The following is a 72,089-nucleotide window of genomic DNA, read 5'->3' as shown; positions in this document are numbered from 1 at the left end:
AAATGTGAGTATCTCACCGAAAAAGACACAATGATTTTATGGAAAGGGTTGAAAGAAAGATTTGAGCATATAAGGAAAGTGATACTTCCGACCGCCCGTGATGAATGGAATACGTTGAGATTCCAAGACTTTAAAAAAGTCAGTAATTATAATTCTGCGATGTATCGAATAGTCTCGCAATTAAAATTCTGTGGACTTGAAGTCACAGAGATGGAAATTCTTGAGAAAACATTTTCAACTTTTCACGCATCAAATATAACTCTACAACAACAGTATAGAGTGCGTGGTTTTACGAGATATTCTAAACTCATTGCATGTATTCTTGTGGCGAAAAAGAACAACGAATTGTTAATAAGAAATCATCAATCCCGACCCACTGAATCAACAACATTTCCTGAAGCAAATGTCGTAATGAAAAATGAAAACCAAAATCAAAGGCATAGACCAGATTTTGGTCGTGGACGAGGTCGAGGAAGTGGGCGTGGACGTGGACGTAAAAATTATCGCGGTCGTGGCTGTGGCCGTGGATATGAAAATAATCGAGATAGTTATTTCAATAACTCATCTCAAAAGAACGTCACGAACCACCCACCAAAAAGGCAGCATGAAAATACGAATGAAAATGAAAATTACTCAAAAAGATCTGAGAGTGTTTGTTATAGATGTGGCACTCCAGGACATTGGTCACATATTTGTCGAACCCCTGAGCACCTATGTAAGCTCTATAAATAATCGACAAAGGGAAAAGGAAAAGAGACCAATTTTGTTGAAGATAGTGACCATTTAATTGGTTCAAGTAGTTTCAATGCTGCATATTTTTTGAATAATTTCGAAGACATTGATTAAAAGATTGGTGGGACTAGATTGCAACAAATTTGTATTTTTTATGCATTCTTGTATTATAAAGCATGTTATATTTTGCATTTGTATTGTACTTAATTTTTCTTTATTGCATTTTTGTGAAGTTTGATATGAAAAATGCTATGAGCAAACATGAAAATAATATCATGGAAATTTGCATACCGGATAGTGGTACAACACACACTATTCTGCGAGATGAAAGATATTTATTGGAAATAAAACCAACAAAAACAATGGTGAATACAGTATCAGGTCCTGTAGACTTGATTGAAGGTTGTGGAAAAGCACATTTTTTGTTACCTAATGGTACAAAATTTTTGATAAATGATGCTTTATATTCACCAGGATCAAAAAGAAATTTGTTGAGTTTTAATGACATATATTCTCATGGGTATGATACTGAGACGATAATTGATGGAAATAAAAAATATATGTGTCTTACCACATATAAATCAGGAAAGAAATATGTGGTTGAAAAATTATCAATGCTTCCTACTGGATTGCATTATACACATATAAAGCCAATCGAATCAAATATGCTGGTTAATAGTTCTTCAATATTAACCAATTGACATGATCGATTGTGACATCCTGGTTCAATAATGATGCGAAGAATTATTGAAAATACGCATGGTCATCCGTTGAAAGACCAGAAGATCTTTCAGAATAATAAGTTTCAATGTAAAGCATGTTCTCTTGGAAAACTTATTATAAGACCATCGCCAGCTAAAATGTAGTAGCCCGTAACGAAAATCAGTGATTAAGAAATTAATCATAATTACTTGGGAAGGGTTCGGAAGCTCCGAAGGCAGGATCGGAAGCTCCGAACAAGATCGGAAGCTCCGATCGAATTACGTCAGGCATGACGTGTGGCAGGATCGAAAGTTCGATCACCTCTATACGAAGTCAACCAGTAAGATTTTGACACGTGGCAGATAAGCGAGATCGGAAGCTCCGATGTCGGGATCGGACGTTCCGATCGTGATCGGATGTTCCGATCGAGAAACGGAGATTTCGATCGTCGTCTATAAATATGGGGTGCCGAGCTCACATTTGAGTGCACCAATTCCTCTCTTCTCTCTCAATTCCTTAGCCTTCTAACTCAGATCTAGGGAATTCTAGGCGTCCCGTGGGGAATCCGGAAGTAGCATAGCGATCCAGGCATCGTAGCAGAGCTGTGGCCTAGTTTTGAGGCACTCGACATTAAAGGGCTAACGACGGACGAAGGTATAGCTTTTGCTTCCTATAAATATTTAGAAGTATGCAATAGCTTAGTTAAGGCTTTTAGAGCACTATAATGATAGTAGTATCATTTGGCAGTATAGAGCAAACTATAGGCGTGGACCTAGAGTTGGTAGAGCTTGCACTGATTTGAGGTACGAAAGTACTGTTCGAGATATCCTGACTGAGTATGCATGTATTATGTGACTGCATGATTTATATGTCATTGATTTATGCTGCATTCATTTGCATACTGAGCTATCTCCTTGGAGATGTCTGTTAGTAGGGTTTTTCCCTATCCTGTTAGTGGTTGAACTTCCATCGATTTGGGTCCGGCATATCCACTGGTATTATGGTATGGGAGCCACCTCCTAAAGCGACGGCACAACGTGCTACATACCAGAGCCCGGTCTGTCTCTGTTATCTGATCCTTGACCTCGAGTTTATAGGGAGTTCACTTTGCATGCATGTATACTCATACTCTCGTGCTGAGTATTTTATGCTCACGTCTCGTACTTTGTGTTTTTGGACACCCTATTCCTTGGGGCAGGTTTGCGATTGGATGAGGCGGGTGGATCCAAAAGGGGCTAGGCAGTGGTTGGCCAGCTGGAGCTTCGTTTATGTTTTTATTATATTGTTATTTGGATTAATACAGCTGTTCGATATGGCTGTATAATATTTGGGTATTTACAGATTCCTTGCCTTGAGATTGTATATTGTTTATGGTTTCCGCAGTTTATTCTGATATCCATTTAATTTAGTTAATTGCATGCCTAAGTTCTGTTTAGTAGGTGATCCAGGTAAGGGTCACTACATTTATGGTATCAGAGCATGCAAAGTATTCTTGGGATTTAGATTCTACATAAGGTAACCGTTAGGTTAATTTTGTAGATGGCAGATCATGACGACCAGAGTTCTCATGGCAGTATTGGTGGGCGTTGGGGTGATGCCGACCGGGAGCCTCGTCGGGAACGCCGCCATCGTCATCGAGATGAGGACCATTTCAGTGTACGTCGATTCTTGCAGATGGGGCCTAAGCCCTTGGTTGGAGGTAAGTCTCCGGAGGATGCGGAGAACTGGTTAGACCGCATGGAGACGAATTTTCAGACTTTCCAATGCACCAAGGAGCAGAAGATGGAGACCCTTGGTTATCTTCTGGATGGACGTGCGCGCAGGTGGTGGAGGTTTACTTATGCACCTTTTGTTGTGGCGAGAGGAGTGGCCACCTGGGCCGAGTTCCGCACAGCTTTTCAGAAGCTATATTTTCCTCTTGCACTCCGTCAGTCGAAGGCGGGCGAGCTACTGAGTCTGCGACAGGGAGCCATGTCTATTGATGAGTATCAGCAGAAGTTCTTTGATCTGCTATCCTATTGCCCCGAGAGTGCCGACAGCTCCGAGATGAAGTATAATCTGTTCCTTCAGGGCCTTAACCCTGAGATCCATGACCGTGTGGCGGTTGATGACGACATGTCCTACGAGGGTTTGGTGAGCCGTTGTCACCAGGCAGAGGACAGCATTCGACGGAACATGTCTTTTTCTCAGTCGAGACCTGCTAGTTCTTTGGGTCCCCGTGCCCAATCTTTCAAGAAGTCTGGATCTACTTCTTCTTCCTCTGGCTCTGCTGGTGTTGTCCGTTTCGGAAAGAAGGACAAGTGTGATCACTGTGGGAAGAACCATCCATCCGACAAGTGCCGTAGAGCTTCTGGAGCTTGTTTCCGTTGTGGGGAGACTGGTCATATCCGGAGGGATTGTCCACTATCTGGGGGAGGCGGTTCTGGTTCTGGTTCAGGATCTGGTTCTCAGGCCACCGTTCAGCAGAGGTCGCAGGGACAGCCTGCTGGGAGTTCTCATTTGAGGCCACGAACTTCTGGCCAGGTTTTTGCCCTGAGACATGATCAGGCAGTGGAGGAGAATGAGAAAGTCATCGGAGGTACATTTCTGCTTTATGGTATACCTGCTCTTGTACTTATTGACACTGGTGCATCTCATTCCTTCATTTCTGCACGTTTTGTTAAGAGGCATAAGTTACCATGCATTGCACTAGACGTAGTGATGTCTGTTTCTACTCCGACGGGCCAATCTACTTTGGCTAAGCGTCTAGTGATGGGTTTGTTGGAATACGGTATTCAGATCAATTAGAATTGATACCCGGTGCAGCGAAAGTTTAAAAATTTTATTTTATTAATATGGAACGATTCCATATCTGGGTATCAAAATTTTTACGATTAAATTTGTGTAAGTAAAATTAAATAATCACAATTAAATATTTTACCTTAAAATCTCGAAGCGAGATTATGGACACCAACAGAATTTAATCTGCTCTTGTTGTATATCCCCGGAACTGATGAACGAACGTTTCTTCAATCAGGTCCACGAATAGAAAACAAAAACCCTCTGATTGACTGCACTAAAAATCAATCAGAAGTTTGCATAGAGAATAAACAGATATGATCTGTTAATCCGGATTGTAATTTTTCACAAAAATCACAAGACCGAATTTTCTCCGAAAGGGACAAGGATTTTCGAAAAACCCTTAGAAAATAATATGTGTGTGTTCGAAAATTTGATGAATGAATTGCATGCAATTTTCGAACCCACTACATGTATTTATAGATAATTTCTAGACTAGGTTAAGTTATAATTGTGTTAGGACTCTAACTCCTTAAAGCCCACAATCCATAACTTAAGCCCAACAAGCCAAGCCCGTTGTTCTAAAAATTAATATAAAATTCATCGTGACTCCGATTGATAAACTGATTTTACCAATGTGCACAGAAACCATTTCTGCATCTTTTAGAGTCAAGATAATTTTTCTGAATCCGAATTCAGTGATTTCCAAAAATGCCCATCCCTATGTCATTTTAGGAAATCCTACTCCCTTTAGTTAAGAAGTCCAACTTCTTTTTCATTAAATTTAACTCTTTAAATTTAACTATCTCTACGGGGTTTTAGTAATCCATTACTTGTGTAACCCTCAATGGTTCAGGAATACAGCTAGCCGTGAGCTCACAACTCCTTGTGACTCGGAACAATAATTTCCGACTTACCCATCGAATCATGGTAAGAGCGCCTAGCAACATCGCCCCATGATTTCCTAGGTATTACTGATAGTGCCTGCAAGAACCAGTAGATTTTGGTTAGCGTACAGTACGGTCCCTTCAACCATATATCCCGATCGAATCAACAACCATTGGTATATCGAGAGTCGTTCGAGATTCGATAACTATGCATAACATCTTGGAGATCAAATAGTGACATCGCATGTGTTACTAGGAAAATCCATTAACCTAAAACACATCATGTAATCTGGCCAGAGATTCGTCACACTAATATCTCCTCAGATCGCATAGGATATCCACACTCGCAATTATGTGGTGAATCCTTGACAACAAAGCATCGACTCCTATATGTATCGTAACTGTACCCAATCCCGACACCTGATGAACCCAATAGAGTCGGTAAACGAGTCAAAGTACAGTACTAGCATATAGAGTCTCAATGATGTTTCAAGTAATAAGGACTAATGGTGTACAACCAAAACCGCGGACTTTATCCACTCGATAAGTGATAACCACTTGAAAAGTCCGAATATGGTAGTTCGATCATTCATCATATGAATATCCATTTGCATGCTTTGAACATCTCTATGTTCCATACCAATGAAACGTGGTACTCGGCATCGCAAATGCTAGTCTCAATCTCGAGCGATCCTTATCCTTATTTGCGGACGGCTCAATTGACTAGGAACAGTTTAGAATATACAGTGACTATAAGATATGTTTCATGATAGCCATCCCCATGTGCTACCACATCTTACATACACTATAGTATATTCAAGGTCTTTATCAAAACAACAATAGTATATCATAATATAACAATATGAAGAAAGATAGAGTCAATGCCATTATAAAAGTGTAAATTATATTAAACAAAAGATTGTTTTACATAGAGTCATAAAAGCCCTTAGCCACAAGTTGGCTAAACCGGACACCCACTCTTTCAATCTCCCACTTGCCCTAAAACAAACTAGTCATACTACGTAATCCCATTGCTTCGCGATGTTTGTCAAACAATGGTCCTGGCAAGGGCTTAGTAAGCGGATCAGCGATATTGTTTGTAGAGGCTACTCTCTCGACACTGATGTCTCCTCTTTCCTCGATCTCCCGGATGATGTGATATTTCCTCAGTAAGTGTTTGGACTTCTGATGAGACCTTGGTTCCTTTGCCTGAGCAACGACACCCGTGTTGTCACAGTACACCGGGACTGGACCAACAGCTTCAGGAATTACACCCAACTCTTGGATGAATTTCCTTATCCAAACCTCCTCTTTAGCAGCAGCTGATGCTGCAATGTATTCTGCCTCAGTGGTGGAATCCGCTGTGGTGTCCTGCTTGGAACTCTTCCAAGAGACAGCACCGCCATTGAGCACGAATACAAATTCAGAGGTTGATTTCGAGTCATCCACGTCACATTGGAAGCTAAAGTCGGTATAACCTTCCAACTTCAATTCTCTCCCTCCATAAACCATGAACAAATTCTTAGTCCTTCGCAAGTACTTAAGAATATCCTTCACGGCTTTCCAATGCATTTGACCGGGATTGGCTTGGTATCTGCTCGTGACGCTCAGAGCATATGCCACATCCGGTCTGGTAGATATCATCCCATACATGATAATACCTATGGCTGACGCATATAGCACGTGTGTCATATTCTCTATCTCTTCGTCAGTCTTGGGTAGATGTCCTCTATTGGACTCATCCATAGAAAACCTTTTCAATATGGTGTCGATGTAGGTTGATTGAGTGAGTCCTATCATTTTTTAGATCTATCTCTATAGATCTGAATTCTTAGAATATAGGATGCCTCACCTAAATCCTTCATCGAGAATCTACCTGATAACCATATCTTTGTTGACTGCAACATCCCTACATCATTCCCCATGAGTAGGATGTCATCAACATAAAGTACTAAGAATGTTACCGCATTCTTAACTACTTTCTTGTACACGCATGGTTCCTCCGGGTTCTTGATGAAACCAAAATCCTTTATTGTTTCATCAAATTTCTGGTTCCAACTTCTTGATGCTTGTTTGAGACCATAGATTGATCTCTGAAGCTTGCATACCTTATGCTCACTTCCCATGGATGTGTATCCCTCAGGCTGCGTCATATAGATCTCTTCCTTAATGTTTCCATTAAGAAATGCAGTCTTTACATCCATTTGCCATATCTCATAGTCATACCATGCTGCTATGGCAATAAGAATTCTTATGGACTTGAACATTGCGACTGGTGAAAAGGTTTCATCATAGTCAACTCCTTGTCTTTGAGTATAACCTTTTGCCACCAATCGTGACTTGTAGGTCAATACCTTTCCATCAGGCCCAAGCTTTCTCTTGTAGATCCATTTGCACCCAATTGGAACAATTCCATCGGGAGGATCTACTAAAGACCAAACTTGGTTAGAATGCATCGAGTCTATTTCCGATTGCATAGCTTCAAGCCATAAATTCGAATCCGCATCAGAAATTGCTTCCTTGAAGTTTCTTGGATCACATCCAATGACAGGTTCACTTTGATCCCCTTCAAGAAGAAGACCATATCTAATAGGAGGCCTAGAAGTCCTCTCGGATCTCCTAGTAATAGGCGTGTCTTGTGATGATTCTTGAGGTGTAGGATCGCTATTTTGTATCTCGGGTTCTTCTCGAATTTCTTCGAGTTCCATCATCTTGTCTTTCTTATCCAATAAGAACTCCTTCTCCAAGAAGGTGGCATTCCTTGAAACAAACACTTTTGTTTCAGCAGGATGATAGAAATAATATCCGATTGAATTCTTCGGATACCCTACAAAATAACATAAAGTGGATCGACTATCCAATTTATCTCCCACTGTCTGCTTCACGTAAGCAGGACATCCCCAAATCCTCAAGTATGAATACTTAGGAGCTTTGCCATTCCATAACTCGTATGGTGTTTTATTTACTGCTTTAGTGTGGACGTTGTTTAACAACAATACCGCCGTTTCAAGCGCTTAGCCCCAAAACGAAGGTGGGAGCTCAGTGAAGCTCATCATGGATCGAACCATGTCCAACAAAGTTCGATTGCGTCGCTCCAAAACACCATTAAGCTGAGGTGTCATAGGAGGAGTCCACTGAGAGAGAATCCCATTCTCTTTTAGATAGTCCAAAAACTCGGTACTTAAGTATTCTCCATCTCGATCCGATCGAAGTGCCTTAATACTTTTACCTAGTTTGTTTTCTACTTCAGCCTTGAATTCTTTGAACTTTTCAAATGCTTCAGACTTATATTTCATTAAATATAAATACCCATACCTAGAATGATCATCAGTAAAGGTAATGAAGTAGGTGTTGCCACATTTAGTACCAATCCTAAATGCACCGCAAACATCTGTATGGATCAAATCCAACAGATTTTGACTACGCTCAGGTTTCCCTTTGAAAGGAGATTTAGTCATTTTTTCCTTTAGGCAGGACTCACAAGTAGGTAGAGAGTTAATATCAGACATATCAAACATGCCCTCTCCCACTAGCTTGTTCATCCTCCTTGAGGAAATATGACCTAGCCTAGCATGCCAAAGGTTTGTCGGGTTTTGACTATCGTCCTTCTTTTTAATTGTTGTTATCGGTTTATCAATATAATTAATTGGAACGTCTTTTAATTTTAAGCTATATAGATCGTTTTCAAGTTGTCCATTTCTAATCAAACATTCATTCTTGTAAATATTGCATGTAGTAGCCCGAACCCTAATTGAGTAATTAAGGATTAATGCTAATCAAATAAATTGGGGATTGGACGGATCGGAAGCTCCGAAGGGACGATCGGAAGCTCCGATCGGGATCGGAGGCTCCGATGAGGATCGGAGGCACCGATGATATTACGTCATCCATGACGTGTGGCTGGATCGGAAGCTCCGATCAGGACCGGAGGCTCCGATCACCCCTATCCGAAGTCAACAAATGATATTTTGACACGTGGCAGATCAGGATCTTCGGAAGCTCCGATGGCAGGATCGGACGTTCCGATCGAGGTTCGGACGTTCCGATCAGGGATCGGAAGTTCCGATCGTTGTCTATAAATAGAAGGCCGAGACTTCATTTCTCCTTGCCAATTCCGGATTTCCTCTCTATTTCTAGTTCTTTTGGAGCTGTTCTAGTCTTCTTTGGCTTGGTCCGGAGGTCGGAGAGGCGTTCGATAGTCGTAGCGGAGTTGTGCCCAAGTTCTGGAGGCATCGACATCAAAGGGCTAACGACGGACGAAGGTATAGCTTTTGCTTCCTATAAATATTTAGGAGTATGCAATAGCTTAGTTAAGGCTTTTAGAGCACTGTAATGATAGTAGTATCATTTCGCTGTGTAGACGGACTTTAGGCTTGGACTTAGAGCTGGTAGTGCCTACCTGGTATTTGAGGTACGAAAGTACTGTTCGAGATATCCTGACTGAGTATGCATGTATTATATGACTGCATGATTTATATGCCATGATATTATGCTGCATTCATTTGCATCTTGCTGTATCTCCTTCGAGATGTCTGTAGTAGGGTTGTACCCTATCCTGTTAGTGGATGGACTTCCATCGATTTGGGTCCGGCGTATCCACGGTTATCTCGGTATGGGAGCCACCTCCTGAAGCGACGGCACCGCGTGCTACATACCAGGGCCCGGTCTGTCTCTGTTATCTGATCCTTGACCTCAAGTCTATAGGGAGTTCACTTTGCATGCATGTATACTCATACTCTCGCACTGAGCGTTTTATGCTCACGTCTCGTACTCTGTATTTTCTGGACACCCTATTCCATGGGGCAGGTTTGCGATTGGACGAGGAGGGTGGATCCAGGAGGGGCTAGTCAGTGGTTGGCCAGCTGGAGCTTCGTCTAGGCTTTATTACTGTTGATTGGGTTTATACAGCTATTCGATTTGGTTGTATATTATTGGATAATTACAGATTCCTTTACTTGGGATTGTATAATGTTATTGGTTTCCGCAGTTTTTTTTCTGATATCTGTTTTATTAAGTTAATTGCATGCCTAAGTTCTGTTTAGTAGGTGATCCGGGTAAGGGTCACTACATTGCAAATCTCATTCACAAAATTGCAAGAAAAACCATCTCTATCAAGCATAGAAATAGATATAATGTTTTTGACCAAATCCGGAACATATAAAACATCTCTCAAAAATAACTTAAAATTGTTCTGCAAAACTAAATAAATGTCTCCTATAGCTTTGGTTCGACTCTAGAACCATTCCCGAGCCTTAACTGGGTCTCACCAATCCTTAGCTTACGACTTCTTGTCATCACCTGCAAATCATTGCAAATGTGAGATCCACATCCGGTATCCAATACCCAAGAAGAAGTATTAAGCGAAACATTTATTTCAATGTAAAACATACCCTTTGCAGTTCGCAACTGTTCGAGGTATTCCTTGCAGTTACGTTTCCAATGACCGGGTTTCTTGCAGTAATGGCAAACGTTTTCATCTTTTATTCCAATTGAAGTCTTGGCCTTTCCCTTCTTATTTGGTACAATCTTCTTAGGCGGGGCAGAACGTTTCTTACCCTTTCCACTTGGTCCTTTCTTAGAGTTAGAAGAGGAGCCAACCACGAGTACCGGTTTATCCTTCTTTAGTGTGGCTTCATATGTGACAAGCATATTGACCATCTCTTCAAGGGTGGCCTCTATCTTGTTCATATTGAAGTTTATCACAAAACCGTCAAATGATGAAGGAAGTGATAGAAGCAACAAGTCCGCGCTAAGTTCATGCTCCAAAGTCAAGTCGAGTGTTACCAACTTTTCAATGAGCCCAATCATGTGCACCCCATGCTCACGGACCGAAGTCCCATCTCGCATGCGGCTCGTCATGAGCTCTCTGACGGTGGCATACCTCTCCGAACTTGACTGAGCTCCAAAGAGTTCCTTGAGGTTCTTGTGAATGTCAGCAGCATTCACGGTATCCTCGAATCTCCTTTGAAGCTCATCAGACATCGAAGCCTGCATGTAGCATTTGGCCTTGATATCATGGTCCCACCATAAATCAAGTTTGGCCAACTCTTCCGGACTTGTATTAGCCGGGGCTTCCTTCGGAGGCGGCTTCTCTAACACGTAGAAAGCTTTTTCCGAAGTAAGAATAATTTTCAACTTACGGAACCATTCCGTATAGTTTGCGTCAGTCAATTTGTTTTGTTCGAGAATTGAAAACAGTGGATTGCGTGGATTCATCTTAATATAATACTGAAGAGGAAACAGACAATAATCAGTGATTTGTTTAATAATTTACTAAGACATAAAATATGGCGAATTTTATTTTATGAATCACACTCCCACTATTTTGACGATTTCACCACCCTCTAGTGAAAACGAGAAACATTTTCTTTAGTGGGAACATGGAGTCCAATTGACAAACTATAGTCCCGAATAATATCAGCCAACCATAATTTTCAAAAGGCAGAGCCCAATTACTTCCAAAGTAACCCCCATGTTTTTACCTCATGTCCAATAAGGGCCCAATAATATGACGCCGTTTATTGTGACATGTCAAGATAACCCATCAATATTAAGTTGTGATGGACGGTCGCCATGTGGATCCCCCAATAATATGAGCCAATCCCATGGGAGTTCCACTCAACTTACAACATGTGTCGATCCAATGTACAGCTTTCCGACGAACGGGCCCTCCCAATAATATGAGCCGGACCGTATCCGCGGGTAGCATCACATACATTGATCGTTGATGGAAGGTAGAAATATTTAAACAATATTTAAAATTCCCTTTTGTTTATCTTGATATCAATTTTAAATCATATTTAAAATGAGGGATTTTATTTTGAAAATTTGTCTCATCATGCAATTTATGTATGCTTGCGGGATTAATACAATTTAGTCTAAACATGCATACATCAATAATATCATATATTATTTAAGGATGATCGATCCCATTAACTAATCGACCCGTGGTTGCCAATCACGAGTCTAAGTCCAATCTTAGGTGATATGCAAGTATGCAATGCAATCCTATTACATTGTGCTTCCAATTTACATTTCTTCGATCTTCATTGTCTGCTGGGCCCACCATTTCTTCAAATATTTGTCTCCCACTAAGTCTAATAAATTTACAATAAATTTCGATGACAAATATGAGATACATTTTAGGGGTGGGAACGGGCCATAAACCAGGCCCACTTTTATTACATATGACAATCATATTGGGCTATAAACCAAGCCCATTAATAAACACCAACAACAATAAGACAAATGTAAATCACCTAACATACACCTAAAACATTGGTCATGGCAATCGATCATCCTTTTATCCAATAATTAATTCAATAATTAAAATAATTGGATAAATATGCAATGACATCATAATTAAAAGATAAAATCATATTTTATCTTATCCAGATCATATCTTATCATCAATTGTACCAAAATAATTAATTTTATAAAATCTAATTTAACGGATAAAATTTATAAATTTTCCAAAAATTCAAATTTATCCAAAAATCAATTTTAAAAATTTCGGACTCGAACAATTCGATCCGATGCCTCGTGATCTAATCAAAAATAATTTTCGATCAGATCAAACACTAGAATTTCAAAAATTCAAAATTTTTTCAAAAATTAAAATTTTTAATTTTCCGGGCTGCCCGGGACAATCCCGGGCAGCCCGTCGCTGCCCATTGGGCAGTGCACTTGGGCAGCGATCCGATCGCTGCCCGTGTTTTACCCGTCAAAAATTTAATTTTTAAAAATTTGTTTTGTTTCAAAAACCGAGGCTTAAAAATTTTGTACAATCGATTAATTTAATCGTTTGATCTGAGCAACCTGTCTCTGATACCACTGTTGGAATACGGTGTTCAGATCAATTAGAATTGATACCCGGTGCAGCGAAAGTTTAAAAATTTTATTTTATTAATATGGAACGATTCCATATCTGGATATCAAAACTTTTACGATTAAATTTGTGTAAGTAAAATTAAATAATCACAATTAAATATTTTACCTTAAAATCTCGAAGCGAGATTATGGACACCAACAGAATTTAATCTGCTCTTGTTGTATATCCCCGGAACTGATGAACGAACGTTTCTTCCATCAGGTCCACGAATAGAAAACAAAAACCCTCTGATAGATTGCACTAGAAATCAATCAGAAGTTTGCGTAGAGAATAAACAGATATGATCTGTTAATCCGGATTGTAATTTTTCACAAAAATCACAAGACCGAATTTTCTCTGAAAGGGACAAGGATTTTCGAAATACCCTTAGAAAATAATATGTGTGTGTTCGAAAATTTGATGAATGAATTGCATGCAATTTTCGAACCCACTACATGTATTTATAGATAATTTCTAGACTAGGTTAAGTTATAATTGTGTTAGGACTCTAACTCCTTAAAGCCCACAATCCATAACTTAAGCCCAACAAGCCAAGCCCGTTGTTCTAAAAATTAATATAAAATTCATCGTGACTCCGATTGATAAACCGATTTTACCAATGTGCACAGAAACCATTTCTGCATCTTTTAGAGTCAAGATAATTTTTCTGAATCCGAATTCAGTGATTTTCAAAAATGCCCATCTCTATGTCATTTTAGGAAATCCTACTCCCTTTAGTTAAGAAGTCCAACTTCTCTTTCATTAAATTTAACTCTTTAAATTTAACTATCTCTACGGGATTTTAGTAATCCATTACTTGTGTAACCCTTAATGGTTCAGGAATACAGCTAGCCGTGGGCTCACAACTCTTTGTGACTCGGAACAACAATTTCCGACTTACCCATCGAATCATGGTAAGAGCGCCTAGCAACATCGCCCCATGATTCCCTAGGTATTACTGATAGTGCCTGCAAGAACCAGTAGATTTTGGTTAGCTTACAGTACGGTCCCTTCAACCATATATCCCGATCGAATTAACAACCATTGGTATATCGAGAGTCGTTCGAGATTCGATAACTATGCATAACATCTTGGAGATCAAATAGTGGCATCGCATGTGTTACTAGGAAAACCCATTAACCTAAAACACATCATGTACTCTGGCCAGAGATTCGTCACACTAATATCTCCTCAGATCGCATAGGATATCCACACTCGCAAGTATGTGGTGAATCCTTGACAACAAAGCATCGACTCCTATATGTGTCGTAACTGTACCCAATCCCGACACCTGATGACCCCAATAGAGTCTGTAAACGAGTCAAAGTACAGTACTAGCATATATAGTCTCAATGATGTTTCAAGTAATAAGGACTAATGGTGTACAACCAAAACCGCGAACTTTATCCACTCGATAAGTGATAACCACTTGGAAAGTGCGAATAAGGTAGTTCGATCATTCATCATATGAATATCCATTTGCATGCTTTGAACATCTCTATGTTCCATACCAATGAAACGTGGTACTCGGCATCGCAAATGCTAGTCTCAATCTCGAGAGATCCTTATCCTTATTTGCGGACGGCTCAATTGACTAGGAACAGTTTAGAATATTCAGTGACTATAAGATATGTTTCATGATAGCCATCCCCATGTGCTACCACATCTTACATACACTATAGTATATTCAAGGTCTTTATCAAAACAACAATAGTATATCATAATATAACAATATGAAGAAAGATAAAGTCAATGCCATTATAAAAGTGTAAATTATATTAAACAAAAGATTGTTTTACATAGAGTCATAAAAGCCCTTAGCCACAAGTTGGCTAACCGGGCACCCACTCTTTCAGGGTTGCCCTTTAGAGTTCGAGGAGAACATTCTGTTAGCGAATCTCATGGTTCTTGCGATGGACGACTTTGATTGCATTCTGGGAATAGATATGTTGACTACCTATCGAGCTTCAGTGGACTGCTACCAGAGATTAGTACGCTTTCATCCGGAGGGAAGTGATAGCTGGTTTTTCTATGGAGAGGGAGCGCGACCCCCGATGCCTTTGGTATCAGCTTTGAGAGCCTGTCGAGCTCTAGAGTCTGGCGGGGAAGGCTACCTTATCTATGCAGTTGATTTGTCCGCTGAGAGCATTGGGATAGAGAGTATTCCTATTGTGGATGAATTCCCAGATGTATTTCCTGATGAGATTCCGGGTTTTCCTCCTGCTAGAAAAGTCGAGTTTGGCATAGAGTTGATGCCGGGTACTTCGCCTATTTCTCGAGCACCATATCGTCTGGCTCCGTTAGAGATGCGTGAGTTGAAGAATCAGCTAAAGGACTTTTTGGACAAGGGGTACATTCGTCCTAGTGTATCTTCTAGGGGAGCTCCTGTTCTTTTTGTAAAGAAGAAGGATGGGTCGATGCGGCTGTGCATTGACTATCGGCAGCTGAATCGAGTCACTGTGAAGAACAAGTATCCTTTGCCTCGTATTGATGACTTGTTTGATCAGCTGCAGGGCACTTCAGTTTACTCCAAGATTGACTTCAGATCTGGGTATCATTAGTTGAGAGTCCGAGATCAGGACGTAGCCAAGACTGCATTCCGTACTCGCTATGGGCATTACGATTTTCTAGTGATACCATTTGGTTTGACTAATGCACCGGCTATATTCATGGACCTGATGAACCGTGTCTTCAGGGAGTATTTGGACAAGTTTATCGTGATCTTCATTGACGACATATTGGTGTATTTGCGTAATACGGAAGAGCATGTTTCTCACTTGCGATTGGTACTGCAGACTCTTCGGGATGAGCAGTTGTACGCCAAGCTGAGCAAGTGTGAGTTCTGGATGGATCGAGTGGTCTTTCTTAGCCATATCATATCCAAGGAGGAGATTTCTGTTGATCCAAGCAAGATTGAGGCGGTGCTTAATTGGTCGCGTCCGACGACGGTTGCTGAGATCCGTAGCTTTCTAGGTCAAGCAGGATATTATCGTCGCTTCATTCTGAACTTCTCTCAGTTAGCTCGACCTTTGACGCAGCTTGCCCGCAAGGGTGTGGATTTCGAGTGGTCCTCCGAGTGTGAGGAGAACTTCTGTGAGCTTCGACGGCGGTTTACTTCTGCGCTGGTGTTGGCATTACCGTCAGGATCTGGAGGGTATGTGGTATACACTGATGCTTCTCTGCAGGGGTTAGGTTGTGTTCTGGCTCAGAATGAGCATGTGATCGCATACGCTTCTAGACAGTTGAAGCTTCACGAGGACAACTACCCAGTCCATGATTTGGAGTTAGCAGCCATTGTGTTCGCTTTGAAGATCTGGCGTCATTATCTGTATGGCGAGAAATTTGAGATCTTCACCGACCATAAGAGTCTCAAGTATTTGTTTACTCAGGCGGAGTTGAACATGAGGCAGAGACGTTGGATGGACTTGCTTAAGGATTATGATTGCGAGATTAAGTACCATCCGGGAGCTGCTAATCTCACCACTGATGCATTGAGTCGCAAGGTGCGACTATCCGCACTTCAAACTTGTTCGATGTCTAGTGCGATCAGTGACTGTTGTACTTCAGGATATACTTTCAAACATAAGAAAGGTATGCAGGGTATCCAGATGTTTGCGATATTATCTGAGCCAGCTTTGTATTCGCGGATTCGAGATGCTCAGATGTCTGATTCGAAGACCCAGCATTTAGCTCGTCTAGCTAACGAGGGTAGCTCGTCTGGATTTCATTATCAGTCAGATGGCTTTCTGTGTTTGTCTGGTGGGCTTGTGATTCCGCAGGATGTAGAGTTGCGAGAGGAGATTTTGTCTCAGGCGCATCGCACTAAGTTAAGTATTCATCCTGGGAGCAACAAGATGTACAAGGATCTACGTACTCGTTTCTGGTGGAAGGGAATGAAACACAGTGTTTATCAGTTTGTTTCGAGATGTTTGGTGTGTCAACAGGTCAATGCAGAGCACCGACGACCTGAAGGATTGCTTCACAGTCTGCCTATTCCAGAATGAAAATGGGAGTTTATCATAATGGACTTTGTGACCCATTTGCCGGTATCCCCGACGAACTGTGATGTTATCTGGGTTATGGTGGACCGACTCACCAAGTCAGCGCATTTCATTGCCTATAGTCGGGAGTACAATGTGGATCGTATGGCTCGGTTGTACATTCAGGAGATCGTTCGACTTCATGGAGTGCTTGTGAGCATTGTCAGCGATCGGGACCCCAGGTTTACTTCTAGATTCTGGGGGAGTGTTTAGCGTGCGATGGGCACTACTCTCAGTTTGAGTACTGCCTATCATCCGGAGACTGATGGTCAGTCAGAGCGCACTATCCGTACTTTGGAGGATATGCTTAGAGCGTGCGTCATGGACTTTGGTTCAGCCTGGCAGGATCATTTGCCATTGATCGAGTTCGCGTACAACAACAGCTATCATACTAGCATTGGGATGGCACCTTTTGAGGCGTTGTACGAACGACGTTGTCGTACTCCACTTTTCTGGGAAGAAGTGGGGGAGAGACAGGCTGAGGGACCAGAGTTTATCCAGCAGGCCGTAGACATTGTTGATCAGATCAAGAAACGGATTATGACTGCACAGGATCGTCAGACCAGCTATGCTAACACCAAGCGTAGGCCTTTGCAATTCGATATCGGGGAGAAAGTGTTTCTGAGAGTGTCACCTTTCCGCCAAATTCTCATATTTGGCCTTAAGGGCAAGTTGTCTCCCAGTTTTATCGATCCATTTGAGATCTTTGAGAGCATTGGCGATTTGGCTTATCGACTAGCTTTGCCTCCGCATCTTTCATGTATTCACGACGTGTTCCACGTATCTCTGTTGCGAAGATATGTGGCGGATGAGTCTCATATTTTGCAGCGGTCTGAGGTTCAGGTGAGCAAGGATTTGACCTATGTTGAGAAACCTATTCGTATCCTAGATTATAAGGATAAGGTTTTGCGGAACAAAGTCATTCCTCTGGTTTTAGTTCAGTGGCAGCGCCGAGGCACTGAGGAAGCTACTTGGGAGCTTGAGGACAGGATGCGTGAAGACCATCCTGAGTTGTTTTGATTTCATTCTTAAAGTTGTATTCAGTTGCAAACTCTATAAACGTTTGATTTGAATAAAGAATGTTTTTTATTTCTGTATTACATTTAGTACTTAAGATCTGATTTCGAGGACAAAACATCTTAAGTGGGGGAGAATGTAGTAGCCCGTAACCAAAATCAGTAATTAAGAAATTAATCATAATTACTTGGGAAGGGTTCGGAAGCTCCGAAGGCAGGATCGGAAGCTCCGAAGGAGCGATCGGAAGCTCCGATCGAATTACGTCAGGCATGACGTGTGGCAGGATCGGAAGATCCGACCAGGATCGGAAGTTCCGATCACCTCTATCCGAATTCAACCAGTAAGATTTTGACGCGTGGCAGATAAGAGAGATCGGAAGCTCCAATGTCGGGTTTGGACATTCCGATCGAGGAACGGAGGTTCCGATCGTCGTCTATAAATATGGGGTGCCGAGCTCACATTTGAGTGCACCAATTCCTCTCTTCTCTCTCAATTTCTTAGCCTTCTAACTCAGATCTAGGGAATTCTAGGCGTCCCGTGGGGAATCCGGAAGTAGCATAGCGATCCAGGCGTCGTAGCGGAGCTGTGGCCTAGTTTTGAGGCACTCGACATCAAAGGGCTAACGACGCACGAAGTTATAGCTTTTGCTTCCTATAAATATTTAGGAGTATGCAATAGCTTAGTTAAGGCTTTTAGAGCACTATAATGATAGTAATATCATTTGGCAGTGTAGAGCAGACTATAGGCGTGGACCTAGAGTTGGTAGAGCTTGCACTGATTTGAGGTACGAAAGTACTGTTCGAGATATCCTGACTGAGTATGCATGTATTATGTGACTGCATGGTTTATATGTCATTGATTTATGCTGCATTCATTTGCATACTGAGCTATCTCCTTCGAGATGTCTGTTAGTAGGGTTTTTCCCTATCCTGTTAGTGGTTGGACTTCCATCGATTTGGGTCCGGCATATCCACTGGTATTATGGTATGGGAGCCACCTTCTGAAGCGACGGCACAGCGTGCTACATACCAGGGCCCGATCTGTCTCTGTTATCTGATCCTTGACCTCGAGTTTATAGGGAGTTCACTTTGCATGCATGTATACTCATACTCTCGTGCTGAGCGTTTTATGTTCACGTCTCGTACTCTGTCTGGACACCCTATTCCATGGGGCAGGTTTGCGATTGGATGAGGCGGGTGGATCCAAGAGGGGCTAGGCAGTGGTTGGCCAGCTGGAGCTTCGTTTAGGTTTTTATTCTGTTATTATTTGGATTAATACAGTTGTTCGATATGGTTGTATAATATTTGGGTATTTACAGATTCCTTGCCTTGGGATTGTATATTGTTTATGGTTTCCGCAGTTTATTCTGATATCCATTTAATTTAGTTAATTGCATGCCTAAGTTCTGTTTAGTAGGTGATCCAGGTAAGGGTCACTACATAAAATCCAAACAGAATCACCCATATTTCTTGAACGCATTCAGGGTGATATTTGTGGGCCAATTCATCCACCATGTGGACCATTTTGATATTTTATGGTATTGATCGATGCTTCTAGCAGATGATCACATGTATGCTTATTGTCAACTCGGAATGTGACATTTGCAAGATTAATGGCTCAAATAATAAAATTGTGGAATCAATTTCCCGATTATACAATCAAGAAAATAAGACTTGATAATGCTGGAAAATTTACTTCCCAAATTTTCCAATGACTATTGTATGTCAATGGGAATTACTGTTGAACATCATGTTGCTCATGTTCATACACAGAATGGATTAGCTGAATCATTGATTAAACGTCTACAACTGATTGCTAGACCAATTATTATGAGAACAAAACTCCCTATTTCTATATGGGGACATGCAATTTTACATGCTGCGGCATTAATTCGCATCAGACCAAGTGCATGTCATAAATTCTCCCCATTGCAGCTTGCATTTGGTAAAGAATCAAATATTTCTCATCTGAGAATTTTTGGATGTATGGTGTATGCGCCTATTGCACCACCTCAACGATAAAAAATGGGCCCTCAAAGAAAAATCGGTATTTATATCGGTTATGATAGTCCATAAATCATTCGATATCTTGAGCCTCAAACAGGCGATGTGTTTACAGCACGCTTTGCTGATTGTCATTTTAATGAAGAAATCTTCCCAGTGTTAGGAAAAAAAAACACATCGAAAAAGAAATCACATGGTATGTACCATCATTGTTACATTTGAATCTAAGGACCAAACAATGTGAGAAAGATGTACAACAAATTGTGCACTTGCAAAGAATTGCAAATCAAATGCCAAATGCATTTGCAGACATAAAAGGGGTAACAAAATCATATAGACATGCTATAAATTCCCCTGCTCGAATTGAAATTCCAAAGAAACAAATTGAAGACACTCATGATGTCATAAAACACTTGAAGCGTGGAAGGCCAGTCGGTTCCAAGGATAAAAATCCTCGGAAAAGAAAAGGCATAGAGAAGCACGATGATCATAAAATAGAAAATGGTGTTCCAGAAGAAACACCTGATGATGAAAATGTTCTGTCAGAACCACAAACTGACGAGAATCGTGAAATCTCTATCAATTATATTAATACTGGAAAAATATGGAACCGAAAAGGCAAAGAAGATATTGATGAGATATTTTCTTATAATATGGCTTGTGATATCATAAATGAAAATGAGGATCATGAACCAAAATCTTTTGGTGAATGTAAAACTCGTCATGATTGGGCCAAATGGAAAGATGCCATCCCGATTGAATTGGATTCGCTGAATAAACGTAATGTTTTTGGACCTATAGTCCTCACACCTGAAGGTGTAAAACCTGTTGGATACAAATGAGTTTTTATTCGAAAGCGAAATGAGAAAAATGAAATAGTCAGATAAAAGCTAGAGTTGTTGCACAAGGTTTTTCTCAAAGGCCTGGAATTTATTATGAAGAAACGTATTCTCATGTTATGGATGCAATTACGTTTCGATATTTGATTAGTTTGACAGTGTCTGAAAATTTGAAAATGTGTCTTATGGATGTTGTTACAGCTTACATATACGGATCATTTGATAGTGATATATACATGAAAATCCCTGAAGGATTTAAGATGCCTGAAGCACAAAGTTCAAAACCCAGAGAATTTTATTCTGTAAAATTGCAAAGATCATTATATGGGTTAAAGCAATCCGGCCGAATGTGATATAATCGGCTAAGTGAGCACTTGATGAAAAAGGGATATGTAAATGATCCAATATGCCCTTGTGTTTTCATCAAGAAAACAACATCCGGATGTATAATTATTGCTGTATATGTTGATGATTTAAACATCATTGGAACGAATAAAGAAATTCAAGAAGTTATGATGAACTTGAAGGAAGAATTCGAAATGAAGGATCTTGGAAAAACCAAGTATTGTCTGGGTTTGCAAATCGAACAAAAAGAATGTGGAATTTTTGTTCACTAGGCAAATTATACAGAAAAGATCCTTAAACGTTTTAATATGGATAAATCAAATCCATTAAGTACTCCAGTGGTTGTAAGATCATTAAACATAAAAAAAGATCTATTTCGTCCATGTAAAGATGATGAAGTTATTCTTGGTCCAGAAGTATCATATCTAAGTGTCATTGGTGTCCTTATGTATCTTGCAAATTGCACTAGACCCGATATATCTTTTGTTGTAAATTTATTGGCAAGATTCAGTTCATATCCAACAAAGAGGCACTGGAACGGAATTAAACATATATTCCGTTATCTACGAGGAACGACAGATTTGAGACTTTTGTACTCAAAAGACACCAATCAAAGTATCATTGGTTATGCTGATGCTGGATATTTATCTGATCCACATAAGGCACGTTCCCAAACCGGATATGTATTTGCTCGTGGAGGCACCGCGATTTCTTGGCGTTCGCAGAAGTAAACACTCGTAACAACTTCATCAAATCACACTGAGATTATTGCGCTACATTAAGCAAATCGTGAATGTGTTTGGCTAAAATCAATGACACAACATATCCAAATTTCTTGTGGATTATCAGTAGACAAGAAGCCTGTGACGCTGTATGAAGATAATGCTGCATGTATTGCTCAAATGAAAGAAGGATACATCAAAAGTGACAGAACCAAACATATACCCCAAAAGTTCTTTGCCTACACTCAAGAGCTTGAGAATAAAGATATTGATATTTGTTATATTCAATCAAGTGAGAACTCATCAGATCTTTTCACAAAAGCACTTCCTACGACGATATTCAGAAAGCATATATACAACATTGGGATGCGCAATCTACGAAATATGTAAAGAATCACTCATGTTAACATGAGGGGGAGTTTACGTGGCTGCACTCTTTTTTCCTTACTATGGTTTTTATCTCATTGGGTTTTTCCTAGTAAGGTTTTTAACGAGACAGTATAAAACACGTAATGAAGACAATCATCATATCACGATCATCATCACAAGAGGGCGTGTTGAAAATATGTTATTATTATTATTATTTAAAGTTGAATGTTGAATGTTGAATATTGAGTTGTAAAATGTGAAAAATTAGTGTGTGATGATGTAGATGATGATGTTTTAATTTTTGGACTAATCTCAAATGTGGATCTATAAATAGGTCTTCATTTGTGATGAAAAACACAATTGAGTTGAGAGAAAATTATTATAAAGTGTAAAGTTTGATATATTTTGAGTTTTGGAGTATTTACTTTTTACCTTAAATTTTTACTTTTTTCACAACACAATTGTCCCTTCTACTGAATTTTATTTATGTCATCTATTATATATATTTTTTAAAAAATATTATTAAGTGAAACGGTCTCACATGAACATAGGATAAACTTAATTCATATTTATAATAAAAAAATAACTATTTTGTCGTTGTGAGACAAGGTCGATTTTGGCAAATCACATGACAAACGTGACATTTAATTTTTGACATGAATTCTTACTTTTTAGACAATTGGTTAAGAGACAAAAATTCACCGCAGAAAAGGTTGACCAAATTTTTAATTCAGAATTTTGAAGGGCTCAATGTGTTAATATATATTTTTTATGGACAACGTTAAAATTACATCCAATATTGTATATATAGATTATTTCATTAAATTTTAGTATTCCATCGTGATATTTTATATTTTATGTATTTTAAGATTTTGATAAATATAATTTTGTTATATTGATTTTTTGTGATGTAAAATCAAGATTTATATGTAGCATCACTCATATTGATAACAATTAATAAATTTGAGGAAGAAATTTAAATGTATGGAACTAAATCTATAATACTTGATCAACTATTAATTTCTGAAGCATGCATATTTCAAATGGTTATTTTATCAATTTCAATTTTAATTTGGGGTTTTGTTGCTCAAAGATATCTGATAGTAAATACTTTTTTTTTTGTATTAAACTAAAGGCCTCAATAATAGTTTTGGAATAAACCATCACATCATATATTATTATTATAAATTTTAAAGAATAAGAATAAAAAGATATGCGTGTTTTCTATTTGTAAGAATAACTATTGATTTCCATTCAATTTCAAGAGGTGTAAATTTAATTTGTTCAAATAAAGAGACGCGTTTGATTATATATATATAAATATATTGCTTAAATTTTTTTTATAAAATTATAATATTTTTATTTATAGATGTAAGTTGTAACTATATATGTTCCATTACTTATTTGATATTTCCACCCAAGACTTGCTCGATAAATTTAATTGTAAAAAAACATTTAAATATAAATAATCGATGTGATGAGGGTGTAAGGACAATTTTGTTGGTCCCACATCACATGGCCCGACCTACACGTATAGGGGCATTATAGGGCAGTGGAAAAAAGTGACATTTGGAATCTCTCTTTTCTGTTGTTTTTCCCCCAAACTTGCATGCATAGTTGTTATTTCATTTTCTTTCCTTATAATATATAATTATATACATATATATATAATGTAAGGTTACGTTTGGACTTTGGAGGCATGGATTTCAGTTTCATATATTTAAAAATATATTTCTTTATTTACATAAATAAATATAATAAAATTTAAATTTATTCAAGTATATATATATAACATATCATGTTAATAAGATGAATTTGACGTTTACAGAATAATTATATCCTCTTAAATATATTTTATTTCTTATTATTAATAAAAATGATCATCGCAATCCATATATTTCAAAACCATTCGTCTTAATCTACCCTAAAAATGTATGTTTCTCTCTTCAAAATATATAAAAACATCATTTCTCCCTAGGTAAAAGTATAAATTTCAAAATTTTAAATTTTTAACTCCCATCTATTTATATTTGGCTGGCGTTTAAGTCTATTTCAAGTTACAACAGCCGCTACATTAATAAATAATTGAATTGTATCTTTAAAAAAACATATACATTATAAAAAGAATGATTTGGTGATCTATTTTCATGGATCGTGTTTCAAATTCTGAAACAATCGAGATACTGTTTGATTCTTTTTAAAAAAAAAAAAGAAATTCAAATTAAATAATGAAATATACTGTTCAAAATGGATCAACGGATCAATTTCGAAATGTGAAGGTCAAGTTTCAAGTTCAAGAAAAATTAGTACGACTTTAAGTGTGAAAAAACGTTTTCAATTTATTATAATTTTAATTATTTTAAATAAAATGATAAATTATTCATAAATATAAGATTTAATAAATATTTCAAGTTCTAAACTATAAATATACATATTTATGAAACTACTTTCATCTTAAAAACAAATGAAATATTCCGTTTTAAAAAGCAATTGCTTAATCGAATTTAAACATATTAAAATTTAAACAAAATTAAGAGTCCTTTAAACGATCGTTTAAGAAGTACACTTCATATTCTATCTTTGAGTTGTTCGTATCTTCTAATATTTCATCAATTTCGAAAAATAACAATTGTATTAATATGACAACACAAAGATAGCGTGTTTTTTTTCACTTTGACATAATATTCTCATAATGATGTTTGATTTTTTTATATGACATCTATACTAAATAAAAATATATAATTAGTAAATATAAAATATGAAATTAGATTGTTGTGTATTTATCATTATTTTCATGAATTTCAGGAGGCAATGACTAGAGTATTACTGATCGTTAATAAGATATCTTTAGAAGGCATTTGGGTTTTAATATCGTGAATGATTGAGAATATGAACAAATTTAGTTTTATCAACAATGAACATAAATTCATTTCTTGAGTTGAGTGGATTTATATCAAATCTCGCGAGGTTTGTAATTATAAATATTGAGAAATAAAATCTCATGGAATAAAATTATAATTTACTCATTCTCTCTTACAGACACGTAAATAATCTTATGGTAAAAACCTCTTTAATGTACATTATGTACAACATCAACTGGCTAGACACTGAAAGGTGTATTAAAATTTTATCAGAACATGTTAAACCTTTTATTTTTATTTTTTTAAAAAAAATGTTAAATAAATAATATATAAAAATTTCCCCCACCCGTATTAATTGTCGCCTTGTACATTTTCCCCACGCCACCACGTGAAATCTGAAGTCTGAGCGCCATCTGCTGGCCCCTCCACTCATTTGATTTATACATTCAACAGTGCGAAACAGACACCTTCATTTTCATTTTAGACATCAATGTACTATACAAAATTGTTGGTCTGCTTCATAAAACAAATTCATTGGCATAATTTCTTGGTTTTGTTTTTTTAATATTATTTTTAGCCTTATTATTTTCACAGAATATTTTCTTATTTTGAGCTAGCTAGCTAGCTTCAATTCCAGTGATCAGAGCAGTACCAATGGAGGGTGGGAGCTTGTTCATCAGAAAACAAACTGCTGCAAGACTGATCATGATCCTCACCCAAGAAATTGTACTCCTCCACTTTCACAAACTGCTGCTGCTGAATCCATTTCTTGTCTCCAATAAAACTTGTTTTAATTGCCTTTTTACAAGATTCATCTCCAACAACAGTACTACTGGATCCCTTCTGAATTTCCAAAAATTGATCACGTGGGCTGTTGTTTTCTTCACTCAAGATTGCACTTGAGTCGGTACTGTCCGAAGATCCATCTTTGAAATCAAGAAATGATGACACCTTCTCCTGAAAATCAGCTTCAGCACCACATTTTTCACGGCTTTCAAGATTGTTCTTTTGTTCACTATCAGACAGTACCATTGCCTCTTCTTTCACCACGCTAACTCTTCTCTCACTTTTAACAATATCTCCACTTAGCTTACATTTCAACTCCTGAATCTACAAAGCAGCACAAAATCAGTACATATGTTTTAGAAATTAAAGATGCAGTACTTATAAAGACTTCACCTTTGATTGAATTATGTATGAACATGCAAGGGTTCAAAATTGAATGAAATATATATTATTGGAAATCTTGATCCAAAACAAGCAAGAAAATGTATATCATGAAGAGTTACCTGTTTAAGTAAGGCTTGATTATCAGTCTGAAGAGTATCATAATTATGCTTGAGATTATCAAAATTGGCTTTAAGAATCCCATAATCTCTTTCCAATTGCTTGGTTTTATACCTGGCCCGCCGATTCTGGAACCAAACAGCAACCTGCCGAGGCTGCAGTCCAATTTCTTTGGCCAGCTTAACTTTCCTCTCTGGCTCAAGCTTATTTTCAACCTCAAAACTCTTCTCCAAAGCCTTCACTTGATCCACCGTTAATCTCCTCTTCTTCTCTGAAACATGGCCATGACCATGGCCAGCTTCTTCTTCCACGCAACCTTCCTCATCTAACCCCTCCAACATGGTACGAAACTCCCTGCTGTAAATGCCCTCGCTTTCTTGATTTAGTTCATCTGCTAAAACCCGAAAGCTCAGCGGCTAAAGAATCACTACTAATAAAGGGTGAACGAGGTAGGTAGATGACAAGTTACTAAAAGAGGTAAAAAAAAAGGTAAAAAAATAAAATAAAAAATAAAGCATGAATCTTGATCTATCACTCGTTTATATATATATATATATATCAGGTGATATATGGAAATCATGGAAATAGGCTAGGGACAGGGAAACATTACAACTACAAGGGCATGTTTGAATCTGTGTAAATTAATATTAGCTAAAATCGAATCACCTGTAGACATCAAAGCACTCAAAGAATCAGAGCTGCCAAGTCTCTTCATTCTAATTCCTGTGCTGGAATTAATCCTAGCTTGAGATCTCTCCAAATCAGAGCGCGTGTTTAATTGTTTCAGCAGCAGGCGTGTTCAAGAATTGGTGGCGGAATCCCCCATTAAACAAACAATTCAGGCACAGTTTTGTATATATGCATGTGATATATATATCATGGTGCAGCCTTTTTTCTCTTTCTTGGGTACTCCATGTGTTTTTTTTTAAAGAGAAAAACAAAACCCAAACCCAAATTATCAGTCTTTTTTTTTTGCTTACATGATGATGATTGCTCAATCAATTCATCAACATGATAAACACAAGAAATCGATCGAGTGGGAGAGGGGGGGAATTGGATAATTAGTGTAGTAGAGTGAGAGTACCCAGCTGGCCTATCATCATTTCAGAGTCATATTAAATAATACAGCATGGGGTCACACACATGGTTAAAATCTGCCACAAATGAAATGAACCCCAAATTCACGCCAAATTCACATTTCTTATTTTCTAAAACAATATTAATTAATCAACACATACTTTTTAATTATATTCATTAATATTTATTATTTCCCTTTATGTTAAAGGAATATTTGTCAATGCTACACCAAATATCTGATGTTAAATGTTTTTTACATAAAAATAAACATATAACAGATTCCATCATCATTTTTCTTTTGATTTAAATGTTCATGTGTAAATATATGAAAAACTACCAAAGAATATTAGGATGAACATGAATTAAACGCAAGGCTACTGTTTCGTTGCGTACGCGTGGGTAATTAATTGGGCAGAGGTCTCCAATCCAAATATTGTCGGTGTGAATATTAAATTAATAGTATTTTCATGCCCGAGTTATTCAAGTGTTTTTGTTGTTGTTGTTTCATTGGATATTAATTTATTTTGTAAAGTATATGTACTCTGGTGTTGTACACTTGTACTTATTAATTAATTATGTCTGAGACCTCTAATTTCTTGATTACTAGAGATAAAATTATTAATATGGGCTAATTTTATATTTTATGTTTATTATATCAAAATTAAAAATCATTATAAATCTTTACACTGTGTTTGGATCACAAAAATTGGACGGGATTTGGTGAGATTTGGAATTGGAAATACCGTTTCAGTGTTTGACAATTTGGGATTTCAAAACGAGATTGGTGTTTGGTGGGATTTCATGGGATTTCAATTAGTTAAGTGAAATCTTGAAAAAATTGGTCGGATTTCACGGGATTTCACGGGATTTGAGTTTATAAAGCAATAAAATTATTTTTAATAATAATTTCATATACTTTACTTATATATTTTAAGTTTTTTTTTATAATTTTTTTATAAAATATCATTTATCCAAAATTTATACTATCAAATTCAAAATATATTTTAACTTTTTGCCAAACACAAAATGAAATTTCAATTCCATGGATTTTAAAATCCAAATCCAATTCCAAATTCCATTTTTTAGACATCCAAACACACTGTAAGCTCATTAATAATGAGCATTAATAATTAGCTAGATTTAGAAATGATTATTAATTATAAATTTTAGAAGGAATTGAATCTCTACATAGTGAAAAAAAAAATCAATCTCAAATTTAATCTACAAATTAGAAATATTATTATTTTTCCATAACACTTCATATCCTATAAAATTATATGTATAATTACATTTTAATCTATCCTTGCACAATCTGATCATCTCAAAATAAACGCAGCCTTAAGGTCATCCTAGGCCTCTATCAAGTGATCATTTTTCTAAATTTTGTTTTATGTAATTAATCCAATATGATTGCAACTACACAACACACTATTAACATTAAATAAAAGAAAAAAAAACGTACGTAATCTTAGTTTCGTCATTTTCAATAGCCTCACTCCACCAAAATTATACTTCTTTTTATGGAAATATATGCATATATGCTTATTTTAAAAAAGTAATTAATAATATATATATTTTTATTTTTATTTCTTCATAGAACTTTTAAGCAACTAGCTGGATGCCACCGTAACTAGCCATCTAAATCAATCCAAGCATGCATGGGCATATATATTAATACCCAGCATGGAAGGTGTCCCTCGATTTTTATTAAATTAAGGGGAAAACAAAACTCTCCCGCATGTTATTTTATGAATAATATGAACATAGGAACAACTTTGAAAAGTTTTTAAAATATAATGGCAGCTTTTTTTTAAAAAAAATAAAATTATATATCTCCAATGATTTTGGTTCGAAAAAAGTTTATATATATTTTTATTATTGAGGAATGGGATTGGGAAGAAGTCTTTAAAAATTATAAAAATTATTGATTCGTTTCACACCCATACAAATGTTCACATGACATTTCCCCCATTCACATTTCCTTTCAGCTGACCCACCTTAATTAATTAAATGTCCAACACCCTTTTTCTTTGCACACACTCTCTCCATTTAATGCGTTTACTAGCATAAAATGCACACTGGATATAAAAAAAAATATCCCAAAGAAGAAAAAAACATGGGAAAGGAATTTTTAAAAATCGATAAAAATCCTCTCTACTCGATGTATGTGATTGAATATACAAACTTTAATTTTTAAAATGTATGTTTGTAAAATTATCTGTTGTTTCTCACATATGCTTATTATATTTTTAATGAATAAAACAAATTAAGAACTTCTGGCTTATCGTAGAATCAAAAGACTTGTCAACTTGAGTTAAAAAAATTTAACATATGCAAACATATATATTAATTATCAGGATTTAGTTTTTGTTTTTTGTTTTTTTTGATTTTTTTACTTCACCACCATACACGTTGACATTATGATCTGAATTCTAAATCTAAGTTCGAAAAATGGGCGGCCCCGGTCCAGCCCATTCATTCCACTTAATTTGTTCTTTCATAAAAATGAATTTGCATAGTTTTAGAATATATAATTTATAATCTTGTTTTAAAATATATATATATATATATATATATAATTTATAATCACGGTTGCACTTTTTTAGTCGGATTGAGAAAATAAATTAATTTTAATTGTAAAAGAAGATCAAATGAGTATTGACAAAACTTGTGATCCTTTTCTTGCGGGAATAGGCAACAAACAAATTGCATAATATATATTATATAGTAATTAATACGCCTTGAAATGGCTTACAAGAAAGGGATATAATATAATCTGATTACGTAAATATTGTATTCTTGATAGCTTGAAAAACCTTTTCTGCAAGTTTTGACATTGAGATGAATTGCTTAATCGTGGGTATAAAATCATATTAGAAGTAATAAGATTAAAAATATTATAACAATTAATTTGTAATTTAATTAGCAAGTGGAGTGGGCTACTGTGGTAGGAATTTTTATTTAATTTTGTAAGTGGACCACGATTGGAAAGTCCAAATTTTAATGGGCTTTAAATTTCTGCTAAGCCTATTTCTATAAGCCATCAGTCCAATCTCAGATTGTTATGTGATCAGTGATTTGTGGTTAACGGAATATTGTTTGGTCAGTTTGATTCTTTTTTTTTTTTTTTAAAGCAACCACAATCAATTTATTATATTAATATGATCAAGCCGAGTACATAAGAGACTGAGAAGAACCACCATAGTCGTCGGTGCCTCAACCCATAAACTAAGACTCGGACAAAAGTACGATTCCTAGCTCTACAACATAAGTTATTTCATTCGCATTTTTTCGCACAAACCGCACTACGAATGCAAACCACCACATGAATTAAAGCCACCAACCTAACTATTATATTATATTAATTAAAGAAGGCAGCTTTCCTAACCCAAAAATTAATATCCACATTTTACTTAAATGTCTATTAATTATATCACCAGTCATAGCATATATATATATATATATATATATATATATATATATATTTATTTATTTATTTATATTAGAATCCTTTGGAACTCTATGGCCTACAATACTATCAAGTCGATCAACTTGGTGGAACAAACAAATCGTATTGAATTATGTTAGGCAAACCGTCCATTTTGCGACCCCGTAGCAAATTAATAGCAAGTTTGGTCTGCTTAACTTTTTATATCATATAATATTTATAATAACTTATTTATAATAACTTATTTCCGAGTATAAGTTTTCTGTTTATCACATTAATAAGTAACTTCAATTCTCACAAGGAATTATATTTAATTACAGATCGCCAAATTATTATTATTATTATTGTTGTTATTATTATAAAAAAAAATGAATCCAACACACGCTCACATGAACACGTATGTCCTAGCTAGGGATTTTAGGTATATTATAACGTGCATAAGAATGATGAGTAATTTAAAAAAGCGAGCCCAACCTTGACGTTCATTTAGCGATACAAAAACTACAACCATAACTCTACTTGCCGGCACAGGCTAGGATCGGATTTGGGATCTACGAATATATAATATAATATCAGTTTTTAATATTTTATATATCATTTTAATTTAAATATAAATCGTCTCTGATTATAAACTCAAGCTTGACTTATAAAACTTATATTCCCTTTTCAATTTTCATTTTCCGATACGTACGTATGGTTAATTTGTAATATAATATAATATATCTGGTACGTCTCTGTGGCACATGTAATCAATCTCTTTAATTCTACCACTTCTCAACCCACTAGCTAGATTTAAATCTAATCTTCTGACGAAAGTCAATTCATGATTTCTTTATTTCAAAATATATATATATATACGAGTATTCACTCAAAGTTAAGTTAGTATACAACCAACATATATATATATATTCAGCATCAACGATCATCGAAACATATATGCATGCATATTCTAATTCTAATTAATTAAATTTTGTGGATGCATGCTAGCTAGCTGCATATGGCTTCATTTCGAAGAAAATATTTGTCAAATGATGAAGCTTGTTACATGTGTTTCGTTTGCCCAGATTACTGCACCAAATCTAATAATATAATTTTGTCACCACCTCCCCAAAAGTATGAGATCATGTCACCTAATTTCTTGATCATCATCATGCTCTGTATTCTCGCTGCATCTTTCCTCCTTTTTTCCTATGTCATCGCCAGGTGTCGATATAATAATTCGAGCCCCCGAAATATTAATCTCACGATGGATGAAAATGAAGCTGCTGGGAGTCGCGACGCTCATTGGTTTATTCAAATTACCGGCGCCGGGCTTCCACGAACGATCATCGACTCGATTGGAGTGGTGAGATATAAAAGGGGAGAGGTGTTGGGCGGCGATTGCTGCATGATCTGTTTGAGTGAATTTGAAGAAGAAGAGAGGGTCAGGGTTCTAACCAAGTGTGGCCATGCTTTTCATGTTGCTTGTGTCGATACTTGGTTGATGTCACATATCAATTGCCCCGTTTGCCGTGCATCACAACTGCTCATCATATTTAAAGATCATCATGATACTAATTCAAATGATCATAATATTTCTTCAAGATCTGATCAGCAAGATCAGGCGCGTTTAGAAGTGGGAGAAGCTGCACCAAGTACTCATGATCATGATTTCACCCATAAAATATTGGACGACATGATGTTCATAAGAAGATCCCTTTCCGTGGATTTCTTGCATGGAACAACTACTACTTCCATTCCCAGACTACAGCTCGTCCCAATTAAGAGATCCTCGTCTTTTACTTATTAGCTAGCTAGCTAGATTATGTATCGAGTGAGAAGACGACTTGATTAATTTCTTAATTTTCATTGTAAAAGTTATATATATATATATATATATATATATATATATATATATATCTTGTGATGAAACTTTTCGTTCAAAAATTAAGGAGGTTTTGTCTCTAGTTTATTTAATTAATTAGTTACAACAAGAATATCGGTGTCATGCATGCATATACATACATTATTCAAGAGTCGTGGCCAAGATATATATATATGCTTTTTGAATGAAATTTAATTAATTTCGTAAAATTGCAATGTCGAAATTGTTGATATATATATATATATATATATATATATATATATATATATATATATATATAAACATGCATGAATGTACCTTGTGATTTAATTAAGGAGGACATTCATTCTTTCACTCAAAGTTTGTTTATACTATTTCATTATATATTAACTAACTTTGATATATCAGTGTGACATCAACATTTACTTACAGTTTGATTCTTCAAAATATTTGCTATTTAACTTGAGTTTATTTGCAATTTATCCTAATAAAATTAGAGGTGCCATATTATAAAATATATTGTTTCTCAATTGTCTTCCGTCGGTAAATTAAGTTCATCGATGAAGCTTTGTCCTTTTGAATTTTGACCCGTTGTTAGACTTCAATTTGAAATTTCAAAGTCAAGGGACATTTATTACAATCCAGATCAGAACTTTTAGGTAAGGCCTGAAAAATTACACGTAAGGTATTTCGACTTTTTGGACACATGCAATATATTGTTCTTTATGTAACTCATGTCAGAGGCTCCACAATTAAATATAATAGTTGACTTTCTAAAACACCAAGTTGACAAGTTGTGAATGATTTAATTGAGGTAATAATAATAATAATAATAATAGGAATAATAAAAATAAAATGCATAATCTGAAAAATAACATAAAATATAAAAAATAAGCTAATAATATTATCATTGACAATAACAGTGTTAATAACTACAAATAAAAATTAACATATTTACTAGCGATTTTTCAACTATAAATTTGTATAGATGAAATAGATGATAATAACAACAATTATTACAATTAACTCATACTAAAATTTAATAATTTATATTTTTAATATAAATTAAATATATAAATAATAAATTTGAAGATAAAAACAAATGCAAGAAATTAAAACATAAGTGCAATAAAACAATTATTTGGTACAAGTACAAATAATACTTGTATAACTTGTCATATCTAATCCTCCGAGAGAGCTTAGACGCCACCGGGCTTATTCCTCAAAGAAGGTATTCTATAGCAAGCACCGTCTTCTGTAACAGAAATGGAAGGGTTTTCTTCTGCCTCAGAGCTAAGCATTCGTTCCCAGTCGACAACAGCAGTTACGCCTTTTTCTTTTCCGCATGCCCCTACTACTAAAAGAGCTAAATCTAAAACAGCGAAATCGATTGGGGATCGTTTTTAAATAAATTTCCTTTCAAGCTAGTCACTAAAACTTCCTCCTTACTTAGCATACCCCTGAACCTCTTAACATTACACCACTAAATCCCCAATCCTTAGCTTGCTGTGCAGTGACAGTACCAATATCCACTAATCGTTGTTTCCAGATACGGTTGCCGGTTGACATCTCTTCTAATTCGTCGATACGTTCTTCTCGTCATAATATTTATCCATTATTAATTATTTATTTTACATCAATTAAATCATTAATTATTTATCTTATATCAATCAATATCATTAAATTTAAAGTACTATATTATCTTTATAAATAATATTATTCATATTTTATTTATTTTAAAAAATGACAAAATGGTAATTTATCATTTTTATATAAAATTCAATAAATCAAATCACATAAAGTATAATTTATCAATCAAATCAAATACTATATTAACTATCATTTTTTATTTATTTTATTTTATATTACATTATATTATTTATCCAAGTAATAACCATCATATCCTCGAACCAAACGGTACCTATATGATAAAATGATATGCAGCACTTCGATAATTATATTATCATGTTATCTCAATTTAATATGTTTGTATGTTAATATAAAATAGTGTAAATGGTATATTTGGAAAGTAAGGCTAATTTTAAAAGTTAACTAACATTAAGACCAAATTTGATTATAGGTATTTATAGAAGGCTAATTTAAAAAAGCTCTCATTCAAATATCGACATAAGTTTAAGGGCAAATTATTTTAAAATCCCCAAACCCAAACATTTCTTTCTCTTAACTCCCTACACTCCAATTTCTTTGTTTCAACTCCCTAGTGGTCCCCAAATTTGTCTTAATAAAGTGTTTAGCATTTAATCCTTTGTACGTGGCATTGTTTTACCTATCGAACCAGTTCAGGCTAAACCGAACTATCGGTTACGCAAGGTTTCCAGCCGATATACTCTGGATTAGGGTCCAACATGCTTCCGTAAGATGAATTAAATTCAAAAATCTCTTTGACCATAGTGTCGTCGGGTCATACCTGCCGAGTTTTACGAAGTGCTCCTCACACTCCAACCACGCAGTCGCAACAGATGGTTTCTGCACAAGCTCCTTCAACGACACCCAGCACAGCCTTAATTCGTTTTCTACCTTAAGGCGTATGGTATATGAATTTAATTATAAAATATGAGCATGAAAGAACAAGAGACTTTAGAAAAATTATTCAGAAATAATATTATTACATAAATCAACTCCTTTGAAGAGGAGAAGACAACTTGTTTAGCTACTAATAGTAGCTTTGTTCTTGAAATACATAAACGAAAACTTATATCAATAGAAAGAGAAATATTACAATAATTTATTTGTAAGAAAACTGAAGGGAATGATCGATGTCTTCAGCTTCCTTGAATGCTTGTATTTATAGCTGAGGTTCCACTCGTTTCACCGAGAAACTTCAGGGAATCTTACAGCTGTTTGTCTTGTTCTTCTATGCCATTATTAATGGAATCTTTAGCTAGTGAATGAATCACCCGTTATACACCTTGTCCTGTTATGCCATTATTGATGGCATCGTTTGTTGGTGGAGGAGTCACATGTCGTCCTTTTTATTTTGGCTCTATACTCCTCACATGTCTTCTTTATTTTTGTCGGGGCATCTTCTGCTTTTGCAGTGGTCCCCTGAAAAAAAGCATCTTTGGTGGTCCCTGTCCACCTTTGCTTGTCTCGGAAAAATCTTTTCGATCCGTTCGGGGTCTGAATGTTTTTCCGAACTCTGGCTCCTTCTGATCAGGACATTCTGGGCAGATAACTTCTGACCATCTTCCTATGTGAGCCATGTGACAAAATTTTCGACGAGTTTCTTTACTCCCCGGTAGCTTGTTGTTCCACAAAAAGTTTCTCTTCTTTTCGAAGAGTTCTTCTGCGAAAGCCGTAGTTTTTCCTGTCATTGTGTTTAACAGGAACAATCCATTCACAGAATTTTGGTAGAATTTGAACGGAAATTTGACTTTGTTCATCTCGGTGAGACAGACCCAAATACCCCATGCCCTTCTGGTTGAGATTTTATTTTTTTCAAAAGTGGACACCAAGGGTATTTCTTCAGCTTTAGGATCCTTGATAAATTTATGGCTCGTCAAATCAGGTCTCCTTAGCTTGATGAAGGGAAAGGTTCGTGTGATCCTTTCCCTGTTGGTTCTGGAGCTGTACTGAAGAAATATAATTCTAGCACATCTCCTCTGGACAAATGATCATTATTTGCCCATGTTTCTTGAACTGCTTCCTGGATCCATTTTGGTAACTGTGATATCTCCGGAAATCTTGGCGACGTTGTATAAACTGAAGCCAAAGCCCCAAATTCATACCAGAGCTTTACATCCTTAGGATTGACATTGTTTTTTAGCCAAACCCTTGGATATATTCATGCAACATCAACCCTGCAAGTGTTCGGATTGATTTCACTCCTTGTCTTTAATTTCTCCCACCTTTGTTGATAAACCTGGAATGGAGAAATAATAGCTAGATTAGTATCAATCTTAGATTTACCCTTGTCAGTGTTGGGCCTAAGATTGATCTCTTTCTCTTTTACCCCAGAGGCGGAGGGTTGACTTGATGAGTTTTTCTCATCAATTGTTGCTTCATCCAATTCATCAAAAGCTGATGATAGATTAGCACTTGTTTCTTGGGTTTTGGAATCCTCAACCTTTTGTTCTACAACCAGTGGCTGTAATTTTTCTTCTTCTAAAACCAATGGTTTTAACATATCATGTTTATGAGAAACCAATGGTTTCTCTATAGCCTTAACAATTGGCCCTTGAATAGCAGCCCATAGTTGAGTTTGAGCTTGCATACATCCAGTAATACGATTAGATACTTTGATCCGATCGGCTTGTTGTAACCTGCCAGCCATTTCAGCATTAATGACTAACTGGTTGAACTCGGTTTGAAGCAACCCAAGGTGTTCCCTGAGATGCCTCTGCATTTTCATGATGGAATCCACGTCACTGCCTTCCATCTCTTGTTAAGAAATCTGCAAGAATATTTTCATGAGATTTAATAATAACAATATCAAAAATATAATTTTGACATAATGCTTGCCATCTTAATAACCTAGCTTTCTCAGGTTTGGATTCAATCTTATTTCTTAAGAAAGCTTTTACCTGGGTGTTATCAACCTTCAGCGTGAATTTTTTAGTAAGTAAAAATAATGGCCATTTTTCAAAAGCCCTTTTAACTGCATAGAATTTCTTCTCGTTGATATGCCATCTGATGGCCTCAGATTCTGAAAAAAGACCGCTACAGAATCTGCATGGTATTTCTCCATCCGGGGTGATCTTTGTAAGGACTGCAGCCCACCATTCGTCACTGGCATCCGTGAATAATACCAGATCATCTTCATCTACGGGTATAGCCATTTTTGGGAGATTCTTACATATCTCCTTTAATTGGTTTACCCCTTTAGTATGGTCATCGGTCCATATAAATCTGACATCCTTTTTTAACAAAGGACTGAACACCTTTCTGTACATTGCTAGGTTGTTTATGAACATCCCTGCAAAATTAACTACTCCTAAAAAACTCTGGAGTTGCTTTACATCTTTGAGTTTATCTGGAAAATTCTTTACCTTTTCCACAATATGGGGTTGTAGAATTATTCCAGTTTCATCAATCTCAATACCAAGGAATTCAATTTTCCTTGTTGCTATGACTGCTTTCTTTTCAGATAAAACCAGTCCTTCTTGTTTACAAATCTTAGAAAAAATCTCTAAGTGTTTAACATGTTCGTCTATGTTTTTTGATGCTATAAGAATATCATCAATATAAACAAACATAAAGTTGAAGTAATCTTTAAAAAGATTATCCATCTTTCTTTGAAATATTTGGGGTGCATTGGCCAATCCCATAGGCATAACTTCCCAAATATAGTGTCCTTGTGGAGTAGAGAAGACTGTGAATTTCTTACTCTCTTCTTCCATTCTTATCTGGTAGAATCCAGACTTACAATCAAATTTTGAGAACACTCTAGCATTTCATACACAGCTAATTAGATGTTCTCTACTAAGTATGAAGTACCCGTCAAACTCTAGGATTTTATTAATACCTTGGTAGTTAATAACTAACCTGGGTTTCCCTCTTTTTATTTCACCATGATTTCTGACCAGAAAACATGGGCTACTATATGGTGAAACTCCTTCTTTGATTAGACCAAGGTCCAAATGTTTCTTGATAATCATTCTCATATCCCTTTGATCTGTTATGTTCATCGGGATAGGCTTATATCTGACGAATTCATACTCTTTGCCTTCCTTTAGAGTAAGACTGGCTTTGAGTTGATTTCTATCCCACCATGCCAAAGGATGCTCATTATAACTTTCTTTGAGCCTCTTTTTGACATCTTCAAGGGATACCTTATTTTCTAACTCTATATCTCTATGATTTAGAGTTACCTTGAGAAGCTCCATATCCTCTGTTTGGAGTTCTTGTTCTGTTGTTATTTTCAACATGGTTTCTCCAAACCTTCTTGGATCTTTCATTTTTGGGTGAAAAAGTTGTCCCTTATCACCACGCTGGCTGCGAAATATTATCGGCAATTGTCGATAAAATGCAACTTTGAGTCTTTGAACGATAATTTTATGATCACAAATTGTAGTGAACATAAGTTTTCTTGACTCATTGTCTTGTGTGTACTTCTTAAACATTTGTAAGAAGTTATTTCCTAACAGGATATCAGCTCCTATATCATGGAAATAGATTGGTGGTGTCTTTACCTTGTACCAAGGTATCTGACCTGCTCCTCCTATAAGGATCTCTTCTTGTTTTATTCCTTTGCAAAGAATTAAAATTCTTCGAGAGAAATCTCGTCCAGCAATTTTTTGCAAATCTTCTTCACATTTTTGAGGGAAGACTCCTCTTTTTGCTGTACAAATTTCTGCTCCCGAATCAATATAAGCTGCAAAGTATTCAGCCTTATATTGTTCATACAACATCCCTATCGGAATGTATATGGAGAAAGGACTTGTTGTCATTTTTTAAAGGGATTACTAAATGGCCCTGCCATTTTTAACAGACTGTGTTGTAACTCAGTAATCTGATTAAGACTATTCACCTTTCCTAAGGCTTCAAAAGGTAGAGTATGGTTACTCCTTTCTACCTCTTCAATGCGATCTAGTAAATCATGTTCATGACTTACTAATTTCAACAGCTGCTTCTTCCTCTGTTTGTAAACAGAGTTCTCGAATCTGATTAAAGGATTGTCCCTTATCCAATTCTCTTGGTTTTCCATTTCGTAGAATTCTTATTGAATCCTCCAAGTCTTTTCTTTTGCCATGAACTCTATTCCTTTTTCAAGCCGTTTCCATGGTTTATGGTCCTCCAGAAACTCTAGGCCAAGAATGAGCTGATCCACTTCTTTTCCTGGAATTCCACATATTTGAACTTTCAATTCTCCAATATTTATCAATCCTTGGTAAGTTTCTTTTTCATGTTGTTCCAAATAGTAAATCGAGTTACAAGGGAACTGGTTCCGATGACTTGTAATATCGAATACTATTTTCACTTCTTTCCATCCTTCTAGAGATCTAAGTTTTTCTATTATAGAAAACTCTTTTTCTTCTGGTGGAATTTTTTGAATAGGAGATTTGTCCCATCTCCTACTTGTCATTCGGTTTCCTTGAAAAGATAACCTTCGAGGTTCTATTTTAAGGTCTCTGTATAGAACCGGTCTGTCTTGAATTTGAATGTCTGTTTCCTGAATTAAAGGAAACTCGATTCTTTCTGGGTATATTGCATGAGCAACTTTCCCAAAGATCTCTGGAATTTCAATGAACTCATTTCTAATAAATAATTCAGAATGATGAGTATTAGAAAGAGCATATGAAATTTGATATGTAATAGAATATGGTCTATTACCTTCCTTCATTAGCCTTGAAGTTTTGATGCAACGTCAAGGCTCGACTAAAGTCCCTGTCAGCTAAATTGTAGGCTATTCTTGGATAGATAACTCCTATAATTTTTTCTGCACAAAGATTTCCTGAGATAGTACCCAGGACAGCATCTTGAATATTCCCCATTCTTTTATCGCATACTACGATATCTATGGGTGAATCTATTCCTTATTTAAAAGTTGCCTTGATCATTATTTGGATTGCTCCAATATAAATCCAAGACATCGTCCTTGCTACCTCACCTTTCAACTTTTGCAATTCCTTTCTTATTTCTTCAAAAGGAATTAACTGCATCTCTATTTGATTACTTGTTAACTCCATGGGGATTGCCATTTCCCTTCTGGATACTTTGTAAATCAAATTATGTTTTCTCTGTCTAAGCCCTAGGTTGCCTAAGACTCTTTCTACTTGTCCTGCCGAAAATCTCTGGTACTTTTGTAACGTTGGATTTTCTCTCATAATCCTTTGGACCATATTATGAGATATCATGGTTTGGCTAAAGAATCCAGCCAAACTTTCATGTGTTTCATGCCGAAACACTTCTTCTCTATTCTGATTCTGATTCTGATCCATCCTCAGAATCTTCTTGACTAAACAATATCTCTTCTTCGTATATGCTTTCATCTGAGGGGATATCCTCAAATTGATATACTTGGACTAGATCTTGAAAGAAGACCGCATCATCCATATCTGGTGTTGCTTCAAAGAGTTTAACTCCTTTTTTCTCGTTTTCTGGACAATTTGTAGATATATGTCCTCTTGCTCCACATGTCCAGCAGTTGCAATCCTTGAAACTTTCACTTGCTCTTGTATGAGTTCTTCTGAAAGTTCTTCTTGATGGTGTTCTTCCCTGCTTTGTGATGAGCTTGTTACTGGGGATGTTCTTGTAGGTCCACTTCTTCTTCCTGATCTATAAGATCTGGCCTTTTGTTTGGACCAAAATGTTCTTGGTTTCCAAGAACTTCTCATTCTTTTATTGTAGGGATTACTTCTGAATTTCTTCCTTTTAAATCCCTGTGATCTATTTCCAATGATCGTTGGAAGATCATTATCTTTACAACATAAAGGTGTACGTTTATTTATACCCTTTATTTTCTTGTAGTTTTTCTGTAATGCTGCCATATGGCACTATTCTGCCAATTTTCCTTTCAAAAAGGACGCGCGTCTTGCCAAAGTGTCAAGATGACCTGGAACGTATTCTTTAATCAGCATTTCTCTCTAGAGACTTGGCATTTTTGATAAAATAGCTGAATAGCTACATTTTCCTCGACTCCTGAATTCCATCTGTATTTAGTGAATAACATAATGTATTCATCAACTAAACAGATATCATGTAACTCGAGGCTATACAAAGCTTGAGTATATATTCTCTTTTTCTCTGTATCTTGATTGTTGAAATAGTCTACCCCTATGAATTGTGCTTTAAATAGGGTGGCCATTCTTTCTTCAATTTCGCTAAGAAATTCTCCTGCTAAGATTGATTCCTTCGTATCTGGCATAGTCATCTCCCGAGCAATCTTGACAGATCCCATTAGACTCATTTCTAAAAGTTTAATGAATCCTTCTTTATTGAGATCTAATGTCCCTGCTGCAATTCTCATAGCTGACGTCCAATCATCTATAAGATCTTCTTCGTTTTTCAAGTCCAACACATCAAGGTTTAACATAACCCCGTAAGGATGTATTGGATCTAAAACAGTTTTTCCGTAAGGAGTTTGATGGAGTGGGATTTTACTCCTTCTTGATCTGGTTCCTGCTGGATGTGAATTTTCTTCAACCTGAAACTCACTATGTGGTTCTTCTGTTTTAACCGCATATCTTGGGGGATTCCCTATGGGTTGTTCACCCTCAGGGGAGTTCATTTTTAGATCTACTACTTTGAGATTCGCAAAGAAATCCGCGATATCTTGTAGATCCTCGAGATTTAATCTCTCTAAAGTAGTCATCAGATAGTGTTTTTCTCTGAATAAGATTAATCATCCTTTCATCATCAGTTAAAGGTTTTTGAACTATTTTGGTTTTACCTTTCTGATGTAACAACGGTTTGGTACCAAACGAGAGTGGTAACCTTCCTCCTGTATTTCCTTTTCTAGAACCTGAAGTTTGTTCTAGATTTGTGATTTTAGTTTGAAGATCCTTTAGGGTTACAAGAATTTCTTCTTGTTTCTTAAGGATTCCTTCATTATGCCGAGGTATTTCATACAGCGGATTGCTGTAATACTGTACCGTCTTTTGAATTTCTCTAAGATCTCCGGAGAGTTTAGAGGAATCTGGGGTAATTTCTAAAAATTGAGAGTTAGAAATCATCTTTCTGTCGTAAGTAATCTATTGTGAACAGATTAACTTGTTTATAGGATTTCATATAAATAAAATCCTCTTGATTCAAACCTTCGTTTGAAGTCATCTTTTATAAAAAATCTTCTTCTCAACAAAGAAAAGTATGAGTTAACGAATAATATTAAGTCTGAATATTTAACCTAAAGCTCTGATACCATTTTTGCGAATGATTCAAGTACCATAATTGAGCACAAACATTGCATAAATGGAGTACATAAATGCATAAATTGGGTACAAGAATTAAACATTGGATTTGACCAAGTTTGGTGGTCCTAGGGAGTTTTAAGAAAGAATTTTTATTGTAGGAATTTATAAAAAAGTTAGGTTTGGGTTTAGGAATTTATTCACAATTGACTCCGTACACGTAGAAATACTTCCTCATAGTAATTAATAAACTAAAAATTAGGTTGTGTTTGGATAGACGAAATCATAGGTTTATCGTTAACAATAAATCAAGGCACCGTTTGGTAACTATTATTATTAATCTATTCATAACTTATCTTATTCAATCTCGCATTCTTCTCAACATATTATTTATCCATCTATTAATTATTAATTTTAATCAATCAAATCATCAATAATTTATCTTACATCAATCAAATCATTTAATTTAAATTACTATCTTACCCCTTATAAATAATATTATTTTATATTTTATTTATTTTTAAAAGATAAAATAGTAATTTAATTTTTTAATATAATATTTAATCAATCAAATCAAATATACTATAATCAATCAATCAAATCCAATAATATAATAACTATCATTTCTTATATATTTTTTATTACAATAAATTACTTATCCATATATTATTTATCTTATCACTCAAACCAAACGGTACCCAATAGATCAAATAATCACAAATTCAAATTCCTATTTATATGTATGACATGTTATAGGGTAAACTTAAATTCATCCTAATTAACATTAAATATTATATAAAAATGTGAAAAATGAATTTTGAGTTTATGGTTTTATATCAGTAAATAACAAAAATACATTTGATTATATATAAAATTAATTAATTTGAAATCATCCATCTAAACCCAACATAATTATAGTATTTGATTATCAATGTAATATTTGCACGCACGGCCCAAAAAGTTAAGAATAATATGCATGTTAATTTAATGTCATTGTCACAATTATATATATATATATATACATTTGGCCGAAATCATCCACGTCAATATAATTACATATGGCGGGTCAACCAAAATATTGAATTGAAGGTAGAGGTGTCGCATCATATCGGTCTCGACGCATAATATATTATACATAAATATATATTTTATATATTAAGTTTTATAAAATTGAACAATTAGATGGAAGCCATCACCTCACCGGTACGCATTGACCAATATTTAATGGCATGAAATTCAATTCAAGTCAAATTTTCGTGCAGCTTTACTTTTTGTATAATTGACTATATATTGTACGTATTCGTGACAGTATTGTTTTAACTTTATAGTTTTGGATAAGGATGCTCTGCCTTCGTGATTCCTATGAGATTTCTCAACGTGCATATTTTCCCCATGAAAGGGAATAAATATCATATTTTCCCCCACGATAATTTAAGAGTAGATATATATTATTTCATCGGTTTTATTAGCTGTATGATACTTGGCATGTGACCCGGTTCAAAATCTTAGAGGTAATTAAGCTCAATAATTATTTTTTATCGTTGGAGTTCAAACAAATCACTCCAAAATCCTTGGTAGACCTAACAAAGCAAATGCTATTTTTAGTTTTCTCACAACAAAAAAAATTTATGAATAAAATTGAGGTACATAATAAATCTAATATAGTCAATACTAATGGGGTACTTTTAAAAAAAATAGAAATAGGTATTTAATTATTAATAAGTGGAGTACTAAATTTTTTTAAAAAACATCACAAAAAATTGCGGAAAAATAAAGCCAATGCCAACCCGAAATACATAGTTTGGATTGGGTTAAATTGGAAATGGAGGAGATTGAGCAAAGATGCTCAAAATGTTGTATTTTTCTCATTTCATAAGATATTCATATTTAATAATAAAAACGACTAATAAATAGATGACACGTGTCCTTTTGTTGGGAACAATAATAAAAAATAGGAAAAATTGCAAATTTAGTCCCGTATGTTTGTCATTTTGCGATTTTGATCCTCTATATTTTCACATTTCAGTTTTAGTCCTGCATGTTCTGATTTTTGGCAATTTTGATTCTTTTTATTAAAAAATGCTTATGTGACACTGTACATGTCTGCTTCGCATCAACACTGAATTGGTGTCACTTCAGCGCCACGTCGGAAAAAAAGGACTAAAATTGCCAAAAAATAAAGATAGCGGAGTAAAACTGAAATCTGAAAATATAAAGAACTAAAATCGCAAAATGTGTAAATACATGACCAAAAACGCAATGTTTCCTAAAAAATATTAATTCTTCAACATTCGTCTATTACGTAGTGCGTGATCTCCTGAAATGGATGCATCATTGTTCCTTTGATTTTTATGGGCCAATCATCCAGTTTATATGGGCTTCGTTTAATCTTTGGGTTTACTGAGTTGGGCCTAATCCAATAATTGCTTAACTGGATTAAACCCAAATTACACAAGATTGAGACATCTCCAATTCTTGATCGTTTAATTTTACTTGATACTAATTTTCCTATTCAAGAGATCGTTTGGTTGGATGTATTATTTATATATGTATAATTTATCTTATTCAATCTCATGTTCTTCTTGTCATATTATTTATACATATATTAATTATTAATTTTACATCAATCAAATCATTAGGTACCGTCTGGTAGCCTATATATTATTAATTTATGTATAACTTATCTTATCCAATCTCGCGTTTTTTTTGTCATATTATTTATTCATATATTAATTATTTATTTTACATCAATCAAATCATTAATTATTTATCTTAAATCAATCAAATCATTGAATTTTTTAAAATACTATATTAAACCTCTATAAATAATATTATTCATATTTTTTATTGATAAAATGACAAAATGGTAATTTATCATTTTTATATAAAATTTAATTAATCAAATCAAATAAACTATAATCTATCAATCAAATCAAATACTATATTAACTATCATTTTTTATTTATTTATTTATTACATTATATTACTTATATATGTATTATTTATTTTATCATACCTACCAAACGATATCTTATTTAATAATTTATCTTACATCAATCAAATCATTTAATTTAAATTACTATATTATTCCTTATAAATAATATTATTCATATTTTATTTATTGTTAAAAGAACAAATAGTAATTTATCATTTTTAATAAAATTTAATCAATAAAATCAAATAAACTATAATCTATCAATCAAATCAAACACTATATTAACTATAATTTCTTATTTATTTTTTATTATATTATATTACTTATTTATATATTATTTATCTCATTACTCAAATCGCAAAGGATATCTAAGTCTATGTATTCTTTTCTTTTCTTTTTTAAAATAAATTTGTGTGTGATAAATTAATAGAATATTAATTACCATTTGTCCATAGCTAGAAATCATGTGATATCGGGATTCACACTCACACTCACACTCACACTCACACTTTTAAAATCTGTCGTGTTTGTTTGAATTATTAAAAACAAATTAAAAGAAATCGATTAATTCGTTTTTGTCACCAACCTGAAAATAATTAACATACAATGGGCTTTAATTTATGTCGAATTATATTTTTGAAAACAAAAAAATATAATTCAAATTAAAAGGTAGACGACATCCCTTTAATTTTCACGTATCGGTGTCAAATTACTTAATAAAGTAGTTTATATATTTGTGTTTCAAATTTTATGCCGATGAAGATTCCTGAATATTTTGGGCGGATTCAGGATTTCGGTCATAGGGGCCACCTACAAGCTCGAGAGAAAAGACAAATTACAATATCAGTTATATTCAACTAATTAAGCGTCAAATGTATGTTTCGAACAAAATATTTATATATTAAAGGAACTCGACGTTCATTAAAATTTTTAAAGTTTCGATGATAACATCAATAAATTTTTTTAGCAATTTCTCTTTCAATACATATCATCAATGCATCCAAAAAAAAATCATTCTCCATTTAATTTGCTCATAATCTTTTATGTATTTCAAATATGTTATTTCATTACTTTAAAAATATATATATGTCTATCTTCAAATATATATATATATATACTTACATCTTTTTCACACATATCAACAATTTTTTTTTGGAATGTCAATTGATAAATAACTTTTCAAGTTTAATTTTATGAATACTTATATGTCGTAAAAAATTATTGAAAGTAATCTATATATTTAATTAAAAGTCTAATTAATTATATGAGCATATTAATGAAAAAAACCGAAAAAAATATTATTAATTATTGTACACGTATATATATTATGGAAAAAAAATCTGAAAAAGTGATTATATATGACACAGTATAATTTTAGAACATAAATTAATTTTAAAGATATCAATAAATATATAAATATTTTAGATATTTAGAATTGTTTTTTCGATTAATATGATATCTTTTTTTATTTTATTTGTTACTATAGTGTCATTTTGTTTTACATAATTTTAGAGAATAAATTTTTAAAATTTCAATAAATAAATAATTTATTATTAGTTAAATAATAATAATAATATAGATATTTGGTGACATTAAAAAAGAAGATGGAAATAAAAAAATTAAAAAAGAAGATGGAAATAAAAAAACAAAATAGGATGTGAGAGAGAAGAAAAAAAAACAAAAGAGAGACAATAAGAGAAAAAAAGAAAATAAATTGTTGAGAGATGGAGGAATCGAACCTTGATGCATGGAGTTATTAAGTAACTTCTACCACTAAGCTGCAACAGCTTTCGTTACTAGTTGCTGGAACTTTAAATATATATTTAGTAGCATAAAAATAATAGTTATTACCACCATTTGATTTAAGTGATAGGATAAATAATCCATAAATAAGTAATATAATGTAAATTAAAAATAAATAAGAAAAAATAGTTAATACATTATTTGATTTGATGGATAGATTATAATTTATTTGATTTAATTGATGTAAAATTATTAATTAATAAATAGATAAATAATATGACGAAAATATGACGAAATTAATTGTGATAAGTTATACATAGATTAATAATAAATCAAACCAAACAATGCCTATTATAGTACTAAATTTTTTTTTTTATTTTTGGATCCGCCACTTCTTATATTTTAATTCCATTTATATGCGTTCCCCTGACAACTCTTAAAACTCATGTTTTTCCACATAATGCCAAGCAAATTTCGGAGGGAATAAAGGGCATTAATCTTAATCTCTGATTATGTTTTCGCCATGTCCTTTTTATCAAAGTTAGTCCGCGTCTTCGTATTTAATTATATATTCTCTAGGCAAGACTGATAGAATTCATTAATTAGCTAGGTAAGATAATTATATAATGTTGGGGATTGAATAATTAATATTAGCCAGGTACACAAGTATTCCGAGTGTATCATAATATTTGAATATGATTTTATAATGTCTAAGTAAGGTTTAACATGATTTTTCATTATCATAAATAATTTAAATAATCATCAATACAGTGTTTGTAATATACAATAAAACACGTGATCTTGAGAAGTTTGAAAAAGTAGACATATGACTATATGATTATGAGGTTATAATTGGCGTAATCAAGTTTAATTATGTTTTATTATCGCTGTTATATTCGATCAACCCTAAACAAAATTTAGGGCGAATTTCGGATTTCTACATTTATGTCCTAAATAGTCGTAGATTTATTTTTACTTCTCTCTCTCTCTCTCTTTTTTTAATAAAAAAATACGTATATAAACTTTTTAATCTTAAAAATTTAAAATTTTGGATATGTAAACATAATTCATAAAAATTTGATTAACTATTGGACTTTCAATAATTGTCAATAATGACCGAAAAAAGTAATAATGCAGGATATTCTCGGAGAGACATTGATTGAAAGCATTCCAAAAGCCTTGTACCTAAAATTTTAATTCACGTTGAAATTAGGCGGTAACGACATGATAATCACTTGATTAGCCCATCATTAAATCAGACAGATTCATGAACTTAACCAACAAAAGCTAATAAATAAATAATTATATTTAGGACATCAATAGTAGTAAATAATAATGACACTACTACCCTTATTACATATATATTATATAATTTAGTACTCATATATCTTGAATCATTTCATGCACCGCCGTGGCTATCTCATTGACTGTGCTCAGCGGGCACTCATCTTCCACCTGCAAATACACATCAAAAAAATCAAAGCTGAATGTGCAATTTTGATTAATTAAAAAAATACAAATTCACCCCGAACAAAAAATAAAAAATTTATAAATAACAGAACAAAAAATATAGTTATCTCTATTTATATATTTACCTTGACACTGAAAGAGTATAGCACGGAAGGATGGACGGTGGTGACATTGAGGTGGAGAATGGTGAGGCGGATGGAGTGAAATGCGGCCACCATTTTGGCCAGTTGTTTTGGGCGTCGCCGATAATCTGATATCGATATTTTGACGTTGGCGTGGCTCTCCGCCATCGTCACCTCGATATCGGCCACACCATTAATATTATTCCTCGTCGAGTACTGAGGGAGCATGAAAAATTGGGAGAATATTAATCCTCCGCCACTGCTGCCTGCTGCGGCCATTTGCAGCCTCTGCCCCTCCAGATATTGGACTCGTTGCTCCAGCTCCTTCACGAAATTTATGGCTCCACCCACTATTGATGCTTGATCTCCCTAATATTTTAATATATATATTCCACCAAATTATCCATATTCCATCATATCTATTTTATTTTAGCCGTGTACGTACAGAAATTAGAAAAGACCTAATTCCTTGGTTTGTTTTATAACATTTATTTATGTACAAGATGATTCCTTGACTCGTACAATTATATATATATATGTCCTACCAACAAAATTCTTACACAAAAACAAACGCATGCATACATCATTATACACAATAATTTGTTTTGGTTACTATTTCTATATTAATGGATATATATTGTTGGACAGTCTGGGAATTAATTTGTTACCTCATCAGATATTAAATTTAATTTTATCGATCCAGAGCAAAATATACATGCATATATATATATATATATATATATATATATATATATCTGAAAGAAGTACCACATTTTAATTAATTAATTAAATTCTTTATTCATAAGTTTTGGCGATGATCATCTTCTCTCCCATTCTAGAAATATATAGATCCCCTCCACGGAAGTCAACTTAATCAACTAAATTCCCAAAGTGATTGATAGATATATATGTATATATATAGTTTAATTTAAAACTTGAATAAAAGATATTTAAAATAAAGAAATAAGGATGGATATTAGTTATGATAATAATAATAATACCCTTTGAGCGTATGAAGGAGGCATCAAGGAGCGGAGGACGGTGAGGTAGTCATTCATGAGTCGTCGGCGATTCCTCTCCACCGCAATATGAGTCATCCTCTGCTTCTCCATTTCTTCCCTGTTCTTCAAGCTCCTGCTCCTGCTCCGCCGCCGCCTGCTGCCCTCTGCTGGACTAGTACTATATAAGTATTCGGTGGAATACTTTACATCACATTTTTCTACGTTATTCATGATAATGTCGGCACTTGGCTTAGTGTCTTGGTTTATGGATTCGATGTTAATGTTGAAATCATAATCTTGGCAGCCATAACTGAAAGGGTTTCGCCGGAAAACGACAGAGTCTAAAGCCATTTCTTTTTTTCTCTCACTCTTGGAGGAAAAAAAAAAACACTATACGTAAGAGGAGGAGGGAGTTTGTAAAGCTAGCAATTGGTGTTACTATCCATTTAAAGACTAGCTAGCGACCTTGTTTTATAATTTAATGATTGCTTTATTATTATTTGGAAATCAATTTAATTCCAAATTTAATATTACGACATATAATTTAATATATACTATGAACAAACTTACGATAAAGCACTCGATTTTTCAAAATCATTTTACATTTATTTAACTAGGCTCAATCAGCATTTATATATGATAATTTGAAATGAATTTATATTGAAATCCACACGTTTATTTTGTTAGCTTCCCATTGGATGTTTGATGATATAATTTAATGACAAATTTATTAAGTCGGGTTTTCCATTTTTTTTTAAAAAAATATCAGTAATCCATTTTTTTTTTAAAATATCAGTAATTTCAATGTTCGGATATGTTAATCAAAAATAATTTTTACTTTAACCAATAAAGATAATTGAAAACGTGACTCTTTAATTTGATGCTTAATTTTTTTTTTTTAACGAAATAACTATTTTTTTTCTACGGTAAACTTGTAAATTTATTAAATAGGTTGTTACATGTACTACGTACGTACTACTTATACTATTGCACATAAATAAAGCAAATTTTTTTTTTTTTTTTGAAAGATAAAGTAATTAAGAAAGTTGTATTGAAAATCGTACACACCGATCGACTACACGAGGGGGCTGTTTTGTATGTATTTTAGACAGAAAGATCGAGTCGTCCTCGTTTAATTTCACTACTTGATAGTTTTCGACAACAAAATACCAATTTTCAGATTTTGTATATATATATATATATAATTATTTTGTATGTGCCATGGAGGTTCGGTGTGAGTGATTATTTATCACACTTACCCCGGCCCCATGTAACATTTTTTTTTTTTAAAAAAGATCCAAACTTTATTGACATCAAATCTGTGATCTCGCAGCATCAAGCTATCTTCCCAATCCATATATATAAGATTCTGACCACACAATAAAAGCTTATAATAGGAGTGTTGAATCTTGAAATTTCTTTGAAGAGATCTAAGGCCATTTGGACGATCGCCGCTCTATTAATTGTCACTTCATTCACGATAGGTAACAACAAAATTAGATAATGGCAATATATATACATAGAAGTTTGATTGAAGAATAAACAGTGTCATGTATAATTTTGTCAAGTACGAAACCCAAAAGTTCAAATCCCTTTAATTATTTACCTCTAGCTACTTTGTTTTTCCCACCCAAGATAACAAAACATTTACACGTGCTTTTGGAAGGGTGTAGCTTGTCTTTATATATGTGTATGTTGCATGTCTTCATCGATCTTACGATTCCCCCTTTTTTTTCTTTCTTTTTTCCTGAGAAGACAGTATAGATTCATAAATAAATTTTATAAAGTATGGTTGTTTGTATTCACTATTTTGAAGGCTACATCCTATATGGGCCGGAACAGAAAGTGAACAAAAATATTTGGGGAAAAGAGAAAAAAAGGTGAGAAATGGAGTCAGTGAAATTATGTCGTCGCATGTTGAAAGCATCCATGTACCGCGCGACAGCACGCAAACAAAGAGAAATCTGCTTATTAGGTCTCCAATTATAAATATTTGAGACAAATTAAACAAAATAACCAAATCTTGTTTAATGTTATATATATCAAGGACACAACAAGATTTAGTACCAGCAGCTTCAAAGAATAAATTAAATAAATATAAATGTATATATGATTAATATGATAATTTATAATTCCTGCATATTTATAATATAAATATTGAATCGGCGACATTTTAAACCCCTTTATTTACAAGTTGTTATCATCTTTATGATATTAGACCAACATCATTTTCAAAGAATGTATTGTTTGTATGTGTGAGAGGTAAAAAACTTCCACTTTTATGTTTTACAAACTTTGAAACTATCATACCCGTTTGGTGCAAAACCAGATTTCAATAAATCCTACCTTCTGTCTTCTTCCTTTTACATCTTATAATATATAGGGCCGAGATATCGAATCAAAATATCGAATTTTCGGGATATCGTACCGAAATTTTTTCGATATATAGACATTTTTTTGGTATATCGAATTTTTTTTTTTTTGGTATCTGTACGGTATCAGTATGGATTTTTTTCATACCAAAATTTCGAAATTTCGATATCGGTACCGGTATGAATTTTTTTCATACCAGTATGTTTGATACGATATACCGAAAACCTAATATAACCTTTTGCTGCGGAGATACAAACGCATATATACAATTTATTTGTATGGTTAAAAGTTATACTCCTCAACGAAATCAATCTCCTCTTGTGTTTGTGTAACATACATTGAACTGTTATTCCAACTTCGAGCTGGTTTTTTTTTATGATATTAATATACACAGTGAAGAGGTATAAATAAATTTGGGAATATATATTGTCTAACATTTAATTTGTTTATGAAACTGAAATTATTTAAATACTCATATATCTAATTTCACTCCGATCATGCCATAAAATTAATTATTGTTTAAACGACGATCGAGCGAGAGAATCTTTAAAGCCCATTCTTTCCAAAAAAAAAAAAAAAAAAAAACTGGAAAATTGAAAATTAAGAGTGGATACTCGATCAATCAAGTGTGACATGCACCATTATGTTTCGGGAAAGTTTTGGACAACAAATATATATATATATATATATATCCAGATGTACAAGGACGACGGGGGAACAGGGTAAGGAAGCGGCGGAAAGACATGATTGTACTAGTATAGAAGTAGATAGATGGATTGATCGAAGAATCACTACAGCAAAAACGCTGAAAGACTACGGTAAAAAAACGTAGTTAATTGAGATTGTAAAATCGATGTTAAACGTTATGTAGTTAAAAGTCCGGTCATAAACTACGATTTTAAACCGTAGACTTTTGTCGTTAAAGACTACGGTTTTAAACATGCAATAGACAATGTTTTTTCACCCTTGTCTTTTGTCAACTATAAAATAAAAAAAAATTAATAAAAAAATTAATATACAATTATTCAATATTATACAGTACACAAAATTCAAAAATAAAATTTATTATAAAATATTTTAGTATTACAATGACTTAAAATTTAAAAATTAAAATTTGAATCTCTATGTTTTTATGGGAACGGTTGGCATCTTTCAAAAACGAAGAGAGCACCTCTGGAACCATTTCCACTTATCATCAATGTATGTGATTTGCAGCTTCAGATCGCTCTATTTTTTTTTTTTTTAATAAGAAGCTTCAGATCACTCTCACCACCATATTTGAATTTCCATCCTCCAATTTTTAGTTCCGGTGGCTCGAACATAACTTGAATCTATTCACCATTCAGGGCTGTCAAATTTTATAAGCAACAAACTAATGTCAAAAAGAATATCAAGCAACACATAAGGTAAAAATAATAATTACGAACAAAGGGAAAATAACCATTCAGTTCATAAAATTAACACATATCCAAAGAAGATATCATAAACAGAGAGGGTTAAAAAATACAACGCATCGCCACATTTTTAGAACTGTTATATGCATACAAATGTCATATCATCTGATACATATAAATGAGAAACATAATGACTCAAGAAAATTTTATGTTACATGGTTTTTATCCACCTATTATAATATGTGATGAAAATGATGGAAACCAGAAAACAACATTTAGTGAAACTGATTTTTATTATATATTTTACCAACAGGCTTCTGGTTTTCCTGTGAATTCCGTCAAGAGACCGTAAGTTAAAAGTTTCTACAAACCATCTTTCCTAGCGACGATTGTTGCCTCAACCAAACAAGGGCCTTGACACAATATATATATATATAGAATTACCACAAAATCATTTCAAGAAATCAATATCAAACACACTATTTTTAACCAACAATCACATTACCACAAAGATTTTTCTTGCCATTAAGCTTACAATGAAAGGAATCGGACATAGCACACAAGGAAAAACAAATAAGTGATTAATCACAATAACCAAAGCAGTAGAAGAAAACAGAAATGGTAAAACTAGCGAAGCACAGAGATTCAAATTTAAAAAAATTCAAAGCTCCAAATCGCGAGAAGCAAAAAATTACACTGAAACCAAAAGATAGAGCAGGAGAAAAGGATCACAAAATACCAACAATCGCTGCAAATGGACCAGATACAAGGGCGCATCAGTAAAGGACATGATTGTAGCGACAATGGAGAGCCTCAGAGCCACCAAATCTGATCAAAATCTGGTATCTGTGAGAAAATTATCTCTATCACACCAAATGCAATCATATAAGGAATGCTGGAAATTCTACAAGGGTTGTCGTCTCCTTTCAAGTGGAAGAAATTGGACTTCTGAATTGCCCTGCAATTCCAAAAAAAATTCTAAATAACCCTTCAGAATTTCTTCATGAAAAATACAAAATTAACTACAAGCTTCATGTATCAAGAAAATTCTAATGCAGTAGAATATACCAGTTGCACTGCTTGATCATAGCATTTAACTGCCTTGTCAGGCGTATCCTTATTGAGATCTGGAAAAATAAATGCATTAGCTGTATATCCATTCCCAAGGGCCCAAAGAAAGTCATGCTTTCTTGGGTCAACCTCCAGTGCCTCCTCTAACTTGGATATAGCATCTACAAAACCATTAAATAAATAAAGTTTGATAAATAAATAAGTTCGTTTCTAACATAAAAACACATGTTTAAAATAAAAATAAAAATTGTGATAGAAACCAATTCAATCTTTATACAAAACCATTAAATAAATAAAGTTTGATACATAAATTGCATTTCTGGTAGCTGAAACACCCAAATTCGTCAAATCCCCCTATCATGTACTTTCATTCCTTTTACTGAATTTGGGAGCTTTGTCCAGGCAAAAACGGTATTCGATAAACCCACAATGAAAAAGATTCCCAAATTGGCATACAATGCACTTCCAAGTCACAAACGGTGTGTCGATAAACACCTTTATCAACACAACCACAAATACAAATAAGAAATTAAATTATAATCAAGACAGTCACGGGAGAGAGAAAAAAAAGGAAAATTGCATAGTTCCATTACCTTGAGTTGGGTTGCTGCATTGAGGAAAACAGATTCCTGCACATGTTTGTTGACATCAGAAAGTGATTTATTTCAAGGAGCAACCTTGGTTGTCTAAAGATAATGCATTCATTACCTTGAGAATAGAAAGAACTGCTTGGAAAGCACTTGACCCTATCATCAAAAAGGGCCACACTACTCTGACTCCAGAGAGGATTTGCTCTTGTTCCTGAAAACTACATATAACACAGCCCTTCCATTCTATTTTGCAAATTTTTGTAACTATCATTTACCAAAATCAATGATCTTAAGCATCAAACGTACTAGGCATCACCTGTAAACTATGTGCAATACTTACAATTATGAGTGAGGTGATAGACTCATTCATCCAACGATTTTCCTCCAGCAAATGACCAATCACTATACATGTGCACAGGAGTGTGACAAATAAGGTAATTGAAACCACTGGAGTGTCGTCAGATGTTGACAAAATACCCAGGGTCTCTCGCATAATTTCCATGTGATTGATGATTGAAAGTATGCTCGAGATATCTTTCCTTTATATAATTAGCTGCAAGCAATAAAATCCATTCAGCTCACAGGTAAATTATCCCTCCAAGGTAAGCACACTAACCAATAACAGCTCGCACTTTCACAAACACGTGATGCGTCAACTAGAGAAAACATAGTTTCCAAAAGTGACGCGGCAACTAGAGAAAAACATGCAAATTTAAATTTATATGCGCAGTTAACTCATTACAATTTACACATGATAGCCTCGAGGTTGTCCTTGAAAACTAGCATAGAATTAGAAAAGTGAAGCACATCGCTTGTAAATGTATGAAGTGGTTAATACTTAATATGCCAACAATCTAACTAAATCCAGAAAATTCTCGTGATAGAGCATTCATTATGTTTCTCGAGCTCCAAAGACATTGACTTCATTCGATGTTTGCTTGAATGATCCATCAATACTCAATGGGAGCAAAGATTTTCAAACATGAGAAAAATTAATCCCGAGATCAAACAAAATATGTTTATGCTCTCCTGATCAGTCGTCACCTTGTCAAACTTTACGCATAATACATTCACATGTACACAAAATGGACAAAAAAAATTAAACAAAAACGGAAAGAAATCCAATTAAATTGGAAAAACGAAAACGTATGAAAAAAAAATACAAAAATTACTCCATGTTTTGCATCATTAAAACGAAAGCATGATTAGTGAAGATTCAGAATCGAACAGATGGACATTAGTCCATACCGGGAAAAAAAACCATTTTTAGAAACGAAACACGGCAACTTTACCTCTTAATTATCAAGTTTCAATTTCTCAACGCTACCTGAATCACCAAAATATGCTTTCCCGAAATTCCTTTCGGAAAAGCACCTTTTCCTCACTTAGATTATTCAATTCAAATACCTAAAAATCAAAACAACCAGACCTTATCAAATAACCCGAAACTAAACCACAACATTCAACACGAAATTCAACCTGTCCTCTTACAAACTCTCAACAGAAACATAGAATCAATTCCCCACCCAGAAAAAAACGACAGCTCCTTAATTTTGCACCTAATATCCAATCAGCTATTTAAAATGTATTAAGCAACAATAAAACACAAAATAAATAAGCAAAAAAAAAATGTAAACTGTTATAAAAATAATCAAATATCAACAAAAAGATATCACCTAAATTACAAAATTTTGTGAAATAGTTGACAACATAAATAAACATCATCGAACGAAATGAAATGCAAAACTCTTTTCCTAAGGAAAGAATCGAATCAAATAAAGTCTAACGAACAAACGAAAAAAAACATTCCTCGTTTTCGGCCATAAAAAAAAATCGAATCCACGAACAAAATTTTCATTATTCTTTCTCTTTCTTTGTGTCTATTCTTTGCTTCTTTCTTGTTGTAAAGCTTCCCGCACCTTGCAAAATTCCCACCCCCAAATAAAATAATACAGAGAGACGAAAGAAAAAGAGATGGTGAAATACCCAATAAACAATCACTTTAATCAGCTGGAAAATGAAGAAACGACTAGAAATCACCCAAAATCGCAAAGAAAAAGAACCTGCGATTTCATTCCGCAAAGTTAGTCGACAGTCAAGCTTTGGGCCGAGAATCCTCAATATTTTGGTACTAAATTGAAGCCAAGAACGAGATCTTACCTTTGTCTAGCTTCAATCGGCGGATTTCCGACGTCTAGGGCAGCGAATCGACGTCTTGGAGCGGCGGCTAGGGCTAGGGGAGAAAGGGGATCGATAGTGGGAAAGGGGTTTGAGAAGGAGAGAAACAATTTCTTACGCTAATGTATCTGTGTATGTATGTATCTATTGTATTTCTCATACACTATGGTACAAAAAACTGTAGTCTATTTATTAAAAAAAAGCTCATAGACTACGGTACAAAAAAAATTGTAGTCTATTTATTAAAAAAAATATTCATAGACTACGGTACAAAAAAACCGTAGTCTATTTATTAAAAAAAACACGCTCATAGACTACAGTTCAAAATAACCGTAGTCTATTTATTAAAAAAACCCGCTCATAGACTCGGTTCAAAATAACCGTAGTCTATTTACAAAAAACACGCTCATAGACTACGGTTCAAAATAACCGTAGTCTATTTATAAAAAAACACGCTCATAGACTACGGTTTTTACAAATCTGTAGAGGTATATTTTAAAAAAACGCCTATTAACTACGGTTTCTGTAAAAACCGTAGTTAAATGTAAAAATACTACGGTTTTATTAAAAACTGTAGTCTTTCTAATGTAGTCTATTACCAAATTTCTTGTAGTGAATTAATATTATTGATAGAGTTTGAAAGATTGAAATACAAAGATATTGAAAGATTGAATACAAAAAACTTTAATTGAATCGAAGAATTTAAAACAGATACAGAGGGAAAATATGAAAATTTATCTCTCTATGTTTTGCTCTGTCTAAATTGGCTCTCATATTTGTTCTTGAATTGGCTCTCTCTTTCTCTTGATCTTCCTGCCTGTTTTATAGCAGTTGAGGGACGCCTGTAGTAGGATTCCTTCCTTGTAAATATTGGTGAAGGGTCTTGTCTCGTTTGCTTTCCTGAAAGCACTTGATGGGAATCTTGACTATTAAGCGAAGTGGACGTCTTATCTTCTTTTGCTTTTCTTTGTAGCAAAGTGGACGTCTTGTCTTCTTTTCCTTTACTTTGTCTTGAAGCAAATGTCTTGTCTTATTTTTCTTTTCTTTGTCGTAAAGAAAAATAATTGCTTGTATTGGCCGACATAACCTTTACATCTTTTGAAAATAAAATTGTGACTACTGCTTTTTCTTGACGTGTAGTCTGCTTTTGAAATTTATTTTTTTTCTTGAAAACTGACTACTGCTTTTTTCACGTGTAGTCTGCTTTTTCTTTTTCTTGTTTTGTTTTTTCTTGATTTTTCTTTGTAACAATTGATTACAATAATACAACTTCTTGAAAGTATTGTCATCACTATTCCCTCCCCGGGTTTTTGAAAATTCGAAGGAACTTGAATTTTAAAATTTAATATAACATTGAATTATGTATCAATATTATGTAATCCTTCTTCTCCTAGAAGATCCATGAGGTCATAATGCTCATCGTCATTAATTGGTTCTGGATCAAAGTCATCTTGAAGCATGTCTATAACCATTCTTGAATAGAGTTTGCAGTAATTGTCAAAAATATCTAGAGTCTCTGTTTTGAAATGGAACTTGGAATCTTGAAGATAACTTCCAAATTTGATGTAAACCTTGAGAATCGGTGTAACGCCCGGAATTATTTAATTTTAATCCGAGAATAATTAATTTGGGAATATTTGGAGTTTTGATTTAAATTCTAATATTCTTAAATTGATTAGGATTGAAATTGAAAAACATGAGAATGTGAGGACTGAATTGCAATTATTGCATAGTTGAGGGGCCAAAGTGCAAAATTCTGAAAATGACCAGGACACGTGTGATTTTGTAAACTCATTCACGTGTATATGATTATTCCATCAGATTTCTCAAAGTGAGAAGGAAGAAACCGAGAGCAGAATTCCAACTTTCAATCTTCTTCTTCAAATGCATATATCTTGAGCTACGGATATCCGATTTCGATTCCGAAAGATGTTCTGGAATCCTCGCAAGACGACCTTCGATTTGATGTAAGTTTCTTCTTTGTTCATCAAGGTTGGAGAAGTCGAATTGGACAGATATCAGATGTTGATATGAAGTGTTGTTGTTAAGCTTCTATCTTTTGTGTTCTTGAGATTGACTTGAAGATTGATTGTTATATCGTGTTCTTATGTTTTCTCAGCTATTATTTGACTTTTATACCTGCTGATATGTTGGGTTTTGGACTGGTATATAGCTGATATGAATATAGACTTGTTAGAGTTGCGTTCGGGATCGCCGAGTTATACCGATATGCCGTCAAACTCTTGATTTGCAATGTTTTGCTAGCTTGTGCTCGAGCTGCTATTGAGGTGTATCATAGCTGATATTTCCTTGGTTGTATGCTATGTTTTCAGTGTATAAACAGGACACATTGAGCTTGAAAACATCGCCTCTGAAACCAATAGAAGAAAGCACAAGGTTGGTAGAGTTTTGCCTTGAAGTTTGTTTGAAGATTGAGCAGATTTTTGATATAGATTTGGGGGTTGTATGGTACAGATTTGGACAAGTTAGAACAAGTTAGAAGACATCCCAAACATCACATTTGAAAGGTAAAAGTAGACTACTATTTGATTGGGAATACAACTCGAGATGGTTTGTATCGAGTTCCCTTAAATCACATACTTGTTTGCTTAATTGCTCTTATGTGTTTTCATTTGAGTTGTTGAATAAGTTTTTGATGTTATGAATGCCTTGATGATGATATATGTTGCATTCATCTTGAAGACTTATTCCTTGATTTTGAAATGAACGGAAACGTTCGAATAGACGATTTGTGGAATCGTATATGTATGGTCTGGGTGGTTGTTTTAGCCTAGCGTCTGATTTGCATATATGATTGCTTCAAAGTTTAGAGAAGAAAGATAAGTAACCCCACCTCGATCGGGAGAGTCGGTGGATTAGTTATGATATCTACTTCTCGGGATCCCAAACGACGAAGGACGAAATGAACCTTGTTTTGAAAACATGCATTGTATTTACCTTTATATCATGATCTTGATATATGTTTGTTATGCATGTTTAGTCGCTTTTACTGGGAAATCTATTTCTCACCGGAGTTATCCGGCTATTGTTTTGTTGTATGTGTCATTGCAATAGGAGGGAGTGGAACCGGGCAAAGGCGTGCTTAACAAACAAGGGATGAGTTGAACATAGCGTGATGATCCAAGTTAGAAGTTTTATGAGCTGTCATGATGTATATTTGAGCCTTGAACATAATCATGTTATAGTTATGGTATCAAGACTTGTTGATGATGATATTATGATCTTGTTTTTGTATTTAGAACATGTGAGATGTTGTAAATCCTTTGAAAACAATATGATGTATCTTGAACTTGAGTTGTATATAGTTTCTTGTGTATCTTGATGCATCTTGGTTATGTTTGAAGGCCTTGGAGTGATCTAATTGTATTCCTTGTATAGCATGATAGATGTTGCTATTGACTATACCATGTCTATACCTTGGTAGGAGATGATCTTGAATCAAAGGGATGCATGAACTCAGTTTTGACAGCAGCTGAGCACCTTCTTTTTTTTTCTGGTGCAGTGGCCTGCGCACGGGCGAGCCAACCCTTGAGACTTCGGGCTTATTGGCCGGCGCGCGCGCGAGGGGTGATGCCCGCGCGTGCGCAGGACAATCCATTTAATTTTTTTTTTTTTATTCTTTTGTTTAGACATTGATTGTTGTCTATTATTGTTGATTAATGTTTATTGAGAGATTAGAACTCGGGTCGTCACAATTGGAGTTGATCCAAACAGTAATTTTCACATCTGTGGTCTAGGAAATGATGTTTGAAAGCAAAAGTCTTGAGTCTTTGATGTTTCATTTGGGTTTCCATAGGTATTGAACAATTGTCAATATAATTTGTTTTCATTGGATCTGTAAAAATATTGAAAAATTGAAGACCTCTGACCCATACTCTATGGGTAGCTGGGTGAAGTTCTGTGTTTATCCATTCTGGAACCGTTGAAACAATTTCTAATTGAACAAAAGGGAAACCTTTACTGAATTGATTTTGAATAGCTTCTTTCAGTAACGAACTATTGAGACTTTGAAATTGAGCATCATCTTTGAATATGAGTTGAGAAATTAATCCTAAATCGAAAATGTCATTGATATTGAGATCAAATGTTGTTTGGTTATTTGATATATGAAGGTCTTGAAAATAAAAGGCTACAATTGAAGTGGTAACAAAAGAATAGGTGAGATGACCGTCTACTGGATTTGTTCCAATCATTGTTTTAATATCAATGGCTGGACTTTGTGGGTTTGAAAAAAGACATCTTTGAATAATGGAAAACTTTGAGATAAAATTTTTCTTGGCTAAAGAATAAATATAATCAGAAATGAAATTTGGAAGAGGACTAAGTATTGATGTAGTTTTGAAGAAAACTCGAGCTTGATTTATTGGAACTAATGGACTGGTTTTGTCCAATTCAACAGAACTGGGATTGTTCTGAATAACATAGTGTTTTTTTAAGAAACTCTATCTCTTGAGTTTTTGCAATAAGTGCATTTTGTAATTGAAAAATCTCATCTGATGGTTCTACCATCTTTTCTTTTAATTTTAAATTTTTTATATCTAATTCAATAGAAAAAGGATCAAATAATTGAGAAAACTTTTGAACTGCTTGAGCTCTGGAGGCATCTAATCTTGCTGCATAATCAATGAAAAATTTAGGCCCTAGTCTATTTCTTGCATACTTGAATGCATCTGTCAGCTGGACAAGTGAATGAAAGACAGGGTTTAGAGTATCATTGATAGATTCTTGCAATCTTTCGAGAGAATTGTAAATTCCAGGAAATTTACCATTTAAGAGAACAAAATACTTGGACTATGTTTGAGGAGATTTGTACTGGAAAGAGAAATAATTGGCTAAAGCATTTAAAACAAATGCTTTTTGTTTTGAATTATTTGGGGAAATATTCCATAAGGAATTTAAAAGGATTTTTTGATATTGATCCAGGTTATAAGGCTGGCTTGGCTTGAAACATTTGTTTGATAACTCTGGAAGTAAGGAAGAGACATATCTCCAAATACTAAAAACTTATCTACTTGTGTTCTAACTGGACTTTTACGCTTATTTGTAGTACTAGACTGTTTTTTTATAAGAACTTGATGAACTTGAAGGATTTAAAGTTTTACCTTTTGAGAGGCAAAGTCTTGCGTTGGAGTAATAAAAGATTTGAATTTTTCTGACATGTTGCTTTCAAAGATTTTGAAGAGGTGAGTAAAATTGAGATTAAATGGGATGTATTTATAGATGAAATTGAAGTGAGAGAAATTTTGTCTTTTTAGAATTATTCTATTTATTTTTTAAAAAATAGATACTTGTTTTAGAGTATGTATAATTCTACTTGTTGGTGGATTGAGAAAAGGAAATGTAATTTCTTGATTCAAAATTATTGAATGTATTCCTTTTTCATTTACATGAAAAGGATATAATTGAACTATAAATGGTGTACCAAGAATAACATCTTGTTCTAAATCTTTAACAAGATAAAATATATTTTTTAAAAAAATATTTTGATTACACACATGTGCATTTGACAGTTTGTATTTGATTTTTAAAGGACTTCCGTTTGCACCAAATAATCTTTCGGTTGTTTTTTCGAAATACTTGGTTGGAATTAATCCTTCACGGATACAATTTTGATCTGCACCAGAATCAATTAAAAGTTTTTTTTTTAATTTGAATTGTTTATTGACAACAATTGTTCCTTGAGAGTACCATTTTTGAAGACTAATTTTATTTATGACACATTAAAGTTTATCTTCTTTGTCGTCATATTCAAAATCAAAATTTTGAGGAGTTGTATTTTTACTTGAAAATGAAGAATTATTATTTGAATTAATATCTTCATCTTTTTGTAACGGAGGATTTAGAAGTGTAAGTTCTATTTTGACATCAAAAATATCTTTCTGGAGTTCTTGAATTTGATTCCTCATTTGATTAATTTCAAATCGAAGATCAGAACTTGTTGAAGGTGTTTCTTGAACTTTTGAATTAAATCTAGACATAACTTTATTTAAACTATAATATTCTTGTTTTGGTTCTTGAAGAAGATTTCCAAATTTGGCTTTTAATTTTGGATCAGTTATTTTACTAATAACATCTTGTAATATTTCTTGTTCATTTGTGATAACATTTATTGTAGATTTGCAATCGCAAACTTCATCATTGCAATTACAGAATTCTTTTTCTTCTTCAAAAGAAGAAGAGCTTGAATATTCAGAATCAGATTCTTCTTGGATAGGAAAAAGAATATCTTCTTGATTATCATCAGAAGATGAAGGAATTAAAGTTAATAATTGATTTTTAAAATCATCATCTAATTGAAGTTCATTGATTTTTCCTTGCATTGGACATTTATTTAAATAATGTCCTAGTTGTTTACATTTAAAACATGTAACTTGGTTAGATTTATTTTTGAAACGATTTTTTGAATTTTTATTAAAAGTTTTTGATTTTCTAAAAGGTTTTGAATATATTGAATTTTCAAAATAATTTCTTTTGTAAGATTTCTTGTAAAACTTTCTTTGAAATTTATGTTTATTGTTTTTATTATGTTTTCTTGAAGGAGGAAGTAATTGTTCGAAACCATATTGAGCACAAAAGGAACCAAGTTCTCTCCTGCTCTCATTATGCTCCCGTTTGAGTTTTTCTTTAATTTTTAAATCATTGCACAAAGCTAATCCTACGGTATTGATGTAACTTATGATTTCACCATAAGTTAGAAAAGGATAAGGAATTGAATTTGCATTTTGCTTGCGAATAGATTCCCTAACTCTTTCTACAAAGAGTTTTGGTAATCCTGCAATAAATTTTTCTTTCCAAAAAGAAAAACTGCAATCATCTCGTAGAAGTAATTTAGATAAAAACATATCTTTGTACCAACGAAAATCATGTAATTTTGAACATGTTAAATTCATCAGAATTTCTGAAGATTTTTCTTGAAATTTTTTGGGTTTGCCTAAAAAATGTTTAATAATTGCATAAATTATGGTATTGACAGCGTCTTGAATAGGAGGTATTGTTGCGTCATCAACTTCATGTTTAATGGCGATTAGAATTGTTGTTCTATCGAATTCAGTGAGGAAATTATCCCACCAACCCTTGAGCTGGCCGGTAAATCCTGCAATTAGATTGAAAGCTGTGTTGTAATCATCAACACCTTTTGCTTTGTAAGCGGTGGAAGCCATCATCATTTCTTCTAACATAGAAATGATTTGATGTTCAGTTCTTCCATCGAGATTCCATTTTAGGAGACTATCTCCAGAAAAGGATTTTTGATGTTTTTGAGGTTCTTCAAATTGCATATCTGGAAAAGATGGTCTACTATAATAATTTGGAAGAAAATTATAGTGTTGTTTGAAAAAAGAATTGTAATTTTTATTTAGATTTTTACTTGTTTGAGGATTACGAATTTTTAATAATTCGTCATTTGAGTCATTAAATTGATTTTGAAGTTCGTCAATTTCATTGACAACATTTATTTTATTTGAATCGTTAATTAAATTTAATTTTAAAAATTGAGTACTAAGTTCATTAAGAACATCTAAAGAAGTTCCTAATTGAATTTTTGCTTTACTTGTAGAAGGAGTTTGAATTGGTTTTAATAAAGGTGAAGTAATTTTTAATTTTTTTTTTTGAAGTTTCTGTTGAAGAATTTGACAAAATATTAGGAATTGAATTCTCAACTCTAGTTAGCTGATGAGCCACGGAGTTAAGAAGAACATTTGTATAATTATTTTGAAGATTAATATTTTTTATTTCTTTTATTGTAGGAGTTCCTTCAATGACAGAAGGTTGCTTGAATGGAGAAGCAATTATTTCAGTATTATGAACTGAAATTTTTATTTCTTCTAGAGGAGGATGGACAGATTGAAATTTATTTCCATTACTTGTTTTCCATATTTTTGAAGAAGATGCTCCTGTATTAAAAGAAGAATTTTTTGTGGAAATTTTTGAAGATTTAGATTGAGATTCTTTTGTAAAAGATTTAGAAGATTTAGATTGAGAGTCTTTTATAGAAGATTTAGCTTGAGAATCTTTTGTAGAAGATTTTGATTGAGAATTTTTGGTAGAAAATTTTGGAGTACTTGAAGAGTTTTGTTTTTGATATTTTGAAAATACTCTTTGTTTTGCCCATTCATAAAAAAACTCATTTTATTGTCTGAATTTGAGGAATAATATAAATCCCAAAAATAATCTTGTTGTTTTTTGATAAAATTCGAAGAACATTTTTTCGAAATATTCTTTCGTTTTGATTTTTTACTTTTTAAAAATTCTTGTTCACGATCAATTTCTTGAGATATAACAAATAATTGGTTTCTTTTATGAGAAGTTTCAGGAATTTGCATCCCGGAACTTGTTGGAGAAAATTCAGATTCTTGATCTATTTTTTCGTAAAAAGGTTGTGGAATATTTGGAATAAAATTAACTCCAAGAAGGTGTTCAAACGATGTAGAGTGTTTTGAAGATTGCTGAATATTTTTAGAGTTTGAAGATGTTGAAGATTTTGATGAAAAGTGAAGTTGAACACTTCCATCATCATTTTCAATTATTTGAGAAATATTTTGTGAGGATCCGAGTACTAATCTCTCATTTCAATACAAATAACCAAATAATCATAATAATTAGTCAAGCATCAAAGACTAAATAAAATAAACAATTTTTTTTTTTAAAAAAAATAGAGCACATCGCTCGATCGGTGAAAAACACCCGATCGAGCGAGCCCTGAAGCCAACTTCTCGGGTTGGGAATATTTTGGCCTCGCTCGATCGGTTAATCTTCACCGATCGAGCGAGCCCATAATGTTCAACTCGCTGCCTCAGAAATAAGGGCCTCGCTCGATCGGTCAATCTTCACCGATCGAGCGAGCTCAATGTGCAGAAAAATTAACAGAAGATCTTTTGCTGTCAAAAGTGAGTCCCTTCCATTCTTTTCCATTTAGCAACATCTCATGTATAATCTATACATAATCATAGGCTAACATGCATTATAACATGATATAGTTAAAGAGGAACAAGATCACCATATACTAGAATAAAGTCTCATACTAGAATAATGAGGCTACAACATGTTGTCTTAAGAATTTACAATCCTCATTTATATCCTATGAACATCAACAACACAACAACATGATAGACAATAAGTCTTGGTAATAGTAGCTACAACATAATCATGCTTCTAGTGTTTACACTAAACATTGACAGCACAATGAACATCTAAACTCGGATCTCCACTCTAACTCTCAATCTCTGTTCTTCCTGCTCGCATTCAAAGCATAACATAATCAGCCACACAAATTCATCTATCAAATCTAATTAGTGTCTTAGTCTTGACTCTACTTTTGTTTTTGTATGGCTTCTTGATCTTGACTCTTAGTCTTAACTCTAGACCAAGACTTGACTATTTTCTCAACTCTCATCTAGGGATCCCGGTTTGAATAAGAACGCAATAAATCTCCCACCTACTCTCCCATTCGAGGTGGCGGTACGTTCTTATTCCCAAACTTTGGTCCACTATATCGATCTTCGGTCATAGGAGTCGATCTACTCCTACGCATATCGATACAAGTCCAAACATTCGGTAATTTGGCACATCTGCCTTCCTAAGACATGGCACATCCGCCTTCAACTCTTTAAGATCTAGTGGCTTATCAAGATGCAACCAATTCTAGAAGCATTAATCTAAGCCACCTACAAGAGACAAGCTAATCTAGCAAGGAAATGCAATAGACTTATCTATCTATGCCATCATCTATCTCATACAATTCATCTATCAATTAAACAATCAAGAACATATATATATGGACTTGAAAATAAATCAATTCCAACAAGAAACAAATAAGTATGTGGTTTAGGGAAACTCAAGTCAATCTAACTCGAGTTATATATCCCGTGGTTCGATGTTGGTTTATACCTTTCTTGTCTTGGTTTCAAGCTCTTCAAGGCTATCAAACTCTGCTCCCAAATCTGGTCAATCCATATAACATAACCTTGTGTCAAAATCTGCTCAAACTTCAACCCAACTTCAAGGCAAAAAGGCTACAAACCTTGTTCTTTCTTCTACCGGTTTCGAAGTCGGGATTCTCGATTTGACGTCTCTTGATTGTAAACTGAAATCACAGCATATTTATCAAGGAAACATCAGATTTAATCATGTCAATGGCAGCTCAAGTATACGAGATCAAAACAGTTTCAAATCCGAAACCGACGGAGTAACGGTACAAAACCGGTAACCGAAACTAACTTCTATCAACTCTAACATTCATATCAGCTTCAAATACATCTTATAACAGCTGAAGATCATCATATATCAACATAATCAAAGGTTATAATCTCGAAATAAATGCTGGAAAATTCATAAGAATTGCATACAACATTCAATCTTCAATCCGGTTGCGATATAACGATATCTAAAAGTTCAAGAACACACAACCATAATCACTTCTGATTCTGCCTCATAACATATTTTCGAATCAGACTAAATCTCATCAATACTTACATCAATAGATATCCCTTCTTGTGAGGAGTCCGGAACTCTTTTCGGAATTGAATTCGGACAACCGGAGCAAAAGTTATTTAATTTAGAAAATCAAGATTGAACTTGGAAATGGATTTCTGGACTTCTCACGGTTTTGGCAGCTGAAAGTGATGAATAATTCCTTCAGATACACGTACAAACTCATATAAAGACAAGTGTCCAAGTCAATTTTCCATATTTGCACTTTGGCCCTCAAGTCTTGCTTAATTGCAAATCGGTCCTCGGCAAATCTTTTTAATTCAATTTCAATCCTAAATAAATCAAGAATATTAGAATTTAATTCAAAACTCCAAAATTCTCAAATTAAATATACTCGGATTAAAATTAAATAATTTCTGGATTAACTCAATTAATTCCGGGCCTTACAATTCTCCCCCTCTAAGATCGGATTTCGTCCTCGAAATCTCTTGCAATCGATACGCACATAAGATATAGAATAGGAGAAATACTGAATAAGAACTCAGATCAGGAGAATAATTCAGAATAACACTGTCTCATATCAGATTCATCTTCTCAATAACTTCTTCAGTTCTAACGAATCCACTGATTCAAATCTGAGTTGCTTTTCTTCCTCATCAAATAGTCATATCATTTGCTCGACATAGATTAATGTCTCGTCAAACTCAATTCCATCTGACTGAAGTACATAATCAGTCTCATTCTAATATATCGCGAATATCAGATAGAAATGGAGGAAATAAAAGTCAACAGACAAGATTTCCTACTTCTTCAGAAGTGTCATCGGATTCAACAATTCTCGGAGATAATAGTCATCGCTTGTTAAATCAAACAATACATTCGAAATAAAAAAAAAAATTGCAAACATACTCAATCTCCCTTTTCAAAGCACAAAATCGGTGTCTAATCTGCGTATGTTTTGCTTCTCGATCATCAATTATCTTTATTCTGTTCTGAAAAAGCTTCTCGTTCTCCACCTTCATTGCGACACATAAAAAAAAATCTGATAGATGTTCCAGAAATTACCATCTCCAAGTGGCAATATTAGTCAGCTAATACCAAATCAGGTATTAGGATTCTGAGCATCTCCTCAACTTTTGGATAGTCAATTCAGATAATCCATCGATAAGAGGATGGTAGAATGGAATCACATACAACCAATTACTCAAAAATATCTGACAATCGATGCCACAGTCTATCAAATAAATCTAAAGTCTCTAACTCGAGAATAGATTTTTAATACTTCCTGTCATCTCATCATGTCATTAACTTCTTTTACAGCTATCCTCTCCTATCCGTAGTATAACCAATATTGCATATTCGTTTATTTGTCGAAATCTACTTAGGTAAATCTCAAACTCAAAACTATCAATAGCGCATCAGTACCATACAACTCAAAATAGTACTCTGACACATTAGATTTCAACATCTTTGCAACATCATCAAGTCATATCAATTCCAGAAGCAAACCCTTTTGGCAATTTTTCATAGCAAGGAATAACATTTCTTGTATAGATCCTAGCTATTTCATCATATTGTATAACGTCAAATACAACGTATCATGCTATCTGTAAGAACTATCAAATACGATACCACAATCTCATACCAATATAGATAGTTTTCAGAATAAAATTCAACGGCATTTAATCTTCTTTCGATTCTGAACTACAAATATGTTCATAAAGCATTCAATTGATCTCGCTCAGTCTAATTAATTGATAGTCTAGGCTTTAGAACCAAGAATTCTATCACATCCGCATTCATTTCTCATCTGTTAGAATCGATAAATTCTGTAACTGCTCAAATCAATCAGCTAGTCAAGGAAAACAATAGCAATTCATCATTGTGGCCTTATTCAATTTCTGATCATTAGCCCAAAATCTCACTGGTCTGTATTTCTTTCAATTCTTGCAGTTCTGTTGGTGCCATTCTAAAAGGTACTTTCAAAGTCAATAAGATACCTGACATCAGTTACATATCGAAGTCCATCTCACAGACTGAAAGTAATCCAAGAATTTCATCTGGAACATATCAGTAATTACCTAACCATTGACAGATTAGTCAATTTTGGACTAGCTTTCATCATATCTGTTGCATAATAAAGAATTCCCTTGCTCTTTCTGCAATCATCGATTCACAAATAGATAGATAGATAAATATCAAAGAAATTCAAAATTTCAAACTCTTATCGTAGAATTCCCATCCTTTTATCAATTCAGTTCCGAATCTCATACTTTCTGAATCAATCTACGACATCCTTGTACTTGGTTAACATATCTAAACCGATAATTCAGTCATAATCTGACAAATCAAGCACAATACAGTCTCTATATCTCACATTACCTTCAAACTGTAGTATACATTTCCTGACAACTCTGACAGAAATAAAACCTTCCCTCCTAAATAAAGAGATCACAACTACAGAACATAATGGCTCAGAGGTAATGCAGGCAACATGACAAAGTGCTCAAACAGAACATATGAGAAGGATAGGTATCTCGCAATATAAAACTAGGCAATAGAACAATTACCTGCTAAACATCATCTGAAGTTTGTCTTTCTGACTGAGTCTCAGATTTCGAAGACTCCATACCTTGTGATCTTCGAGAGTCTCGTTGGGGACACACTCTTGCGAAATGGCCTGGCTGACGACATATGTTGCAATTACCAGAGACTCCTTGGCATTGCTCAGTCTGATGTCTTCCTCCATATCGATTACAATACACACCGGTATAATTGGAACTCACCTGTCTTCCATTAGAACTGGGGAAACTACTCTCTGTTTTCTTGAACTGTTTCCCTTGAGCTTTCAGAAATTTTTTCCTCCCATTGTTGCTGCTACCGCTCTCATATCTGGGGAATGGAGATTAAAACTGAGCTGATTTTTGTGGCTGTAGTGGTGGCTGTGAGACAATCGATGTTCTTCGCTGTCTAAGTAATCCAGCCTCTGCTCCCTTTGCTTGATCAATCGCATCAGCAAAAGTATTCGGTCTCGCCGTGTTCACCAAAGTAAACACATCAGAATTCAGTCCATTAATGAACTGGTCAGCCATTGCCTCATTACTATCAGCAACATGTGGAGCAAAGTGTAGCAAGGTAGAAAACTTTGCAACATATTCTTCAACATTTGAATTCCCTTGGTTCAGATTGGCAAATTCAGCACCCTTGTCTTTGCGATAAGATACTGGAAAGAAACGTTGGTAAAACTCAGTTTTGAAAACTTTCCAGGTGATCACTGTACCTCGATGCTCCAAGGCTCTCTTGGTTGTAAACCACCAACTCTTTGCAACTTCATGCAATTGATGGCCTATCAGTCTGACTCTTCGTTCATCACTGTAATCAAGAGATTCAAACAGTATTTCTATATCATCAAGCCAACTCTCACAAGCTAATGAATTTTCCGTCCCCTTCAACATCGGCGGTTTAAAAGACTGAAACCATTTCAACAGTATTTCCATAGGTGAAGCTGTAACATTCATCAAATCATCGGATATAATGACCTGTTCTATTCTCGGTGCTTCTGGTGCTTGTGGCACTGTCGGGGCTACATTCACCTGTTCTGACACTGTCGGGGCTACATTCACCTGTTCTGGCAATGTCTATGTTTCATTTGCCTGTTCAGGCTGAGGAACTGCCACTGTCTGTCTATTAGTTGGTCGTCCTTGTCGTCGAAACATATCTGAGTATCAACATGGTTAGGATACCATAATCAACAAATCTATCTCAGTCCTCCTCTGATCATCTTACCTCTGATCAAGAATCAGTTCTGATTCAATCTTAAATAAATAATCAAGGCAAGAATACCAAAACATGCTTCCAATCAATTCAGATAGTCGGGTAACATGTCATAAACCACATAACACATGCTTGAATCATGTCAGATATTCCAAGAAACATGTGTCTTTAACCATCATATCATACTTTCAAATAAAATAAATACAACATCATATAAGTAAATACTTGAAAGTAAACCATGCTAGCATTTATAACATGTAATTCAATTATGTAAATAAATCTCAGCATGATCAAATACGTAAGCAGGGAATAAGACTCGATCTACCCCACTCACTATCTATCTTAGTCCAGAATTTTCTT

At 34.3% G+C, this 72,089-nt stretch overlaps 3 protein-coding genes across 6 annotated transcripts; all 3 read right to left on the bottom strand.

Moving 5' to 3' along the window:
• Positions 1-25,497: 25,497 nt before the first annotated feature.
• LOC140891193 (homeobox-leucine zipper protein ATHB-16-like) lies at positions 25,498-27,540 on the bottom strand. The gene is made up of 3 exons (XM_073299554.1): positions 27,119-27,540; positions 26,455-26,843; positions 25,498-26,275 (listed from the first exon to the last, which is right to left on the bottom strand). The coding sequence occupies exons 1-3, from the start codon at positions 27,165-27,167 to the stop codon at positions 25,793-25,795; spliced, it is 921 nt and encodes a 306-aa protein (XP_073155655.1). The 5' UTR covers positions 27,168-27,540; the 3' UTR covers positions 25,498-25,792.
• Positions 27,541-48,619: 21,079 nt separating this feature from the next.
• On the bottom strand, positions 48,620-50,283 carry LOC140892629 (transcription factor bHLH94-like). The gene is made up of 3 exons (XM_073301572.1): positions 49,901-50,283; positions 48,903-49,268; positions 48,620-48,762 (listed from the first exon to the last, which is right to left on the bottom strand). The coding sequence occupies exons 1-3, from the start codon at positions 50,249-50,251 to the stop codon at positions 48,688-48,690; spliced, it is 792 nt and encodes a 263-aa protein (XP_073157673.1). The 5' UTR covers positions 50,252-50,283; the 3' UTR covers positions 48,620-48,687.
• Positions 50,284-53,271: 2,988 nt separating this feature from the next.
• Positions 53,272-57,722, bottom strand: LOC140890204 (uncharacterized). Of its 4 annotated transcripts, XR_012152178.1 has the most exons (9): positions 57,489-57,671; positions 57,315-57,391; positions 56,621-56,735; positions 55,669-55,881; positions 55,447-55,539; positions 55,332-55,367; positions 54,736-54,899; positions 54,407-54,625; positions 53,272-53,621 (listed from the first exon to the last, which is right to left on the bottom strand). XR_012152178.1 is itself a non-coding variant. In XM_073297961.1 (7 exons), the coding sequence occupies exons 4-7, from the start codon at positions 55,828-55,830 to the stop codon at positions 55,096-55,098; spliced, it is 429 nt and encodes a 142-aa protein (XP_073154062.1). In that variant the 5' UTR covers positions 55,831-55,881; positions 56,621-56,735; positions 57,315-57,391; positions 57,489-57,707; the 3' UTR covers positions 54,907-55,095. The 4 variants fall into 4 exon arrangements, 3 of the variants coding, with proteins under 3 accessions (XP_073154062.1, XP_073154063.1, XP_073154064.1); XM_073297961.1 differs by lacking the exons at positions 53,272-53,621; positions 54,407-54,625; positions 54,736-54,899 and adding an exon at positions 54,907-55,233 and having other exon boundaries at positions 57,489-57,707; XM_073297962.1 differs by lacking the exons at positions 53,272-53,621; positions 54,407-54,625; positions 54,736-54,899; positions 56,621-56,735 and adding an exon at positions 54,907-55,233 and having other exon boundaries at positions 57,489-57,703.
• Positions 57,723-72,089: the final 14,367 nt, after the last annotated feature.

The sequence above is a fragment of the Henckelia pumila genome, chromosome 3 (genome assembly GCF_033568475.1).
Source record: "Henckelia pumila isolate YLH828 chromosome 3, ASM3356847v2, whole genome shotgun sequence".
NCBI lineage: Eukaryota > Viridiplantae > Streptophyta > Magnoliopsida > Lamiales > Gesneriaceae > Henckelia > Henckelia pumila.
Note: the sequence above shows the minus strand (reverse complement) of the source record. Positions and strands in the feature narration are given on the sequence as shown.

Bases quoted from the DNA above. Each gene is read 5' to 3' on its own strand.
- LOC140891193 (XM_073299554.1), bottom strand. From the start codon at position 27,167: ATGAAGAGACTTGGCAGCTCTGATTCTTTGAGTGCTTTGATGTCTACA. The intron at 26,844-27,118 runs GTGATTCGATTT...GGGTTTTAGCAG, and splicing joins GAGTGCTTTGATGTCTACAG to ATGAACTAAATCAAGAAAGC. The intron at 26,276-26,454 runs GTAACTCTTCAT...GCTGCTTTGTAG, and splicing joins ATCAAGCCTTACTTAAACAG to ATTCAGGAGTTGAAATGTAA.
- LOC140892629 (XM_073301572.1), bottom strand. From the start codon at position 50,251: ATGGCTTTAGACTCTGTCGTTTTCCGGCGAAACCCTTTCAGTTATGGC. The intron at 49,269-49,900 runs GTATTATTATTA...TTAAAATATTAG, and splicing joins CTCCTTCATACGCTCAAAGG to GGAGATCAAGCATCAATAGT. The intron at 48,763-48,902 runs GTAAATATATAA...GTGTATTTGCAG, and splicing joins TATACTCTTTCAGTGTCAAG to GTGGAAGATGAGTGCCCGCT.
- LOC140890204 (XM_073297963.1), bottom strand. From the start codon at position 55,830: ATGGAAATTATGCGAGAGACCCTGGGTATTTTGTCAACATCTGACGAC. The intron at 55,540-55,668 runs GTAAGTATTGCA...TGTAGTTTTCAG, and splicing joins CTATCACCTCACTCATAATT to GAACAAGAGCAAATCCTCTC. The intron at 55,368-55,446 runs GTAATGAATGCA...AAACATGTGCAG, and splicing joins CAGTTCTTTCTATTCTCAAG to GAATCTGTTTTCCTCAATGC.